This window comes from Megalobrama amblycephala, linkage group LG22, assembly GCF_018812025.1.
Source record: "Megalobrama amblycephala isolate DHTTF-2021 linkage group LG22, ASM1881202v1, whole genome shotgun sequence".
Classification (NCBI taxonomy): Eukaryota; Metazoa; Chordata; class Actinopteri; order Cypriniformes; family Xenocyprididae; genus Megalobrama; species Megalobrama amblycephala.
Genome location: NC_063065.1, coordinates 23,472,428 through 23,529,707, shown reverse-complemented (window position 1 = coordinate 23,529,707; position 57,280 = coordinate 23,472,428). Strand labels below are relative to the sequence as shown.

The 57,280-nt window shown below is 38.1% G+C and overlaps 2 protein-coding genes across 2 annotated transcripts; both read left to right on the top strand.

The window, feature by feature from the left end:
* The first annotated feature begins 2,884 nt into the window (after positions 1-2,884).
* On the top strand, positions 2,885-28,841 carry LOC125258399 (GTPase IMAP family member 8-like). Its single transcript, XM_048175329.1, has 5 exons — positions 2,885-3,662; positions 3,829-3,894; positions 15,222-15,926; positions 21,652-22,248; positions 27,209-28,841. The coding sequence occupies exons 1-5, from the start codon at positions 3,629-3,631 to the stop codon at positions 28,189-28,191; spliced, it is 2,385 nt and encodes a 794-aa protein (XP_048031286.1). The 5' UTR covers positions 2,885-3,628; the 3' UTR covers positions 28,192-28,841.
* Positions 28,842-32,289: 3,448 nt separating this feature from the next.
* Positions 32,290-56,584, top strand: LOC125258121. The gene is made up of 7 exons (XM_048174965.1): positions 32,290-32,978; positions 34,526-35,170; positions 39,993-40,034; positions 40,295-41,005; positions 53,314-53,352; positions 53,481-54,134; positions 54,438-56,584. Exons 1-7 carry the CDS (start codon positions 32,945-32,947, stop codon positions 56,336-56,338), a joined length of 4,026 nt encoding a protein of 1,341 aa, XP_048030922.1. The 5' UTR covers positions 32,290-32,944; the 3' UTR covers positions 56,339-56,584.
* Positions 56,585-57,280: the final 696 nt, after the last annotated feature.

Sequence of the window (57,280 nt, the reverse complement as noted above, 5' to 3'; positions counted from 1 at the left end):
ATCGTTCTGAATCCGATCCCAGACAAAGTCTTTGACAAAACTGTAATTTCTCAGCATTTTTGTTTAAAATGTTGCCTTTTTTGAATGAAACCTACCCACATTCAAGTGTTGATAAAAAAGGATTCATGAAGGTAGATTTTTTTTTTTTTCTAAAATTAAAGTACAGTTAAAGGTATAGTTCAAGTATTAAAAATATTATAAAAAGGAACATAATACTGACATAATTAATATATAAATAGTAAACTATACGTATGATGTTATGATCACTTAAAGAAAACTTACAAGTATACTTGCAGTATAAAACTACTAAACTAGTTTTTTTACTGAGTGTACTTCAAAGTGTACTTCCATGAGCTAAAAAAGTACTGCAAGTATTAAAATAGTTAACAACTAGTATACTTATAAGTGAACTTGTAGTACAGATGCAGTACAAATGAGAAACGTAGTTGTGTACTAGTTTAGTTTACTACTGTTACACTTATAGTACACTTAAATGTATACTTTTTTATATACTTAAAGTGGGCCAATTTAGTCCCAAGCAGTATTGAAATAGTACACTTACAAGTTTACAACTACATTGATATTAGTATACTTACTACATAAAGTATACTTAAAAAAACACTTGAACATTACTTAAGTATACTTCATAAAAAGAACTTGAAGTATATTTATTTTTTCGTAAGGAGTATACAGTATATGCTAAGAACCACTTCTTAACAGTTTTAAGTTTATTTATTTTCTTTATTTTTTTTTTACAAATGTGAGCACCTGTGTGGCTGATGCTCCTGTTTCACAGATCAGCAAAACTAAAACTTCTGGAGCTTCCCCCCTGTTCTCACGTACACATACGTGTGCAGACTCGTTCCTAAGAAAAACACATACCCTTTAAAGGCACGCACAAACAAAACACACAAAACAGGCACAGATCATGCACTTAGATCACACTTGAACAGAACAAGACTTGCTATATAATGGAGAAATCATTCTGATTTGCTTCCAGAATTACAGTTTTTTACAGACGCTAGGACACATTTCTCAATACTTAGGTCACTTTTGCAAAACTCTTCACACAGTTCTCCTAACCAACTTTCAGCTTGGCAAAGCAGTTCATTTCACATTCAAAATGCACTACAACTACCAAAACACTGTATTCAGGTCTCAAATCAACTTATTCTTTCAGAACACTAGCAAAGGTTGACAGCCGACAAACACACTTTGTCACCCACAAAAACAATGACCTGAAAACACTAACAACATGTAGCATTATACAATGTTTTCTTGTGTAAAACAAGGACATAACTCTGTTTATAATTCACTGCAATATATGTTACTGGAATGAATCAGACATGATGCAGAATTTGTCAATTTTTTATGTCGTTTATTTATTTTTTTATAATTCCAAAATACAAGAATTTGTATACACACCATCCACTGATACAGATACAATTCAATGTTTTTATAGCATTTAATTTTAAGATTTAAAATATATTTTATTAAAATATTACTGTAGGAATGTAGCAAATTGCTGTCTTATTCAGTTTTGTATGATGTTATTGTTTTGAACATAAGTTTAACAGTTTTGAAAACAGTATGTAAGCATGTGCAAATTGGCCTGTACGTACAAAGAGTTTTGGCAGTTGTTGTGTCTGAGTGAGAAAAGAATTCATGAAATTTGAGAGATGTAGCCATTGAATGCATTTTGTGCCAAAGCAATGATAACTGATCCTCAGTTTAGCCCACATAGACTTCTGTTGTGCTCACTGTGTGAAGAGTTTTGCAAAAGTGACCTAAGTATTGAGAAATGTGTCCTAGCGTCTGTAAAAAACTGTAAAATTATTTCTTATTCAAATAAGTGCTGTAACAATCAGCCAAATCGGTTGAGTTACACGATTTAAAATGGGGTCAGATTTTACTGTGTGAGTTTGTTAGTGAGCTTCCGGACCATTTTGGGGATTTCTGCCTGGATTTGGCCTACCCAAAATAAAAAGCTTCCCATACCCACATATAGTGCTCGGAATACAAAATTTTGGTGTAATTTTGCAGGAAACCCTTTGAAGTTACACAAAACACTGCTGAAAGTGATAAAAAGGATAGTATTTGTTATCTTTGCTGTAATAAAGCCCCTAAAAAAAAGTTGCTTTTTGATTTTTTTTTGTTTTTTGTTATAAATTATTATTTAAAAGTGTATAATTCAGGCCCTGAGTGCAGTAGAACCATGCAGATAGTTCTGGTTGTTTGCTCTACATGTCAGCAAACTCTGGAAAAAAAGAATTCTGTCGCTATCATGTTGTATGCAAGAGTTATTCAAATGAACCTGAAGGGAAGAATATTACTTTTTTATGCAATTTCCGTTTCATGTAATTTCCGCCTACTAAAATGTAAAGTCTTTCCATACCCATATACAATGGTATAAATGCAATATCCTAGTTTTAATTTACAGAAAGCCCTATAGAATGACATAAAACACTGCTGAAAGTGATAAATATTATAGTATATGTTGTCTATTTGTAGCTGTTTGTGGCTGATTGAAGCAGTCATCGGACTTGGAATGTGACGCTTGAGTACTCATATTTCGCTGCACGATTCTTTGAATTATGATTGTCACACAATGAAATAAACTACATGGACAAATTCCTTAGAATGAGAGCTTTCTTGTGATATATGACTTGACTGTTTTCTGAAAAATATAAAAAATACTAAATTTTCTTCGCAATCGTTTTGCGAAAATTCGTAACTGGGACCAATGCATATGAAAGCTTAATTTTACTGCGTTCTGTATCATAAAAACAAAAAGTATGGTATTATCTGTAAAGTTTTGGTTCTAAGCTTTCAAATGATCCCAAATATGGGGTGATACCATATAGGGAAGCCTTTTTAAAATGTATGTGTAAACATTATAATGTGGTTTTTCAAACCCTTATACAGGTTGGTGGGGTTGAAGAGATTAAAAGAATGAGACATAAAATTATATTATTATATTATATATTATTTTATTATATTTAAAAAACAAACAAACAAACAAACAAAAACCGTAAAATTATTAAGGTGGACACAATCGAAACATTCAATTGAACACAATTTCTGGGTCAAGCTTCTAAGGGGTAGGTCATCACATCAGAGACACAGAGCAAAGCAGCTGTTATATGACTCCTCTCCAATCGTATCTCACTTTTCTAGCAGAGGATTGCCAAAACTTTCTGCAAGAGTGGAGATGGCTGCTTCAAATGTTTAAAGTCTCATGCACAATTTAGGACAATCACAAACTACCTTGTTTTGTCAAAATTATATGTGAATAGTGTTTCTTGAGTTGTACACACAATCACAATGACACTCCTCATATCAGCCAAGTGATCAAGTTTAATTAACCAGAGAAATTTGCTTTTAAAAGCCACTGCACTGTCTAGATATTACACACACACACCGGCAGTCATTGGACAGATCACACAGATAGTATCATAAGCTGTATGGAATGTACGCACAATGACAAATCCAACCTGTTTCTGAGTTTATAATCACACTTTTGATTTAACATGAACATACACGCTTACAGTCATGCAAAGATAGCTGAAACAGATATTTTCCTGTTATCTGAAGTGCTTCACTGTACAAAAATTACAGTTGTGCTAAGATGGCTGAATCGAGTGGATCATCCTCACAACCTGGTGAGTCTGTTAAAAGTGTTTTGACATAGAGCGGTTTTTAAAATGTGCATTCTGTATACAAAGCCTGAAACAATGAGCAGTTCATGTTGCAGTAATATATTTCTGCAAAACAACATTCTGTGTAATGAAAAAAATTGATAGTTTGTTTGTTTGTGTATTTTAACAGAAGAAGATCAGGACAGCTCATCGTTGTTCCATAGAAAAGGAAGCAAACAACGTATTCCTCCGGCCAGTGAGATTTGCATTTATTTTAATAAAATCTTTTATTGATATAATAGCCTATATATAATATGCGTTTGTAATACCTGTATATTTTCCTTTTTACCATTTTATAGATAAATATATCTCTAAACCCTACTGCCAAACCTAAACATACCCATTTTATACAGAAAATTAAAAAAAAAAAAAAAGAGTAAAACTTAACGGACAGAATGTGTAGGAAAATAACAATTTTAGTACCTAACAATAGCCTATATCTTAAAAAGATATTTTGAGCTGCTAATGCTACTCCTACACCTGAACCTTCCCATAACCATTTCTACGTATATGTACAGTTATGAAGAAAAGCATAATTTATTGCGAAAATGTCAAAAGCGGCACCAAAAGTAGTTCAAATGACAATGTGATCGCCCCCTGGTGGCTGGATGCAGTACAGGTCATAAACCCCGCCCTCTCAATGGAGTCGAATGAGACTTCAGTGAAAACTTAAAAATAAATTCTGCTTCAAATAAAACTTTCTGAAAGATGGTTTTGGTCATTTAAGGTGGTTGTTATCACACTGATATATATTCAATTGTTCGTTTTTGTGATAATTTAGATTTTAGCTAGCAATTTGGTGCTATAAAAACGGGGTGTGTCGTCATGATTGACAGTTGTTTGACAGCTTGTCTGAGGACTGTCGGAGGTTCGAGGGGAGATTGAAGATGTATTATGTAGGGTCTGCACAGTCTCAAGGATGAGCAGGTCCCACCATAAACTGTGTTTAAGCCTCAATTCACAGAACTTTGGTTTGTAAATCTTACATCGATTCCGGCCCGGCAGACACTAATGGATCACGAGACTCTTTTTATGACTGTTTCGATAAGTCCCTAACCTCTCCTCCGCGACTTCAAAGGGGGTGCAACACCACGGATCGGGTTTCTAGGGACCAGGTCCAAATTCCAAACGGTCATAAAAGGAAAATACACGCACACCCCCACAGACACACACACACACACGGCTCCCCTACATAGAGACTGTATGCACAAACATTATACCTACAAATATGAATGTATCTGCCATTGTAGTGCTCGCTGCATGTATGTGTTACTAGTGTAGAATTGTAGAATTGACTGTAGTAGGTTAGTTTTCATGTGAAACTGTAGTAATAGAGTGTAAAGGGTATCTTCTTTATATGACAAGAGACACCTGTCGAGTTTGATTTCTCCGTAAAGCTGTGAATCCGAGCTATTCACTGATGTACGTTACATTTCTGTCAAATGCATCGTTCAATGTTTAATAACACTATGAAGAAAATGCACTGATTCAACATACCATAAATTTATTCGGGAGACAGGACAAAGGAATGTGGAAACCCGCCAAATTGCAACGCTAGCATTGGAGGACGTTATCAAGAAGGCGTTCTGGTCTGTTGTCTTTAAAACACCATGACACGCGTCTTTTGGTGGCACAAGTTTTCTGCACGAGTTCCTGCCGTCAAGACGGACTCTCTTCTTTATTTTCCGGTCATATTACAACAGTTAAACCTCGTTTGAAACTTCGCCGAAACAACCTCCGGAAGAAGAAGCAACTATCAAACCGAGCGCTCCGAAACTCCAAGCACCCTGACTAACCCATGCAAGTATAACGTTATTACGATTTTAAATACTGAGTTTCCTTGCTGGCTCTTAAAGGTGAACTGTTGCAATTTGACCTGCTTTGATCATCTCTTTCGTTTCTGCCTCTCCTTCTACTTTGTATGTATTTGTATTTACTTGTGTCCATTTAGCCGTATAACCTGTGTATTACCCGTTTCGTATATTAAACTCATTATATCCATGCTTTTTTGTTCACTTGCTCATTTTAGCAACAACCGAGTCACTTTAACGTTCTGATTCTAATATCCTTGCTCTATATTTGGAGGCTATGATAGAAAGTTAGTCTCCCGGCCCGAGAATAACATTTCTGTCGTGATAATATGTGGATAATTTTCCGTTTCGGTGGACGAACTGATAGTTTTCCACATAATTATTAAACCAGAACTAATCATATATGTGATTGATTATAATTCGTTGTAGTTAATTCACCATATATGGTTAATTCCCCGTTGGGTCGATATATGAACGTCATAAAGCTTTCTGAATTATGATATTCATATTTCATCCATAAATTGATTAATAACTGTACATCGCTACAATTAACTAACTGTTAATTTTCGATTTCTTTGTTATTTAACACCAACAAAATGAGTTGTTCAGCAGTAAACTGTACTAACCGACCTACAGGATCTGACGGATCACTGAACTTTTTTCCGTAACATTAATTGTGGGCATTATAAGCTAATTAATAAACGTTATTAGTTAAGATAACACACTTAATGTTAACCATGTCGGGAAAAAGCAGGTGATCGTTATCTGGCAGTTACTTATTATTTTTATGGGTATAAAATAATAATTAGCAGGACAAAACTAATGATAGCCTATTCTAATTACAGCAATCGATCTCCTGTAACGTTAGTTGAACTTGATTTAAAATGGCAGGACCGTTTCTGACAATTTAGAGTTGTTTCTAATGGCATATTATATTGAGTTTATCTACTGGATTTGCTGTTTCAAAAATATTATTGCTCTAGAAACAGAGTAGCCTATTATTTCATAGGTAGAATTTTAAATTGTGTATAATTTTTATAGTCTATTTAAAATACATGAATGATGATGCCGTCATCTGGGCGGAAGTTTGATACCGCGACTCCGCCTCCGGGCTCCACTGACGATTCCTTCTGCGCATGCCCATGCTCCAAGCTTTTTTTTTTTTGACGTATTGCGTAACGTGTCAACGCCCATTTGTCGGCCCATTTTGACTTCAGTTCATTGCAATGGAAGGAATCGGCGTCGCGTCGTCCATCTTTTTGTATAGTCTATGATCCATACTGGTCATAAACTGGTCCAGGACCAGCATGGACCAGCATAGGACCAGCACTTGACTAGCATAAACCAACTCAAACCAGCATACCAGCTCCAAAACCTGCCTTAACCAGCATATGCTGGTTTTTTCTGCACGTTTCCTAATTTCAAATGTACATCGACTGAAACAGTGCATTTCGCAATGATGAAGCAGGTGAGAGCCATGACTGCCGCGAAACATGTAGTAATGCTTCTTGAGTATGAAATTTTCGAATTTGAATTCATAACGAGTGTGGAATTTGACGTTGAGGGTCGCTGCTGAGAATGGAGATCGAGATCGCTGCATAAAAGGCTGAATTTGGATTTGTTCCTCACAAACATGGATTCTAAATATTTAAATAATAGCAGGACGAGATTTCTATTCTGCCAGAAAATCTACTAAGGGAACCAGGCTGGCCTCTGATGTATTGTGAACACATGTTTCGTGTAATTTTATCCTCCTCAGAGGATGCGAATGTGACGCAACATCTTGTGAGCTCTGCATCACTAATTCGCTGGGAACCGCTGCACCCTGAGGCACCATGGGTGGCGGGGTTGGCAGAACGGCCCCCTGACGGCCACGAGATGGGACGGGCACCATATACTGAGGTGAATACCGCTCCACCCTGTGTGGGGCTGCCCTCAGGAGTCTGACACCTCTGGCGTCAGGACTTCTTCTGCACAGCCTTCTTAGCCTGAAGTACGACCCTCAGGTCCGTCTTCGGCTTCGAAGGCTTGAGCCGTATCTGTGAGGTGGAGAACGAGAAGCGACACCCTCTTTTTGGTGCGCTCTATATGAGGAGCTATACGGCTGGGGCTGCTCACACCCAGCAACCCCAGAGGATGGATGGCGGCGCGAAGATATTTCTTGAATGCCTCCGCTTGTTTTTTTACACCTGAAACCTGTCAACGACCGAACTGACAGCATCGCCTAACAGGCCAGTTGGTGCAAGTGGGGCGTTGAGAAGAAAGGCCTTGTCTTACTCTTTAATATCAGACTGATTGAGCCACAGGTGTCTCTCTGTCACCACCAAGGCTGCCATAGACCGCCCAACTGCTCTGGCAGTCTCCTTGGTGGCTCTCAGAGATAAGTCTGTGGCTTGACGCAGTTCTCGAACTGCGTCCGGGCCAATCCCCTCTCCGCCATCCAGATCCTTCAGCAGGTTGGCTTGGTACGCTTGCAAAATGACCATTGTAAGGAAAGGAGCAAAATTAGCTCAAATGAAATAATTAATTTATAGGGAATTATAAAAAGTCATTTAGTTTACGACAGAGCAACTGAATCGTCCAGCGTTCATCTGCTCGAGCCGTACTAAGCTCTTGTAGCGGATATGAATATCCACTATCGTGAAAACACTGATTAGAGCCCAGTAACTTTTAAGATCGACAGTTTAAGACATTAAATTTTACAAGCATATAATACAAGACACTTTCTTTTATAATCTACAAGAGACTTTATTCTAACACAAACTAATCTAACACAAACACACACACATACACATTGCAGTGAGAAAGGAAATGAGAGAGAAAGAGTTTTAAGAGAAAGAGTGATATGATGAACAGGATTCCTAGCAAAATATGCAATTCAAAGACCTGACCTGAACGAACTATGAATCATTAATTTAAATGCACCAGTTCAGCTTTAGAATCTGGAGGTACTTGCTTGAGTCGACTTTAAATGTGAACTTCTTGACTTCTTGTCGGCGTGCAGAGAAGCGTTTTCCAAGTCGATGATCTGTTGCAGGGTATTTCAGGTCCGGATTGTGTTAGGTAAAAACCAATCACGTATGAGCTTGCTGGAAAAATAAAAGGAAGTCTCTTTGTCGTGGCTGGAGTTAAAGTTGAAGCAGCAAAAGTCGTTGGTTGAACTTTGCGGAACTTTGGTCACAGCTGACTTCTTTACTCTTCGTCTTGGGATCTGACTATTTAAACTTAGGTGTTTGTCCCACCTCTGAGAGGAGTTTTGGCCAACCAATTATTGCCCCGTTTCAAAAGGTGGCTTTTCTCTGCCCCAATCATACATAAGTGTTACCTCCGGTATTGCCATCTTTGGCAGAGAGTACCGTTTTAGACATAATTTTTAAATGGCAATAATTATTAAATGGAATATGATACATTTTACACAGATTTCATTCAAGCCATGATTTAGACATACATTAGAGATTTAAATTCATTCCAAATAAGGCATACTTTCAATCAGTCATTCAAGAGTTATCACATTTACATGAATTGTGGGTGTTCTAAAGCATAACTGGTTACAGGTAGTATGTGTGGACATGATAAAAAATGTATGCAGTTAAAAGATGTTTAATAAGTCCAATAAAGTTAGGTCTGCATTGTCTCTGTCTCTTTTGATCTGGAGATCAAAAACTATTTATCTTCTTGATGACCATTTGGTTTGTCACAAATAGCTAAGTTTGTCACCTCTCCTTCTGTCAGGAAGCATGGGGGTCATAAAAGTAATTAGCAAGGGTTTTCCTGTAGACTGACTGGAGACGAAAATTAGATTTTCTGAGTTTGGGTTTCTGGAATTATGTTTTGAAAGAATCATCTGAATGATTCATTTGTCTGGTTCGTCCACGGTTCCTACACCATTGTATGCAAACAAGCACCAGCCTGACCTGCTGATGTATACGCTTTACCCACCAGCCCTGATGTAACTTTTAGTGGCTTAGTGGGAAGCGAAGGGGCCTTTCCTCGAAAAGTGAGAGGCGGGAGCAGAGCGTTCTCAGAGGAAGCTTCTCACAACGCTCACATTCAGCCCCCTCGAAGGCTGAAAGAGCATGCTCCGTTCCCAAACACATGACACATAAATCGTGATACAGTTTAAATGCCTGGTTCGCCATAATGGTGTGAAAGATATTGAGCTGTACTATATCGGGACAGACAACAATAAATAAGACAGACAGTTTCACACAGATCGCTTTGCTGAGGCAAAAAAGCTGAAGCCGGTCTGGTCAGATGTGTATTTATCCTTTCCTGGTTGTGACATCACCCACCCGTGACGTTCACTCTTGCCATTGAACTAGTTGACAGACGTGCATCAGACACAATCACGCTGGGGGCGTTCCCAAAGCAATCCTTTCGGACGCAGCGCGAGTTCCCTTTAAAAGGGAAATATAAATGTTAAAAAAATCAATGCTTTGATCATCTCAGAATCAATCCAGATTACATGTAATCCCTTACTACCCAATTCTGCATATTATAATGCTACCATATTTTGTGCAGGCGATTAGCTTACTTCGTTGTAAATATAAAAGCTGAACAATGTCACTGCTAAATGCCTATAATATTGTGGTATCAGGGCTTAAAGAAAATCCCGAACTTCCCACTCGTATTTACGTTCATGTGCATTCATGTAAATACGATCTTTTCGACATGACTTGAATGCACCATTACGTCTCTACCCGTTACAAAAAAAGTTTGTTCAAGTGTGTTACTAGTACACTTCTATTAAACTAAAGATAAGAAAGTCTACATTTGATGTACTTCTTAGAAATTTACTTAAAATTACACTTAAGTGTACCTCCAGTCTAGTAATATTCTTGGGTTTACTTGTTGAAACAGCCATCCTCAAATCCCACCAGAGATTTTTTTTTATTTTTATTGTGATCAGTCAGGTGACTGTGATGGCCACTGTAAAATCTTCCAGGACTTCTTCTGCAACCAAAACTTAGCAGAATGCTTGGGATCATTGTCATGTTGGAAAGGTCCAATGACACCCAAGCTTCAACTTCCTCTCAGATGGCATGATGTTTTCTTCTAGGATTTCCTGATACAGCTGCAGAGCATCATCAAACACCACCATGCTTAACTGTATAGGCAGTGTTCATTTCAGCATATCCTTCATTCTTCTTCCTGCAGTCATACCGCTGATCCATAGGTCCGAAAAATTCCAGTTTTCTAACATTGCTCCACAGAAAAGAAATTCAGTGGCTTATTTATATAATTTTGAGCACTTTTCTTGTGCTTTTGGGTCAGTAATGTTGAACATCTTGGAGTTCTGGCATGGAAACCGCATGCGTTTAGTATGCGGCTTATTGTGCAAGCTGAAACCTCAGTGCCTGTTGCCACCAAGTCTTTCTGGAGGTCTTTTGCAGTCACTTGAGGGATTTCCTGATCCTGCCTTCTCAGATATCTGGTTGCAGTCATTGATAGCTTCCTTTTTCTGCCCCGTCCAGGTAGTGTTACCACTGTTCCTTTAACTTTGAACTTGCAAACTATGCAAAGGATCATTTAGTGCCTTCACTATCTTTATGTACCCTTGCTTGTGAAGGACGATGATCTCTTCTCTTGACTTTTTGGACCATTCTTTTGACTTATTTCTAACATGCAGTCAAACATGACACTCAACAAACCTAGCCAGTTCAGATATTTATATTTCATGTGTTCTAGCTCAAATAAAGAAGCCCTTGGCAATTGCATCAGGTGGGCTTGAGACAACTGTTTTGCAGATTTGTGCACTGTTTTGAGCACTGGTGTCAAAAGTATTCACATTCATTACTCAAGTAGAAGTATAGATACTAGGGTTTAAAAATACTTCTGTAGAAGTTGAAGTATCAACTCAAGCTTTTTACTCAAGTAAATGTGTAAAAGTACTGGTTTCAAAACTACTTAAAGTATAAAAGTAAAAGTAATGTAAGGAAAAAATGCCATTAAGGACAAAAGCTTAGGCCGCACCACAGGAGCCTATTGTGCACTCCACCTCCAAACATTTTTCTAAAGGCCAATAACTATAATGTTATATTAAAACAGTGGTCTCAAACTGCCGGCCTTCCCCCTCAACCCGGCCCGCAACTGATCTCAAAAATAAAACATAATCCGGCCCGCTAAATTATTATTATTATTATTCTCCAGTTGCTACCTGTCTGATATGCAAAGAAAAAGTCGCCGTTCTAAGGGGGGATTCACATATCGCGTCACATAAGCGGCCGAGCCGCATTCTCCTTCTTTCCAAAGCGCTTTTGCTCCAGTGACGTCTGTCGTTGCTATGCAACCATGAGCCGCGCTCTCAACCGCGTCGCTTCTATTATGAGCGCGCTTGCCCAAATTACAGTAAAAGCACTCGACTTTAAGTCACTAGCGTCGATTTAAACCACCGAAACGCGTCCGATGCAGCCATTAAACGTTACCGATGCTCAAACGGCATCTTGGACAAATGCGCTGCCAGGTGTCTGTCAAGAAACAGAAGAGTGTAGGCTACAAATGTATTCAGGGATTGTATTTGTTCAGTACAGTGTTGGTCAGTGCAAAATTTTAATGTTATTTAAGCTAACATAAAGTAAGGGAAAATACTTCCACTAAATATTAAAAACTAATAATGTATGTAACAATGAGATATTTTTATTTTTTGGCAAAATAAAGTTGATATATATATATATATATATATATATATATATATATATATATATATAGCTCCAGTTTTTTGTTTATTTCTGACCCCTCCACACCACAAGTGTTGATGGGTTTGTTCCTAAATTACTATATTTTTATATGTACCTTGTTGGATGTGAGAAGTTGCACCAGACTATTGCAATTAATAGTATATTAGGCCTAGTAGTATTATATTAGTAATAGTATTATATGATTATATTACACTCTGTAACAATGAGAGAGACACTGCTGTTTACATTTAGTATGGTAAATAGAATATTTATAGTATAGGTATAAAGATATTTTAGTAGGCAAATTTGATGTAAATGAGATGTAAAATGAGATGTAAATAATGCAATGTAAATTTTCGGAAATGTTGCGCTTTCTTGCGCTTGAATGTTAATGTGGCCCTCCTATGAGGTGTCAATCACAGAAACGGCCCCCCGCCAATTTGAGTTTGAGACCCCTGTATTAAAATGTTAATGATGAAAAATTTTGGATGCACTAGGCTACCCGTTTCAGCCGCATATATGCCCATTGAAAATGATTTTAGAAACGCATTTTAGTACAATGCAAATACATTAAAGCACCATATATGTGTACTACTGAGCATTAACATGTGTTTCCTGGAGTGGAAGATATGATGACTAGTTGCCTATAAGTATTGTAATGGTGCAACAAGTCATACTTCAGTTCAGAGGCATGTCATCAGTAACCTTTATTGGAATGTAAATGTGCATCCAAGCTTAAATGTACATCCAACCCCTGTTGGTGTTGGTCGGAGTCTGTTTTTACCAGACTGAATATGTTTAATCTGCGTTTATTTGGTCGTCTGAGCATCCAACAAACGGCAACAAACTCTGACGTAATCTGACCTGGCCACGAACCGTTGCCATGACGATGAGGCAAGTCCCCTGCAAAGACTGTTTGATCGCGCCCGCGCCTCATGCACACACAACAAAGCAGTGGAAATGTGATATCGCAGCTTGTTCGTTACACTCAAAAAAATTATTCTAGCTGCTTGCTCAGTTTATTTAAATAAAATAAGCTGAACTAACACAAATCTTTAGTTTTTTACTTAATTGGCATTTGCACTCAATTGTATTATGTTAAATGAAAGTAAATTTGAAAAATGTTAGGTTAACCTAAACCATTTGTGTTAGGACTACACAAGTTGCATTGATTGAAACTGGGCAGTGGATTTCTAGTTCCCAGCATGCTTTGCGTAGGGATAGATCGGGACAGTAAATGTTGAAATTAAGTGCTGTTTAATGTGTTTTTTAGGAAAGGGAAATACCTTTTAAAGTTTGATGTTCAGTTATATTTGACATTTAAAAGAGTTTATGTTATGTCGATTTTTATGAGGTTACCATTATGCTGAAGTGTAGACCTTGTGGTTAGGCTATGGGTGGCTACATGAAATAAATCTATATTGTTCTCAACAAGCTTTAACTGTGCTAAAGCCAGTGATGAGAAGTTCTTTATCTGATCATTACTTGCATGCTACAAATGTTTTGCAGAAAACTTGAGCAACTCTACACAAGGGCACCAGTCTGAATTGCAATAGCACTGGTTGGATCAACAAGAGTGAATTATGTTCAGGAAACATTCACAGATTACGTCAAATGAAACTGGTGTGAACTCATTCAATTAGGATGAATTTTACTCATCAGTACAATTAACCTAGCTTAAGTTCAAATAAATCAGTTCAACTGTGTGGAAATAGGTGTCATAATTGAATTAAGTTAGACCAACAAGTTATTTTTTTGAGTGTATAAAAAAAAAAAAAATACAGTTAAAATAAAAAAAAAAACATATGAAGGTACAATAGTCCGTAGTGCAATCCGTGCCATTCAACAAGAGCACTGCTCCACTTCACCGAGAGGTAACCACCATGAGAGCAACGCAGGTTTACCTTCATTTTCATTTTAAATTAATTCATTTTGGCTTGTTTAGCATGATTGAATATGACTATGGGTCACATAAATAAACAGGGTCACGCTAAAAAAAAAGTTTAAAAAATGGTGTATACGCTAATTTATTCAAACGTCTCTCTACCGAACTACCTACTTTAGCTTAATTTGCGGAGGACTAAGAGAAAGCACCAATTTGATAAATGAGCCAGTAGTGGAGAAATAATAACTTTTAAGAAATAATCTTTTTTGAGTAATGCCCCCTACACTGTCCTCCTTGTTGGAGTGTGACGTGATTTGATGCAGGTGCGATGGATCGCGTACAAACCAATAGTGTGTCAGAATGATATATGTTTATACTCATCCAACCACAATCAAATTCACTCTATCCAGATGGCGCGATTGATCTGGATAGTTTTTTTTTTTTTTTTTTTTAATCCGGAATGAAAACAAGCCGAAATGAAATAGGAGTAACAAGGCTATTTTTAAAATCTAAGGAGTAGAAAGTACAGATAATTGAGTGAAAATGTAAGGAGTACAAGTAAAAATTTGGCTGAAAAATAATTACTCCAGTAAAGTATAGATACCCAAAATTTCTAATTAAGTAAGGTAACGAAGTATTTGTACTTCGTTACTTAACACCTCTGGTTTTGAGTAGTGCTTGAAGTGCAATAAAACAAGTGCCGGTACTCCCAATGCTCAGTTTAAAACACAATCCTGAGCAAGGGAGGGTGAGGCGGCCCTTACGAAAAGAAATTATTTTTCCCTATATACGAATGATCAATGTATTTAATTATTTAACAGTATATTTGAAAAATACATTTATAAGGAAAATAAAAAAAGAAAAAATTAAAAAATAACGTTTTGGAATGGAATGTTCCTCTAACAAAAGTTTTTTTCAAAGTTTAAAAAACATTCCGAAATAATATTTTCATAACTTGATGGCAATGTTAGCAAAACATTCTGAGAACATATTTTTGTTAGCTGGGAATGTCTCCTTTTTTTTTTAGCTACAGATCTGTTATTTCATCTGTGTTAGCTGAAGTTATGTATATAGTAAGTTAGTAAAGTATGCAAAGTAGATGTTGAGGTAAAATAAGTGATTGTGTGATCTGTTTCCTTTTTTCATTCAGTGGCAAACAAACAACTGAAAGGAATTTCTGTCTCCAGTCTCTCATCCAGACGGATTGTTCTTCTGGGTAAAAGTGGTGCTGGGAAAAGTGCAGCTGGAAACAAAATACTGGGACAAAAAGAGTTCAGATCTGAGAGAGGAAGGAGATCAGTAACCCGTGAATGTTCAGAAGCTCACGCCACTGTTTCAGGCAGATCTGTGTCTGTAGTTGATACTCCTGGATTATTTCACACAGAGATAAAAACTGAGGAGTTAGCTGTAGAGGTAGAGAGATGCGTTTGTTTATCCAGTCCTGGACCTCATGCTTTTCTCATTGTGTTTCCTGTGATTATGAGATTCACTGAGATGGAGCAGCAGATTCCTCAGGAGATTGAGATGATGTTTGGTGAAGAAGTGTTAAAATACTCCATCATTCTCTTCACTCATGGAGATCGGATAGATAAACCCATAGCGGAACTCATTAGGGGGAACAGTAGATTAAGAGATCTAGTTGATCAGTGTGGAGGCAGATTTCACATCTTCAACAATGAAGATCAGAATAACAGAGAGCAGGTGAATGATCTACTGCAGAAGATTGACACAATGATAGAGCAGAATGGAGGAGGACACTACAGTAATCAGATGTTTGAAGATGCTCACAGATTCAGACTAGAGGAAGAAGAGAGGAGATGGAGAGGAGAAGAGAGGAGAAAGCTACAAGAAAAAGGTAAGGTTTGATTAACATCAAAACGTACATTAGCATGCTAAAAGTGTCTTCAGTGATGTATTTAATTCTACGAAAGCAATGACTGTTGCTCTTAATCATGAAACTACTTCATGGTAAGTACTCCCTAGTAAAAAAAAAGTATACTTTATTGTATTTTAAATATATTCCCTTTTTCTATAGTACACTGCAAATATACAAACAAAAAATGTACTATCATTAAATATATAAAAAGTATATTAGTATCATATTTTCACAATGCAACTTTTAACACACTTTAAAATAATTGTACTTTAGTATATTTTCTAAAAAATATATTTTAGAAAAATATACTTGAAGTGTAAGTTTAGTTTATTTTTTAAAAGTGTATTTATTTGCACTTTATAAAAATATATTTGAGGTATATTTTAACAGTGTGCTGAAAATGATCATTGTAACAATGCACTGAAAGTATATTTAAAAAATACATTATTTAATATCCTGAAGTTGTAGTGTATCTAATGTTAAATTTGAGTATATTTTTTAAGTTTACTTCTTCATCCTTGGAATTCATTATATTACTTGTGCTATTTATTTCAGTATGAATGCATTACAAGCTCATTTCGTATATGCAGTGTAGCCTATACAATTTCCAAATATGTGTAAATGTTTATTAAGTTTACACTGGCAGAATCATTTTACAATCAAACACACAAATGTATATTAAACAACACACCAGCAGCACAAGTAATGCGAAAAATATATGTCGAGTGGTTAAACTTATCGGAATTCAAATGTCTCTTCAACTTGGTCTGTGACCAATCAGATTTTGTTGCTCACTGCCTTCAGCCAATCAGAGCTGCTGACGTCACGGTTCGTCGTCTGAATCCCCTCACTCAGGCACTCAGGTGAAGTATAATGTCGCAATGTATAATTTATTTAATAAAACACTGAACGCGCAATATATCGCTCAATCTTGGGGATTCTGACCAGTTCAATCAAGTGACATCGCAGCCTGACCGTGATGGCGACGACAACCGGCTAATCTAATGGCCTACGCGATCCTGAAAGAACCGGAGAAAAGTGCTGCTATTGGGAGGTGAGTTGTAGTCTACCAGTTAACAAACTTTATTTTATTTTCTTTAACAAACGGAGAGCGATATTTCGGCTTGATTTCTCCTTTTTGAGTTTTTGTCTGGTGTTTTATGGCACATGTTTGTATGCAGCACCAAAACATTCATATGATTGGTCAAATCGGCCGGTATTCTGTACGATATTAATTCATAAAGTGTTTTATGCTTGACTATGTACCGAAAACAATATCGACATGCCATTCTGATACAGTTCCCTGCTGCTAATCCTCATTTACTGTTCAGAAATAGTATTGGTTCAATGTAGGATTTAGACAGACTATTGTAAACGTGAATAAAGAGTTGAACATGCTGTCTTATATCTTTGGTATGTTCTGTCAACAGATGCTGTTCTTCACGAGTCTCTGCGGTCATCATTGTGCCATCAGACACAATGAGAAGCTCATCAGAAAATGGAATATAATGTGTAATTTGTATTTGTATTTGTGTATAGAGGGTCACCATGGTCCAATATTTTTTTTTCTTTAATGAAAAACATGGTAAGTTTTGCTGAATCTAAGTTTAAATAAAAACTATTGGATTTGTCAATGAAATATGTCTCTGCATTAGTGATGTTGTTACATTTTATTTGTTTTAATGGCCTTGAAAACAAATGCATTCAACTTTGGGAAAATGTGTTAAACTGTATTTAAATAGTAGCACAACTGTATTGTGTGAGATTATGTTATTCAAAGTACAGTAGTCAACATTTAAAGTGGATCAAAAAAGTTAGGACAACTTTGATTAAAGGTTTTGATCCGCTTCAAATGTTGACTATATTATACAAAGTATAAGTAATAACAAAGTGTATTGTTATTGACTGCAAAGTGTGTAATGTTTAATATTTGGAATAAGCCAAAGGTACTGAGCATACAGTATTTACTATTACCTGTAAAATAATATATTCAGTGTATATTGCTTGTGTTTTCTGAAGACACTCGTAATTATTTTGTAATGTACTTAAATCACAAATAAAGTGTACTTATAACACAAAGTGTACTCATAACAGAAATAAAGTATACTTATAACACAAATAAAAGTATACTTATAACAGAAATAAAGTATACTTATAATACAACGTATATTATAACAAAAAATTATACTTTTAACACAAATAAAGTATACTTATAACACAAATTAAGTACACTTTAATATCACTAATCAAGCATGTAATTAGTCCCTACACAGACATATACTTAAAGTGTACTAAGTATACTTGAAGTTGTTCCAATTTAGTACACATAAGTATACTAAATATACTTAAAGTTGTATTTTAATACTACTTAATTTCAACTTAAATATACTTAGTACAAAATTAGTTGTTTCAAAATAGCACACTTTAAATGAACTAATCATTAACACACTTGAAATATACTAATAATTAGTCTTGCTGCAAGTATACTTAGTATACTTTTTTTTCACTAGGGCTTGTACACAATTTGTAGTTTTGTTAGCGGTTTATTGGTATTCATTTGTTATTTAGAGGTGACTTGCATGTTATGGTCAGTGTTCAGGTTATTGTACTAGTGAACTTTCTAGCTTACTACATTAGTAAACTTTATACCTTATTACACTGGCGAACTTTCTAGTCTATTCTATTGTTGACTCTTCATATAAAAGGAGGGGTCTGACATCATCAGAGAGATTGGGACATAACGTGCTGCACTGCAAAAAATGCTGTTCTTACTTAGAGTTCTTGTCTTGTTTCTAGTCAAAATATCTTAAAGTTCTTAAATCAAGAAGCATTTTCTTGACAAGTAAAAATTATTTTCTTGTTTTCAGGAAAAATAAGTCAAAATTAAGTGTGTTTATCCTTAAAACAAGCAAAATAATCTCCCAATGGGGTAAGAAAAATAATCTTAATCCAAACTGAAAACAAGATTATATAGCTTATTTTTGGTTTGAAATAAGATTATTTTGTGTTGTTCTTCTGTGAAATTTATTTTAGAATAATATAATCAGATCATCTCTTTGATAGTTCAATGACTTGGATTAAGAACTTTTGGTGCTTTTCCACTGCATGGGACGGCTTGGTATGGTTCGGTACGGCCTGTTTAAATAGCACCACCTCGGTTGAGGTTCCAAGCATGCCGAACTGATACTGAAATGTGAACTATATACACTGAAGATCACAGATTGGTCAAGATTAGCTCACCCGCATGCACCGTCGAGCAAACCAAATGATGTCAGCGTCTGCAGTTTGTTGTACAGTTCCCAAACTCTCTTTTTACGGGTTTTTTTTTAGCAGTATTTTGTTTTGCTGCCATTTGTTTTGAAACAAAATTCCTTGTCTTGCAGTGAAAAACATCCACATGCCGAGAATCAAAACACTATCAAAAACATGTTGATATGCTCCATTGCTTCTGTGTTGTGTGTTTGTTTGTGTCCTGTTTATGTTATGTCTTAACGATGTTGATGTTATGGCAGTTGAGGCTGCGCAAGGGTCATGAAACCCCAAAACACTTTTTTTGAGATTTAAACAGATATGTATAGACTGCACATCATTGAAAACACTAAAGGTACTCATTATTGTTATTCATAAGTGAAAAATAGTTATTTTTTTCATTTTTCAGAGCGATTTCTGTCTTCCTGTTTGAAAATCTGAGTCGGAGCAACGTCACAAAATCTGAAGTCATGGTGTACTTTCGAACATGCTGACGTAGATTCTCTACATATATATTCATGACATAAAGCTCATTCAATCCAATCACTGCGCTGTAGTATGAAGTTTGAATACGAACACATGAAAAATACGAGTGTTTTTATGACACACGCAGAGCGCGCATATGCTCGGTTTCAGCGCGGAGCTCCGCGATGAGTTTAATAACACTAGTCACGTGGCTCATAGCTCATACAGAATAAAGTATCCGTGTTTAAAGTTTTTATTTCACACATTCTCCTGCACCAAACATTAACCAGCACGGTGTAGTTATGCACACATATTTCATCAAGTCTTCTACAAATGAATTATATGTGCAAACTGGACACTGATACAGTGGTGAAGCCTATCTGAACGTGACGACACGATTATTCTAATAGACAAAAGACTGATTTTGAGACTGCAGTGCTCGTAAATGTAATCAAAGTAGCTATTATTAGCCCTATTAAATATTCTTTCGCATTTCTCCCTTGTGCTTGGGAGTTTGTCGTTATATTCTCTGTGCTCATATATTGATGTTCATTATTCTGTATAATGAGTGTGTTGTATGTCTGTGCTTCATTGGTTGTTCTCTCCCCTCTTCCCCCCCTCTACACTCCCACTTTTCCAGAGCTTTACACGCCCATTTCCACAGACTTTTTGAAACTCAGAGGTGTGAACGACCAGGGTAAAACAGGGGGGTTTCATGACCCATGTCTGTAATGCTACCCACTTTGAAGTGGAACTAACTGCAGTGGAAAAGCACACTGCCAAAGTGAGCCGAGTCGTACCACACAGTGGAAAAGTGCCGTAAGAGACAGAAGGACAGATATTACACAGGGATATGTTCTCTTATTATCAAAAACATATATATATATATATATATATATATATATATATATATATATATATATATATATATATATATATATATATATATCAGAAAAAAGGAGGAAAAAATACTAATAAAGAAAAAAAAATGCAAACACACAACTATACCAGTCAAGGGTTAATCATGAAAGATCAAGAGTCCTAAACTTTAAACAAGTTTTGAGATGTTTAAGTTCAGTGTTTTTATCTTTGATGTATTTTGATGGTTTTTTTTTTTTGGTTTTTTTGTTTTTTTTTGTGTGTCTCACATAATGTTTATTAGATTCACAAACAGCAGACAGAAGCAGTCCAGAGATTAATCACCTCAACAGAAAGTCTATGATTCTACAGCAAGAAAAATACAGAGTTTTAATGAAAATTCAGTTAATTTTACTTTGATACTCGTGTCACTGTTAATTTACGGATGGTCTAATACAACAAAGGTAATAATCACCCATTGTTGTTCAATGTTTGCTTTTTATTTCACCAATGAAAATCAAATATCATTACAGACAATGTGTGTATTGTGTGTTAGTGTTTTAAATGACAACCAATTTTTTATCATTGCAGATAGTTTAGTCACGTTGTGCCACAATAGTACATATGGTACACACACACACACACACACACACACATATATATAAATTTGTAATAGCTCACTGAAACAGAAAGCTTACTTGAAAAAACAAAACACAAAACAGTTTCTAGAAAGATTAGTTAGAGTCAAGATGATGTTTTAAGTGAATAAGAGAAAAATTTGAAGAGGTGAATATTTAAGGGATAATTTATTATTTTGTCATACACAATTGTGCCTGTTATTCAGCGTTGTTATTAAAGACAGTCATTAACGGCCATTATCACATGACAACCAATCAGAATCAAGTATTCTAGAGAGCCATGTAATAATGGAGTGTTAATTGAGATGTTACAAAATACATATAAAATAATAATTAGAAACTGTATTGACTAGGTTTGCAGCTATGTTTTATTATATTCTAAACAAACTGTACCGACTCTTTATGAATTAGGAAGATCAGGTGAAGAGGATGTCCATATACATGCACTCAAACTGTTCTATTTTGTCTTACAACTTGATGTTATTTATTTTTAGGTTGTGGGATAAAAATGGGTGGAACACACTCAATGCCGAAAGTGTGCTTGCATTTGGTCATGCTGGGAAGAACAGGAGCTGGGAAAAGTTCAACTGGAAACACAATACTGGGACGACAAGCTTTTAGTTTATTGAAGAGTTACAAATCTGTCACTCAAGATATTGCTGCAGAAGTCGGTGAAGTGTGTGGATTTGCAGTCATTGTTTATGACACTCCAGGAATTTCTGGTACAGAGAGAGAGGAAGAACTTAGACAATTTGAAGAGCTAATCCAGAAATGTGGATCAGGCCTGTGTGTATTTCTGCTGGTTCTCCAAGGAGACCGATTCACTCAAGAGGACCAGAAAATCATGGAGAAGATTGAAGAGCTGCTGGAAGAAAAACACATTGAAAACACCTGGATTCTCTTCACCAGAGGAGATCAACTGGGTGAAGAAAACAAGACCATAAATAAAGTCATTAATGAGACTGAATACTTGAAGAAGCTTACTCAGAAATATGAGGGCAGATTCCATGTGTTCAACAACAAGACAAAAGGACCGAGTGACCAAGTGAAATCTCTGATAACTAAAGTTTTCCAGAGGAACTTACAGAGATGTAAGTCTAATATAACTAGATCTTAGGGAAGGTTCACATAAGGCATAGAGGGATAAAGCTGTGGTCATTCAAATCGAAAGATTATTTCATTTTATTTCTTACAGTATTCACAGGTTTCCCAGTATTAGTATTAAGGATAGCATTTAAAAAATGTTTTTGGCATAAATAAAAAGTGGCTTAAAACATAAGAAAATTTGTAAAGATACAACAAACCAACGTTGTTTAAGCATTAGTGAGACTCTCTTTTATCTGCACACAGTTATTTACCGTATGGAAACTGTAGTATGTTAGTAGTAATAGGCATTTATCAAACTTCCGCTTTCAAATAGTAGCATGAAAAATCTTCCGCTGCAGCCTGTATCAATCAGTTCGTTTACATCTGCACCAATAATGCGGTTATTTCTAATAAACAGAGTAAGGTCTTAATTACAGTATGTTTACATGACACGAGCAGAACTCTTCACTCCAGTTTACATGCAGTTTTCATTATTCTGATTATTCACTAATAAGTATGGTTATACCACACTCGCAGCATGCATGTTACTGCCAGTTGTTTTAATCTACTTGCATCAAATTCACGACGTACTGGATATTACTTTGGTGGCTTGATGAACATCACAATGCCTACGCTGCCGTTGCGTTCTTCGCGCCGTCTGGATGAAGATAAAGAGCAGAGACTGAGTTGTGTTGACAGAGTTTAGTGATTTGGAAAAAAGAAAACTTCAGATTAATGTCACTGAGTTCATTCACAAAGTTGTGTGAAGAACACACGGCATCTGTGTAGACCCGAGCACATGCACTTTTGAAAGGGCGGGAATCAGAGCGTGAATAATGCAATTAAGGTGTTAACATGCCTGTATATTGCGATTAAAATTGGTGTACACCACCCAGTTTAAAGGATTAGTTCTCTTTCAAATGAAAATTTTCCTGATAATTTACTCACCCCCATGTCATCCAAGATGTTCATGTCTTTCTTTCTTCGGTTGAAAAGAAATTAAGGTTTTTGATGAAAACATTAAAGGATTATTAGGGGCCAAGCCCCAAAGGGGCTGTAGCCCCTATTGTAATTGTACGTTTTCCCTTTTATTATTATTATTCTTCCTCCCGAATGGGAGTCTATGGCAGCCCTATCAACGGAACATGAGAAAATGATGAAATTTGGCACACTTGTAGTGATGGTCATGTCTAGAAATCTGACCAATTTTGGAGTCTCTAGGACCAACTCTATAGCGCCACCACCAGTTCAAAAATTCAACATTCTAAAGTTTATAACTTTTGAACCATTTGCTCTAGAAAAATACAATTTAGTACATCTGATTCGTCTCTTCATGCTGATTCTATTCAAATTCTTACATTAAGTCTCCGCCCATTACAGTAGCGGCCATTTTGAAAAGTACAGTATTCCGTTTTTTCGCTACTCCTCCTTCAAAATTTGTCCAATTTTGTCCAAACTTTGATCAGGTGATCTTTGGTCTGAGCCGCACAGAAATGACTGAACAGATTTTTTTTATTCATCTTTGTTCAAAAGTTATGATGTCACGAAGTTAACGAGGTTGACCCAAAATTGCTATAGAGGCTGTATCTCGGCCAAACTTTGAGCAATCAAAACTAAAATTGGTACACTTGATCAAGACCATGATCTGAGGTTCCATGCCGAATTTGGGTATAGCGCCACCTACAGGTCATGAGATCTGAAAAATGGATATTTTGGCCAATAACTTTTGAACACTTTGTTAGAAAATCAAGATCTTGGTGTCTATGGATTCCTTGGGCCATGCCAAATACGAGGATATCAATTTTGTTAACATCGGATGAACCACGTGTCCGCCATTTTGAATTTTGTCATAAACTGCAATATCTTTTAAACTATTTGACATATCTTTACAAAAATTGGTATGTATGACCTTTAGAAGGTCCTGAAGGTACCTGAGAAGTTTCAACACAGCGCCACCTACTGTTCCACAGATATAATGTTTTTTGCAAAAACACTTATAACTTTTGAAAACATTTTCCAAAATGTGTATGCTTTATGTCATTTTATTCCCAGGCTAATGCCAATTCCAACGATGTGTCATTTATCATTTTCCTTAAATGTACCTGTCCGCCATATTGAAATAAATGAAAAAACGTTTTTTCGCTACTCCTCCCACAAATGTTGTCCAATTTTGTCCAATATCAGCTCAGATGATCGTTGGACCGAGCCACATAGAAATGACTGAACAGATTTTTGATATTCGCTACTGTTCCCGAGATATTCGTCTCTGAATGTGACCTTGATTGTGTTTGTTGTCTTATGCTAGTTAGCTTAGCATGCTAATTGCTTAGCATGCTAACCAGTTGTCATTCTTTTTAATGTGGCTCTTCAGCTATCAAGTTAGCCATGAGCTTCATTAGCATTAAGTTAGCTTAGCATGCTAATATGGTTAGCATGCTAAGTAATGCTTTTTTTTGTAAATTCTTTCTGACACTTAAAGTTCTCTCCCACAGCAGGTTGAACATGTGTCATGAAGTAGCTCAATGTGGAAAGCCAGGTACCTGAAGAGCCCTGTACCCAAAGATAGTGGGTTCGAATCCCGCGTGGAGCGGTTTTATGAAATAGTGTGTTTTGATTCCTTTATTGCCTCTTGGATTAGAAATAAATGCTTTTTGTTTCATGCTGTGTTCAGTTTCATCTAAGCTTCTGTACATTCTGAGTTCATTCTCACCCATAACTCTGAACCAGCTGTTTCATGATTGTTCATTTTCTGCTGTTTTTCCTCTTCCTGCTCCATATTGCGCTACAGCATGATGAGCTGCAGAATGATCTAAAGCAAAGTTATCAAATATAACATTCAGTGCAGTTTTATTAAAAGTCTTCATTTTGAGTTCATTTTCACATGAACTAATGAACTTTGGCAGGTGTGCCAACATTCACCTGCGCAGTGGTGCAATGAGATGAGAAATGGACACTGGACCCGGAGGTCGAGGGTTCCAATCCCGTGTGGGGGGTTTATACAATTGTGTGTAATGAGTCATTTTGATTCCTTTTTTATCCAAATAAGCTTTGTACTAATCTTTATTCCTCTTGAATTAGATACAAGTGTTTTTAGTTCATTCTGTGTTCATTCTCATCTGAACTTCTATTGATTTTCATTTCATTTCCACCTGTCCTTCTGAACCAGCTGTTTTGCATGTACATTCAATTTCTGCTGTTTTTGCTCTACCTGGTCCGTATTGCGCTACTGCCCCTTCTGGGGCTTGGCCCCGAATTGCTGCTTGCAGCTATATTTCTCCTTATAGTGGACTTCAATGGAGCCCAAACAGTTGAAGGTCAAAATTACAGTTTCAGTGCAGCTTCAGAAGGCTTTAAAGGTCCCGTTCTTCGTGATCCCATGTTTCAAACTTTAGTTAGTGTGTAATGTTGTTGTTAGAGTATAAATAAAATCTGTAAAATTTTAAAGCTCAAAGTTCAATGCCAAGCGAGATATTTTATTTAACAGAAGTTCGCCTACATCGAACGGCCAGTTTGGACTACATCCCTCTACTTCCTTCTTTAATGACGTCACTAAAACAGTTTTTTGACTAACCTCCGCCCACAGGAATACACAAGAGTTGCATTTGTAGAGTGTGTTTGTCGCCATGTCGTCGAAACGCTGTTATTTTCATCCCGCAGTTCAATCACCGGGTCTGATTCCGGCTCAAATTGATACGGTAAAATTAAAGACATGTTTACAATAACACTGAGCGCGTGCATCTCCACGTTATGGTAAGAGGCGAGACCTTTTCCGGGCAAGATGCGCTAAACTGCTGTCGAATCACAACACAGGAACCGCTGGCACAATCAGAACTCGTTACGTATTTCTGAAGGAGGGACTTCATAGAACAAGGAAGTCATCAGCCCGTTTTTATGACAGTGGAAACAGCGGTATACGGATAAGTAAATTATGTGAAAAATACTGTGTTTTTTTACACGCGAAACATGAACACATGTTATATTGCACACTATAAACACAATCAAAGCTTCAAAAAACCACGAAAAACGGGACCTTTAAATGATATCAGACGAGGAATAAGGGTCTTGTCTAGCGAAACGATCGGTCATTTTCGAAAAAAAATAATAAAATGTATATGATTTATAAACACAAACGATCGCCTCGCAATTGCTTCCGTCAAAACCGGACTTCCGTATTCTTCACAAAGCTTATGCTGTATGTCCTACGCCTTCCCTATTCAACTTACAGAACGAACGCGGCGCCAGTTCTGTTTTTCTTTTTTTCGATTGTTTGTGTTTATAAATCATATACATTTTATTTATTTTTTTCGAAAATGACAGATCGTTTCTCTAGATAAGACCCTTATTCCTCGTCTGGTATCATTTAAAGCCCTTTGAAGCTGCACTGAAACTGTCATTTTGACCTTCAACCGTTTGGTGTCAATTGAAGTCCATTATAAGGAGAATAATCCTGGAATGTTTTCATCAAAAACCTTAATTTCTTTTCAACTGAAGAAAGAAAGACATGAACATCTTGGATGACATGGGGGTGAGTAAATTATCAGGAAATTTTAATTTGAAAGTGGACTAATCCTTTAATGCGTTTATGGTTACTACAATTATGAGCTTAATTGCATTAGTTCAATCGAAGTACTGCATTTATGATGTAAAGTTTAATCACAATATTGCCAGAATCCCATTATAATCGCATTATGAGGGTGCATGTAAATGCACTGAATGGCTCTGGCCATAGCAGGGGATTGTGGCGATATATTTATGTAAAATTCAGCACATATAAGACACCAAACTCAGTTTAGAATAATTACTTGAGTATTGTGAAACCGAGGAAGATGGTTTCAGGATATTCAAATTCCTTTATGATACTAATCGGAGACAGATGTGACGAGACACAGACTGTGATAAAGGTCAAAGTACGTGCCAAGATGAAATATGTGAATGTTTATAATCTGTTTTCTTTTTGTCATACAGTTTCCAAACATCCTTGGCGAAGTATTCCCATCAGTATCCAGGACACCTCTGATGACAGTCTCTCATACAGAAGGATTGTGTTGCTGGGTAGAAGAGGTGTTGGGAAGAGTGCAGCTGGAAACACGATACTGGGACAGGAAGTGTTCAAATCCACAAATGGCTCAAATGCAGTAACCCGTGAATGTTCAGAGAAACGTGTCACTGTTTCAGGCAGCAAAGTATCTGTAGTTGATACTCCTCCATTCTTTGACACAGGGATGAATCCAGAGCAGATAATGACGGAGATAGCCAGAAGTGTTTATTTATCCAGTCCTGGACCGCACGCTTTTCTCATTGTGTTTAAGGTCAATATAAAGATCACTGAACAGGAGCAGCAGATCCCTCAGATGATTGAGATGATGTTTGGTGAGGGAGTGTTAAAATACTCCATCATTCTCTTCACTCATGGAGATCTGCTAGAAGGAAAATCCATGGAGCAAGTCATTGAGAAAAACAATGCATTAAGACGTCTAGTTGATCAGTGTGGAGGCAGATTTCACGTCTTCAACAATAGAGATCAGAATAACAGAGAGCAGGTGAATGATCTACAGCAGAAGTCTAACATAATGATAGAGCAGAATGGAGGAAGATACTACAGTAATGAGATTTATGAAGATGCTCAGAGATTTAAACAAGAGGAAAGAGAGAGGACACTGAAAGAAGAAGAGTTGAGACAGAGAGAGGAAGAGGAGAGAAAACCACAAGTGAAATTCGGCAGAGTTTTGATTGTTTGTGCTGGAGCTGCTGTTGCTGCGCTTGTTGGTGCTGCTCTTGCTGGAGCTGCTGGTGTTACGGCTGCTGTTGGAGCTGTTGTTGGATCTGCTGCTGCTGCTGGAGCTTTTGATGATGTAGCTGCTTGGACACAGAGGAGAAAGAGAGAGGAAGAGGAGAGGAGACAACAGGAGGAAAATGAAGAAGACCGGAACTTGAGAAAGTTAAAATGAGAAACAGTTATGAAGAAGTTAAAAGGTCAATTATGAAGAATGAAAGAGAGACAGAAAAGAAAGAAAAAATATTATAAAAATCTTCATCATCATTATCATCCTCACTAGCCAGGTTTCATCCAAGGATTTATTTATTTTTTTTGTGAATTGTTTTTTAGCAATTCAAAATGTTTAATGTTTATATGCCGTTTGTCGATAAAAAATTCTCAAATATCGACACAATCTTTTTCCGTTCTATATGTCTGATGTCATATTTCCGATGTCACAAAAATTTGTTTGGAAACATTTTTTGTCAAGAAAAAGAGCTTCAGTGTAAATTAATGTGCTGTCACATGACAGAATTAGCCTACACATGCTGCGTCCGCACGAATGTTGCTTTTATTTCAGTTTACAAAAATCACTTTACTTCAGCATCTGAATAATTAAAAGTAATGTCATATATTTGCATTTCAATTTCACTAAACTGTTCATTAATATTCATTAATATATAGTTTTAGCTCAATTTGGAAAATAAAGTAGTTGACTCCAAAAAGCTCTAATAAAATTTGAGAAATGTTATGTGAAAATAAGCATCAGACCATTTAACCAGTTTAACCTTCCTCCTTGTTCATTTTTTAAAGTTAGACATCAACCTTCTTGGTATTTCTCATTCAATTCATAATAAAGAATATAACAAGAAAAAAATCATAAAATTATAAAAGAATGCCTATTTTTGAATTCACTTTTTGTAAAAAAAAATTATAGGGTCACTAACGACCCGAGGTGTGTATCAGTGTACGTATATTTTTTCTGCACAACAATAATTGAATCTTAGGTGACAGAATAAGTGTAATTCACCTTTATTCCACAAGGTGGCAATGTCTGATGCACATTGCTGAAGTGACGATTCATTTAGGCCCCGTCCACACGGAGACGCGTTTTTGTGAATATGCACAAATTTTGTATCGGATAGGCGTTTTGTCCACACGGATCCGGCGTTTTCAAAAGGTGAAACCGCTATTTTTTGTATACAGCGCGCAAGGTTTATGCGCATGCTCCAAGTCTTCTACGCTGCTTTAAAGGTGCCATCGAACGTTTTTTTTACAAGATGTAATATAAGTCTAAGGTGTCCTCTGAATGTGTCTGTGAAGTTTCAGCTCAAAATACCCCATATATTTTTTTTAATTAATTTTTTTATCTGCCTATTTTGGGGCATCATTAAATATGAGCCGATTTATGCTGTGCGGCCCCTTTAAATCTTGTGCTCTCCGCCCACGGAGCCTTAACACTAGAACCGCCGGGGGTCGCTGTATACCTAAAACCGCCATGCGGGTAAATTTTACCCACGCACATTACACCTGTTTTTATATGGCTAAAGAACATATTATTTCCCTGTATTATGTCACTGTCTTCACAAAGAAGTGTCTAAAGTCATGAAATGATTATGTCTTGTCATCAACTATATTTTTGTCCTGTTGTTTTATGTAAAAGGCTTTTTATGCAGGCTACACTAATCACTTTTCATAACGGTCAAGCCTGCACTGACAACGAGAATTAGAAGGAAGTAAATACATATTTGGGTGGTGTAATATTATAATTAATCATATATTAAGATAACCAGATAACCCATGTTATTTAAATTACTAAAATAGCCTATAGACAATAATGAACAATAATAATTCACCACACTGCATAGGATGTATGATGCAATGACAAATTCAAGCGCGCAGCTTCACCTTAATTATTTATATCCAAAGTTTATTGATGCTCACTCTCTGTAACTATTGTAACAATCCTGTCCTGAAGAACAGACTCAGTCTAATTTTTCGGCTAATGCTACACTGTTGGAGAGATTTATAAAGAATGAAGTTGTGTTTATGAATTATATAGACTGCAAGTGTTTAAAAATGAAAATAGCGACGGCTCTTGTCTCCGTGAATACAGTAAGAAACTACAGTGTAGTAAGAATGCTACACTGTTGGAGAGATTTATAAAGAATGAAGTTGTGTTTATGAATTATATAGACTGCAAGTGTTTAAAAATGAAAATAGCGACGGCTCTTGTCTCCGTGAATACAGTAAGAAACGATGGTAACTTTAACCACATTTAACAGTACATTAGCAACATGCTAACGAAACATTTAGAAAGACAATTTACAAATATCACTAAAAATATCATGATATCATGACAGTTATTATTGCTCCATCTGCCATTTTTCACTATTGGCCTTGCTTGCTTACCTAGTCTGTTGATTCACCTGTGCAGATCCAGACATTACTGGCTGCCCTTGTGTAATGCCTTTCATAATGTTGGGAACATGGGCTGGCATATGCAAATATTGGGGGCGTACATATTAATGATCCCGACTGTTACGTAACAGTCGGTGTTATGTTGAGATTTGCCTGTTCTTCAGAGGTCTTTTAAACAAATAAGATTTATATAAGAAGGAGGAAACAATGGAGTTTGAAACTCAATGTATGTCATTTCCATGTACTGAACTCTTTTTATTCAACTATGCCAAGATAAATTCAATTTTTCATTCGAGGGCACCTTTAAGTGCATCTCTGTGGCAGAATTACAGCGCCACATAATGGTCTGGCATGTATACTACATCATTTTGAGTCGTTTCAGTGGTTTCGTGTGGACGCAGATATTTTTTGAGACAGGGAAAAAAAAAAGATCGGTTTAGGGTAAGCTCCAGCTTCATGTGGTCATAGCCTTAGACTGAAAATGAAAGAATAGGCAAAACATGAAATGGCTCAGCGATTTACTACAGAACAAGTACTGAACACAATCAAATATGACTGTAACTGTTACAGGATGGATCTGTGAAGCTGTTAGCGATCGAAATATTGATTTTGAAGATGCTGAAAATTATATAGTTTTGAGAATACGTTTGAGATCGCAAATGGGCTCATATTCGTGACCTCAAACATAAAACTAGCCTATTATTTGCTGAATTTACTGGGAAATGAGCTCTGACGAGGACAGTGGTGATGGCATAAAACATCTGCTCAAATGGAGCCCTTTCAAGCTCAAAAAGGTAACAAAATATGCTTTATTTTATTCTTCTGTAATTGTTACTTTAATATCAGAGGAGTTTTATATTATCGCGACAGGTAGAGATCCTTCCATGTTAGATATAGATTTGGGTCGATAAAGACCCGAATGTGTAAGAATGATTGGCGAAACAGTCATGCATTTAAGGGTTAAAGACACTCCGTTCTTATTTCTTATTTATCTACATACTCGTGCTGTCAAACTGTTGTATAAATGCAATATCACACTCGTAGCTGTGCGATATGGCTGTATATCAGAACGCTGTGATTATCTACAGCCGAATCACATCAGTGCTGATATACAGCCATATTACATGGCTACGAGTGTGATACTGATCATATTTAGCTCAACTAAAGCAAATACTGAACCTCATAACAGCAACTATAAACCAATCATTTTCAATGAAACATCAATATCTAAACATCTGTTAATTCTCAATAAGAGCTTCGGTAGATGTATGACTGAAATAAAGTCAAACTGGTGAAATAATTGAAGATTGTAATGCTGTTTGTTTTTGAGATAGCGACTTTTTGGTTCAAAACCAAATGTTAATTTCAGCCCTGCATGGTCTCTGCTTGAAATAAGTCAAAATGGACAAGATTCACTGGCGTAGAAGTAAAGCAAGATTTATTCTCTTTATTTAATATCTGTATATAAAGCAGGGTTGATTTGATATTGTTTGTGGATTTGATGTAAAGTAAGTGATTTAAGTTGATCAAATATCAATTTTATGTCCATCTTGATCTATTTTTCATCATTGAAATAACATTATTCCAGGGTGCAAACCAAAAAATGTTAAGTTTCAACCTTGATTCAATGTTGATTCAACGCTGGTTTGCTATTGGAATAGAGAATTTTGAATTGTGAATTTTCACTCTGTCTAAAATGTTGGTGTCATTAATGTCTGTTTTTGCAAAAACAATTTCATGGCTGGTAAAAAAAGATTTATTTTTATAAATATTACATTTTTTTTTAAGTCACCAGCCATTGGCAGGTGTGGCAAAAAGTTTGTTTTAGGCCCTGTGCACACGTTCACATTGCAGCCTTTTGCGCCCTCTAGGGTGAGAACCACTGCATTACAGTATCCTCTCTCGGAGAATTCCTCAACAGCTCACAGCTTGTCCAAATTGTGCTTGTCTTACATAATTGTAAAGGTTTGTGTAATACTAACCTTTCTTTCTCAGGTGCTGGATAAGGGGGTAGGTCATCACATCAGAGACACAGAGCAAAGCAGCTGTTATATCACTCATCTCCAATCATATATCACTTTTCATATCACTTTCTGCCAAGCTGTCAAACAGAGTAAAGTGGGCTGTGACAAATGTGTTCAAAGTCTCATGCACAATTTAAGAATTTAGGAAAATCACAAACTAGCTTGCTTTGTCAGAATTACATGTGAATAGTGTTTTTTAAGTTTCATTTCAGCTGTGTGATCAAGTTTATTTAACCAGAAAAGATTACTATTAAAGCCACTGCATTTTTCCATGCTGTTCAGATATGACAGTGATGACACTGCACTGAGAGTATCATGTGTCGGGAAGTTGTATGGAATGTACGCCAAAGAACAAGTACATCCAGTTTGAGCTGTTATGAGTGCAAAACCTTTGATTTAACACAAGCAATCACGCTTACAGTAATGCTAAGACGACTGAAAAACATTTTATTTCTTAATGTCTGAAGTGCTGCTCTGTAGAAAAGTGACAATTGTGTGAAGATGGCCTGCTGTAGCGAATTATCCAGACAACCTGGTGAGTCTGTTCATAAGTTTTCAAAATACTGGAAGGTTTGTTGAGGATCTGTGCCACTGGCAGTACTTTGAAAGTACATACTTGAGGCCTGAAATAATGGACAGTTCATGTTGCAGTAATACATTTCTGTAAAAAAACATTTTGTACAATGATTTTATTTAGCTATTTATTTATTTATTTTTAAGAGAAGAAGGTCAGGGCAGTTTATCATTATGCCACAGAAGAGGAAATATACGTTGACCTCCGCACAGTGAGATTTGCATTTAAATGAAATAAGTGTAGAAGAATAAGAACTCCAAGACATGATATTAAAGAAACTGCTGTTACTCATTTTAAAAAGACATTCTTTGGGTCGTACTGGTTCTTTGACAATGCATATACATAATCTTTGTTTTAAGAGTCTTAAAGCAATAGTCATGTTACCAACTTCAATCATTACTGTGTTTGTGTCTCTCAATTAGGCCAGATTTTGAATCACACATCTACTCTAAATGTTAATTAACAGAACTCTTAATACTTTTTTTTTTTTTTTACATAGTATAGTATAAATCTACATAGTTTACTGACAGTATACTTCAAAATGTACCTTTATAAACTAAAAATGTGCTACAAGTATTTAACTAGTAAACTATCAGTATACCTATAAGTTCACTTGTAGTATAGTTGCTTTACAAATGAAAAACATAGTTGTAAACTGTAAAACTTTGAGTTATGTACTCAAAGATTGCTACTGCACTTAAAGTATGCTTAGTTTTATACACTAAAAAGTGGGCCAATTTACTCACAAGTAGTATTAGTACATTTATTTACATTTATTTAACTATACTTAAAAATACACTTGAACTTTACTTAAAAAGATAGTTCACCCCAAAATTAAAATTCTGTCATTATTTACTCAACCTCACATTCTCCAAAATATCTTCTTCTAAAGCAGATGAAAGAAACTCATACAGGTTTGGAATAACATAAAGATGAATAAATGATGAGATATTTTTATTTTTATTTTTGGGTGAACTATCCCTTTAAGAATATTTATTAAAATGAACTTGATGTAGGCCTATACTTATTTTTTTTTGTAAGGAACTGTCAGATGTGTGTGTTGTTAATGCAGTTGATCCGCATTTTTCAACTTGCATCTTACAGTTGTACACTTACCTGTAAATGTTACAATAAATGTTAGTATTTCCATTTGTATAAAGGATTATCTTGACAGCAAGCGAGTCTCTTTAACTCTCTTTAACGAGTGCTGGCACATGCCTGTGCATCAAATAGACAGAGTAGATATAAAGCGCAATAATTCAAACCTCATTCTTCAATATTTTACTAATATTTGCATTCCAAAATATAATCACTTCAAATGTCCTCTCCCAATTACACCAGCAATACTGACAGAAAGAGACCTTTTCAGTAAACCACTGAAAATTACTTCATTTTCATTCAAAAATAAAAATGTATGTAACGAACTGTCATTTTTTTGTGTACTGTTACACCCCTAGAAACTGCAACATTACCATGTGCTTACATAAAACCTGTTTGTGTAATTTCAGTGTCTCTGCTCAAAGAAGAGGTGAGAATAGTGCTGCTGGGGACAAACGCAGATGTTAAAGCCGCCTGTGGAAACACAATCCTGGGACAAAAGGTGTTCTCAGAGTCACTGTCCCCCTGCAATTTGTTTAAGAGTCATGATGGGATGGTGCTGGAGAGACGTGTGGTCATGATCAACACCCCTGACCTGCTTGATCTCATTCTCTCTCCTGAGGAACTCGACATGAGAAGATTGTTTTATTTGGCTTACCCTGGACCTCATGCCCTACTCGTGGTCCTCAAGCCTGGAACATTTACAGATCTAGAGCGAGGTGTCCTTAAGCTCATTAACAACATTTTTGGTGCAGGTGCATCTGAGTATGTGATTGTCATCTTCATGCATGAGGAGCAGATGGAGTATATGAGCACTGAAGACTCTGACAATGTCAGCAGAGCCATTGAGTCTCTCCAAAAGGCCTGCAGACAACCACATCATCATCTACAGAGGAATGGAGACCAATTAGAGGTGCAGAAACTCATGGAGAGCATCGAGAAGATGGTGGAGGAAAATGGAGGCCATCATCTAAAGATTTCTGATGATTCAAAACCAGCTAAGAAAAAAGAGACAATCAGAGACAATCATCAAAGATCAAATACGCTTCCTCTAGGTAAATCTTTAAAATTACGATCTGTAAAGGAACGTCTTCCCTGCTCTTTTGATCACATCCATCAAACTGAACTAAACTTTGATTTTTAAAATGTTTGACTTAACGAAGTGTTTTAATGCTGTCAAGGATATCAAGATCTTTTAAGGGCTGTTCACACTAAGAATGATAACTATAAAGAGAACTATTACCTATCCTATTATCTATTAACCATGACCAAAGCACTATAGCCTTCTGTTCATTATAAGCATGCTGGAGTTATGACATTAGGCGTGTCTCAGCTTTGATGTGGTGTCACGCAGATAGATTACCATCTGACCTGAAGCAGTGCATGCCAGTTTGGAATTTTGCTTGACTTGAAACAGCACCGTCATGTGACTGTGATGTGTGCCATCAAAGTTCCGCAAGAGCAATTCGAGAGCAGTCGGCTGGCTTATTCTATGCAATTTACACATTGCAAGCATACCCCCCCTCCCCCAACAATAAACCCCTGGCAGTAAGAAAATAAAATTCAAATAATAATAAAATATAAAAACAAATACAGGCAAATTATATAAAAGAGTATATAAACATATACATTATACCTTCACACATCCAGAGTCTCTTCAATATCTCCTTTAACAAAGTCCAAAAAATCCTCCCACACAGCAAAATCACCAGAGTTAAATCAACTCTGCTCGGAGTACATATGGTCACTCTCTAAATAGTGTTAAAGTAACCCTGAAGCAGAGTTAAAGTTAATTAGATAATTAGGGTGAATTCAGGTTGATTGGGACACTTTTTGCCATTGAGATGACTGGGAAAAAGTGTCCCAATCAACCTGAATTCACCCTAAGCGATGAATGAGCATTAGTGATGAACACCTGCTGTTAACAAGCAGAATAACTGAAGAAAAGATAATCCTCCTCTGCTGAGATCTTGAGAGATATAATGTCTTATATCTTCAGGTGATTTCATCTAAGACTGTGACTGAAGTCAGTTATAGTTCTTGTGTTTCTCTTTTCTTCATTGATTCTGCTTGTTAACAGCAGGTGTTCATCACTAAAACTCAATCATCACTTAATCGCTTAATTATCTCAATAACTAACTCCGCTTCAGTGTTACTTGAACACTATTTAGAGAGGGACCATATGTACTCCGAGCAGAGATGATTTAACTCTGGTGATTTTGCTGTGCAGTTATCATAAAATTGAGAATTGTTTTTCCTAATTATAGATATAACTTTTTTTAAGAGCCAAGATAGATATTACATTTTTCAGCCATAGTCCAAGAGAAGGGCAGCTAACATTACTTCAACATAGGGCAATAAACACTTGGCTTGTAGTAGACATAAGTCCACCACCTTTCTTTCTTTAAAATAATTGCTACAATAAGCTCCCTCAAATTCAATTCCACTAATTATGAACCTTTAAAGTGTCAGAAGAGACAACTAGATGGATGACACTGCCCATGTCTGTAATGGGAAGAATAAATGTGATTAAAATGAACATATTACCAACATTATTATATATTTTTTCAGTTGTTACCACAATTTATTTCAAAGAGTAAGGAAGCTTCTTTCTAATTTTGTTTGGAGTAACAGAAAGCCAAGACTTAGACTTTCTCTGATGTACCTGCCTTATGAAATGGAAAGGCTACATCATTGGCATCCTTCTGTCTCAAAACACAATGCAAACTATGCCTATGGGTTTCTAGACATTTGTTGAGTAACAGCACCTGCTGTTACTGTAAAGCACAAATGCTTGACATGTTTTATTGCAAATGCTGCAAGTGAAGATTATTTCTGGCTCTGTGGATGGTCTGTTCTCTGTCGTCTCCAGTCTCTCCTCACTTCTAACTGGTGTTCTCTTCTATTTTCACTGATTTCAATGGCTAATTTGATGGTAAGCTTCCATCTAGTGCGATCTTTCGCTGCGTCTTTCAAATCACCTTTTGATGTTACATGACTTTAAGTCTTGTTTACAAACATCTTTGTAGCAAAGTTTAGGCCTTCCTACTGGCCTAGAGCCATTAGCAAGTTCAACATACAGCAGGTTTTTAGGGACATGGCCAGTATTCATGCGGCTAACATGACCGAGCCAACACAGCCATCTCTGAATATATACACACAGCAAAATCCCTAGAGTTAAATCAACTCTGCTCAGATTACATATGGTCCCTCTCTATATAGTGTTAAAGTAACACTGAAGCAGAGTTAAAGTTAATGAGATAATTAAGTGATTAATTAAGTTATGATTGAGCATTAGTGATGAACACCTGCTGTTAACAAGCAGAATCCCCGAAAAGAAACACAATAACTACAAATGACTTCCAGCCACAGTCTTAGATGAAATCAACTGAAGAAAAAATACATTACATCTCTCAGGATCTGATTAAACAACTCCACAAACAGCATGTTATGTCATTAACTTTAACTCTGCTTCAGTGTTATTTTAACTCTGTGTAGAGAGGGACCATATGTTCTCTGAGCAGAGTTTATTTAACTCTGGGGATTTTGCTGTTTACCTTCCTCTGACTGATTGGAGGTGTAAGACAGCACCAAAAAAAAAAAGACTTTTGGTGCCAGGGCACATCCTTAATTCACGTCACTCCGGATTAGGAAGGGCTAAGAAAATGTGCCATCATACTGGACGGTGCCCTGCATATTTTCATGGAAGGATACAGCCATCCTCAAGAGCTTAGGAGGGCTCCAATCCTTTGAAGTAAGATGAAAAGTTAGTTCCTGACATAGTCAAATACCTTTGTAAGATCAATGAAGGTAATGTAAAGTGGTTGCCTCTGCTCTCGACACTTCTCCTGCAGTTGCCTTAATGAGAAGATCATGTCAGTTGTTGATCTCCCTACTCTGAATCCACACTGAGCCTCAGGATATACACTTTCTGCAAGTGGTTTCAACCTGTTGAGAACTACAAGAGCAAAGGCTTTTACCAGTGATACTGAGAAGGGATATCACTCGATAGTTGTTACAATCATTGCGATTCACTTCATTCTTGTAGAGGTTTATACTATTGCATCACGCATGTCCTGGGGCACTGTAACAGAAGTTCATGGAGATGGCTGAGGAGAATACCCTTCTTGCCAGCCTTGATGACTTCTGGAAGTATCCCTTCATTTCTGGCTGAAAACTTCTGAAAAAAACTTTGACCCACTAATAATGACTGAAGAATTACCAAATCCTTCAGAAGGAATTACTAATTATTTGGATCGGGATTCTTAAGTGAGAAACATGATAACTCTTTAGTAACTACTAAAGTTAGTGCTATATAGCACCTTGACCACCCCAAAGAACCAGTGAAGAACCGCTGAAGAACCATACAGAAGCTTAACAGGTTCTGTATACGCTAGTGGTGCTATTTATCACCTCATTCATCCCAAAGAACTGGTGAAGAACTGCTGAAGAACCACTGAAGCACCAGTGTTTCCCTTATGATTACGAGCCAAAGAACCACTTTTAGTACCATATAGCACTATTTGTTTAGAGTGTTCTAAAGTGTTACCCAATGAGACTGCATAGTCTCTCCTACCATTGGGGGCAGCCCATAGCTGGGCTTATATCTCGTAAATGCTACCCCCCATGTTGTTTCTGTCACTGTAAACAGCAGTACCTGAGTGACCTCTCCAGGGCGCAGGCCTGGGCAAGGTATAAAGTGGCCCTGTGATGCCCAGACATCAGAACTCCTCTTAAGGTGTTCTGGTGTTATCCAAAGGAAAGCAAAGCAATATGTTTGACACCAGCTTTGCTTCAGGGGCTGCCGGAGCAGTGATGAGTTATAGCACCAGTCTGTCTTGGGGGCCCCCACTCCTCTACATTTGGCCTACATTGAACTCCTCCGCCCTGGACAATGACTGCAGTGTAGTTCATTCACCCAGTGGTGAACCCAGTGTAAACTGTAAACACCACCCCATCATGTGGTTTAGCGCACCAGCTGAAGCAGTCTAACAGGGTGTGATGCTTAGAGCCAACATGTGAGAGATAATTAATTAATCAGTTAATCATCTATCTATCTATCTATCAATCTATCTATCTATCTATTTGTTTCTTTATAACATCCCATACCTTATTGGAAGTTCCTCATATTGAGAGTACTGTGAACATTCTGTCATTTATCTGTTTATAATCTAATAATATCTAATGATATGTTTTGTACAAACTGGTCTCATTAGAAAAACATACCTGTGGGTACATTTTTGCGAGTCGCAAAATACGTATCAATGCATACGTATCACTGCAGTTTCGATGTGAAATGTCCACTGAGTGGCGCTAAAAGCGTGTTCATTTTTTTTTTTTTTTTTTTTTATGACGTTGGTTTTTAGACGAATCGCCACGGTTCTTGATTTGACATTTGCACTCTGTTGTGTTTTAAAATAAGTCCCACCGACACTACGCCTAAACCTACCCGATAGTAAAAGCAAACGTGAGATAAGAAGCATCTGCAATCGTACTGTTTTTTTCAGCTCGTTTAGATCTCTCATCTCTGAGCTCTCTTTTACCGTCCGTCACTCGCCTTTCACGGGATTCGTACCCAGGGGACTCCTCATCGTAAGTCCAACTCTGTATCGGCTGAGCTACTGAGCAAGCTGGCCATAGATCGAAACCGTGTATGAAAACGATCAAAAGCGCTTATTGACGTTTTACCGCCTCTAGCGTTCGTTTCTGTTGGAAACCGCAGCGAGACGTATGCATCAGTGCGTAATTTTGTGACTCACGAAAACATACCCATGGGTACGTCTTTCCTATCAGACCAGGTTGGTTTTGTACATGTAAAAGTTCACTTACATTAATGTTATACTCAACATATCTTATTATGGGTGATTTTATTTTCAGAGACCAAAGGAAAGGGAAGTAAAAAAATTGATCATCCTAACAGTAAGTCGATTAATTTATATATTTTACCAAATAGGTACTATATAAATATTACTGCATATTATATCTATTATATATTTACATTTATTGTGGAATCTAGTTAGGAATTATTTATTTACACATGAATTACATCCAAGCCATTTCTCATTTCATATTCAGCCAGAACATTCAAACATGTTTAAATTGTCAGTATGATTACTGTAGTGTTGGTGCAGGTTCTTAGTTTTTTTTTTTTCTTTACAGTATCTTGGTTTGTGTTTCAGTGTGTGATCTGAGGATTGTTCTTCTGGGGAAGAATGATTCAGAAAACCACAAAGTTAGAAACCTAATCTTGGGAATAGATGTGAGTGACAGTGAAGAACTGGCAGCTTTACTAAAGCACAAAGTGCTGTTCAGTCGAACAGTGAAGGACAGACATGTGACCATCATCAACAGTCCACAGCTGCTCCAGACAAACATCTCAGATCATCAGATCACACAGACAGTGAGAGAGTGTGTGAATCTGTCTGATCCAGGACCTCATGTCTTCATACTCGTACTGCAGCACAATGACTTCACTGAGGAGGACATGACAAGAGTCAAACACGTGCTGAAACTATTCAGCAAAGAGGCGATTAAACGCACCATTATGATCACAACTGATGAAGAGACCGATGGCTCACAAATGAGTCCTATGGGAAAGAATACAAGTGTTCATCAGTTGATAAAGGAGTGTGATGAAGGATATCTGCAGCTTGATGAAACAAAACCAGAATTATGTTTTGAGATATACAAGAGGGTTGATAAGATACTCAAGGGAAACCAGGAAGACCATCTCACATGTGAGATACAAGAAGATGTGAAAGAAACACCAGTGGATGAAGAGCCTATCAATTCAGCAAAAGAAACCAAGAAGAGTTCTTCCCAAAAAGATGATGGAAAGCACAAAAAGATGAAAATAAAAATAAAGAGAAGAAGTGAAGGAAGAAATTTTTGTAAGTTTTCAGAATTTTTTTTTTTTTTTTTAAGATTAAAATCATGTTAGTTTCAACTGAAATACATTTTTAAAACCTGTCAAGGATGTTTTGTGTTTTTCAGAGATTGTATCTGATATTACATGTTTAAATACATTAGTGTCTAATCCCGTTTGATTTGAGCAGCAATATAAGATATATTACAATTATAATTTGAATCCAGCTGATTAAATAATCTGCAGTTTGCACAGTCTGAGCAATACTTATTAGAGGAAAGTTGTGAATCATTCCATGTATATAAATTGTACAGACAATGCAAGTGTTATGATACAGACGGCACGGAGGCAGAGGTAAAAGCAAGTATGGTGGTTTATTTGAGAAACAGCAATGAGCAGGTGAGTAAATGGAAGATGGAGAATTCAAATGAGATGATAGAGGTTTGATACTGTCCTTGAGATTGCAGATGGAGGTAGAAGTCGAGGAGATGGAGAATGGCTGACGAGGAACACTCACACACACGGAAGGAGGAACACAGGAGGGGAACTGGAGACAACAGAGCGATAGGGATCGCTGGTAGCAGGTAAGTAGCAGGTAAGTAGCAGGTTGAGTCCTTGAGGTTCGCATACATGAGTCTGTACTACAAACGAGACCGGACAACTGGTGTGTGTGTGAGTGTGGGTTAAATAGAGCTGGTGATTAAGTGGCTGATAATGTGCAGGTGGCGATGATTAGAATTCCGGTGATTGGGTGCGTGGGTATTGACGGGAGGTGGAGCCTAACGTGTCTGTGACAGTACCCCCCCTCCCACGGCCCGCTCCTGAGGGCCGAGGACCCCGACGTCGTGGTGGCCGACCTCGAGGGCGTGGGGCAGGTCTGTCCGGGTGGCTGGAGTGGAAGGCTTGTAGCAGGTTGGGATCAAGGATGTCGTTCCACGGGACCCACGACCGCTCCTCTGGCCCGTAGCCCTGCCAGTCGACGAGGTATTCCAGGAGACCACCACGGCGCCGGGAGTCCAGAATTTCCCGAACCTCGTAAGCAGTCCCATCCTCCAGAAGAAGTGGAAGGGGGGGCTCGGCGGCTGTCACGTCAGGCTCTGTGGAAGGAGAGAGAGAAGGGTGGTGAGGTTTGAGTAGAGACACGTGGAAAGTGGGATGAATCTTATATTCAGGAGGAAGCTGAAGACGATACGTGACGGGGTTGATCTGCTGAAGGATGGTGAACGGGCCAATGAAGCGGGGACTCAGCTTCTTGCATGGCAGACGCAGTCTGATGTCCCTTGTCGACAGCCAGACCTTCTGCCCAGGTTGGTAGTTGGGAGCGTTGGAGCGACGAAGGTCGGCTGTCATCCTGCGTCTGCGCAGGGCCCTCTGCAACTGATGGTGGGCTGAGTCCCACACCCTCTCGCTCTCCCGGAACCAGTAGTCGACAGCAGGAACGCTGGAGGGTTCCCCGTCCCAGGGGAACAATGGGGGTTGGTAGCCGAGTACGCATTGAAAAGGTGTTAATCCGGTGGAAGGTTGACGGAGAGAGTTCTGGGCGTACTCGGCCCAACCCAGGTACTGGTTCCAGGAGTCCTGGTGGCCGTGACAGAAGGTACGCAGGAAGCGGCCGATCTCTTGGATTTTCCGTTCCGTCTGCCCGTTCGTCTGAGGGTGGTATCCCGACGATAGGCTGACGGTCACACCCAGGAGCGACAAAAAGGCCTTCCAGACTCGGGAGATGAACTGGGGGCCCCTGTCAGATACAATGTCCTCGGGGATTCCATAGTAGCGGAAGATGTGGTTGAACATTAATTCAGCAGTAGTGAGAGCGGTAGGTAGACCTTGGAGAGGGATCAGCCGGCAGGCCTTGGAGAATCTATCCACTACCACGAATATGCAGGTATGACCATCAGAAGGTGGGAGATCCGTCACAAAGTCAACTCCCAGGTGTGACCATGGTCGCTCAGGAACGGGCAGAGGATGGAGCTTGCCGGCTGGCAGATGACGAGAGCTCTTCGAGATGGCGCACTCCCTGCAGCCCTGCACGTACCTTCTGACATCCCTGGCCAAGTTGGGCCATCAGAAGCGTGCTTTAAGCAGCGAGAGGGTTCCATTGACCCCCGGGTGACCAGTGCCAAGTGATGAGTGAGTTGCGTGGATGAGTTGAGTGCGTCGTGCTCTGGTGATGTACTGGAGACCTTGAGGGCAACCCGGCGGAGTGTTGGAGGAGGCATTGGAGGAGGGCAGAGTCTCTTCAGACCATTGGATGGGACTCACAAAGATGGTTTCTGGGAGGACGGTTTCAGGAGCTTCAGACTTCTCATCAGGAGCATGGAGACGGGATAAGGCGTCAGCCTTGAGGTTCTTGGAGCCGGGACGATAGGAGATGGTGAAATCGAATCTTGAAAAGAACATGGCCCAGCGGGCTTGTCGGGGGTTTAATCTTTTAGCAGCTTTAAGATACTCCAGGTTTTTATGGTCGGTTAGAACTTGGAAGGGGTGTTTGGCTCCCTCCAGCCAATGCCTCCATTCCTCCAACGCGAGCTTGACGGCCAGGAGTTCGCGGTCACCGATGTCATAGTTGACCTCCGCCGGGTTGAGCTTGCGGGAGAAGAAGGCGCATGGATGGAGTCTACTTGGTTGCCCCTGCTGCTGTGAAAGTACCGCTCCCACTCCTGTGGTAGATGCGTCTACCTCTACGATGAATGGCCGGTTGGGATCAGGGTGGACGAGGAGGGGAGCGGTGGTGAAGGCTTCCTTAAGGGCTTCAAAGGCTTGTGTGGCTTCTTCGGACCAGGACAGAGACTTGGGCTGATGGCATAGAAGGTTGGTGAGTGGGTAGACGATGGAACTGTATCCCTTGATGAAACGGCGGTAGAAATTGGAGAAGCCTAAGAAGCGTTGGAGTTCTTCTATGGTAGTCGGAGTGGGCCAGGACCGGATGGCGTCCACCTTCCCCTCGTCCATCCGGATGCCACTGTGGTCAATGTAGTATCCAAGGAAGTGGACGGACGACTGGTGGAAGGAGCATTTTTCCGCCTTGAGGAACAGCTGGAACTGCCGTAAGCGTTTGAGGACCTCTGCAACGTGGTGGCGATGTTCGTCCAGGTTCCGGGAGTAGATGAGGATATCGTCGATGTACACCAGCACAAACTTATGGAGAAACTCCCGGAGCACCTCATGAATGAAATCCTGGAATACGGAGGGGGCGTTGACTAGTCCATAGGGCATGACCAGGTATTCATAATGGCCAGTGGGCGTGACAAAGGCGGTCTTCCACTTGTCCCCCTCGCGTATCCGGATGAGGTTGTACGCGCTGCAGAGGTCCAGCTTAGTGAACACAGTGGCACCACGGAGATGTTCCAGGGCCGCTGGGACGAGGGGAAGTGGGTAACGGAACTTTATGGTGATCTTGTTGAGTGAGCGGTAATCAATACAGGGCCGCAAGCCTCCGTCCTTTTTGGCCACGAAGAAGAAGCTGGAAGCAGCAGGGGAAGTAGACGGACGGATGTATCCTTGCTTGAGGGCCTCGTCGATGTAGTCCTCCATGGCCTTCTCCTCCGGCACAGATAGGGGGTAGATCCTTCCCCGTGGCACTGGTTCACCCGGTAGCAGATGTATGCGCAGTCCCATGGCCGGTGTGGAGGTAACTTGGAGGCTCGTTGTGGGCAAAAGACATCGCTGAAGGGGGTGTAACAGGCTGGGATGTCGATGGATCGTTTCTCGATGGGGCTTTCAATGGAAGTGGCACAGATGGAGATTTCTTTGGAACGTGGCGATGGAGGAACAGGAAACCCGGAGAGGCAGGTCAAGAAACAGTGTTCGCCCCACTTCAGGATCTCGCCCGTGCGCCAGGAGATGGTTGGGCTGTGGAGTTCGAGCCACGGGCGCCCTAGAACCACGTCAGCGGTGGATTCCTCCAGAACCAGCAGATGGATATCCTTGACATGAAGGAGGCCTATGCGGAGTTGCAGAGGACCAGCACATCGGGTGATCTTTTTGCGGCCTAGGGGTTTTCCGGTAATGGAGTGGGCTTGATAGATACTAGGCGAAGGCGAGGTTTTGAACTTGAGTTGACGGCAGAGGGACCCGGAGATGAAGTTCCCGGCTGACCCTGAATCGAGGAGCGCAACAACTGGAACAGACATATTGGCAGCAGTAAGGGTTACAACGGTGGTGAGTGGTTTCATCTGGATTAAAGAGGGAAGGATGGCACTCACCAGAGGTCTTGGAGGGCGTGTTGGGCATGCGGAGAGTACATGCCCGGGAGAGGCGCAGTAGAGGCATAAGTTCAGGGTCAGCCGGCGTTGTCGTTCTGCAGGGGTGAGTCAGGAGTTTTCAACTTGCATAGGTTCGCTGGCTGGTTCTGGGGAGCTGACGGGTTCGGACCGACGGAGGAGAGGTTGAAGAGGTGGCTGGCCCTGGTGCTCTTCAAGACACGACTGCATACGAGTGCCCACACGGATGGCGAGTTGGATGAAGCGTTCGAGGCCAATGTTGTCCTCGTATGCAGCGAGATGCAATCGCAACTTTGGTTCTAACCCCTGGCGGAAGGAAGTGATGAGGGCTTGTTCATTCCATCCGCTACTGGAAGCCAGGGTACGGAACTGCAAAGCATAGTCACTCACAGCGTTAGATCCTTGCTTTAATTTATAGAATTTCTCACCGACAGATGAATCCGAAAGGGGTTTTGCAAAGACTTCGCGGAAGTGAGAGACGAAGGCTGAACAGGATCTCACCACGGGGTTCTTTTGAATCCAGAGTGCGTCTGCCCAACGGAGAGCTTTACCTTGTAGCTGCGAGATGATAAATGCGACTTTAGAGGTGTCAGTGGGGTAAAGTTGTGATTGCATCTCCAGGACCAGCTCACATTGCAGGAGGAATCCGCTGCAATCCTCCGCCGATCCTGAGTAGGGCGCCGGCCTGGCCATGGGACTGGCATGCTGGGTTGGAAAGTGCAATGAAGAAGTGACTGGGGAAGCAGCGGCAGGTGCTGGTGACGGTGGTTGTGGTGGAGTGAGTGCTCGGCGCAGCGCGCTCACGAGCTCCTGGAACGGGTCTTGTTGGCTCATGCTGATCTCTAGCCGTGTTTTACAGGTCCGGTCTTCTGTTATGATACAGACGGCACGGAGGCAGAGGTAAAAGCAAGTATGGTGGTTTATTTGAGAAACAGCAATGAGCAGGTGAGTAAATGGAAGATGGAGAATTCAAATGAGATGATAGAGGTTTGATACTGTCCTTGAGATTGCAGATGGAGGTAGAAGTCGAGGAGATGGAGAATGGCTGACGAGGAACACTCACACACACGGAAGGAGGAACACAGGAGGGGAACTGGAGACAACAGAGCGATAGGGATCGCTGGTAGCAGGTAAGTAGCAGGTAAGTAGCAGGTTGAGTCCTTGAGGTTCGCATACATGAGTCTGTACTACAAACGAGACCGGACAACTGGTGTGTGTGTGAGTGTGGGTTAAATAGAGCTGGTGATTAAGTGGCTGATGATGTGCAGGTGGCGATGATTAGAATTCCGGTGATTGGGTGCGTGGGTATTGACGGGAAGTGGAGCCTAACGTGTCTGTGACAGCAACACAATTTTTTAAAAACAAAACTAGAAAAGACTGCACTCTAAAACATATTTATTTAGCAGCAGGAGATAAAATACTAACGTTTCGGCTTTCTGCCATCTTTGATATGATGTATTATTGTTTCTCAATGAATTATATAGAAAATGTAAAAACAAATAAACATTACGTCAAACAATCCGTCTACATACCCCAATCCAATTTAAAATAAAATAAAATAAATAAATAAATAACTCAAGGGACATGGACACGATTAAGTATTTTTTAGTGGAACACGTTATACAATATTTGATATAGTATAACTTATTTGTAGAAAACATGCAAAAGTTTTGCATTGCAATACATGATATTACAGTTATGACGTGGAAAACAACCCTGTATTGTTTTTTGTCCACACAATCAACATCATTTAATGAATATATTTGCCTTTTTATTCTTATTCTTCTTATTATTAATTTATTATTATTATTTAATCTCTTATAATAAACATCGGAGGATATTTGAAAACGTCTTTCTAAGAATAATCCGAAAATTTTCCATTTGGGCAAAACCTTTTAATTGGGAGCCTCTTCTTGTGCATTTCTTCTTTGCAAGCATCAAGGGGTTCCCAAAAAAGACCTCTTAGAAATTGAAGATGTTGAAGATGAGGTGGAAAAACTTGATTCAATGGAGTCTGTAGGTTCACCTCTTGGACGTAAAACACAATGTTTTCCCAGGTTCAGATTCATTTGTAGACCTTGTTGTCTCTGTAATCCATTGTGTCTCGTTTGACTTGCAAAGTTTAAAAGTGCTCAAGTCCTCTCGAAATTTCTTGAGTTGTCAGGATGTTAGTTTGTAGTTCATCTAATTTGTCTTTGTTGTACATGGTTTCAGTTTATTTCTCCAGAATAATAGTTTTTATAGATGATAATTCCTTAGAAACAGGTTCTATAACATCACGTCGAGCGAAGAATGGTTTAATATTTACATCAACTTTGACAAAATTCTTTTTTTTTTATATTTAAGTTTTTATTGGAAAAAGATACAATTTCACAATATCAGTTTGACATTTGTCACTTTTACAGCATTTCAAAAAAAAAAAAAAAAAAAAAACTGCTCAAAGGTCTTCATGACAAAAACCGATCAATATATCTCGTTAAATTATATTCCAATTTTAGCAAAAACTATTTACAAAAGAAAGGGGGTGTAAACACAATATTTATATAAACACAAAAACATATGATCTATAACAAAAAAATATTTGGTTCAATGGGGGTTATAAACTCAATCCATTTAGACCAAAAATCAACAAACATATCTTTTTGGTTATTTATACAGAAAGTAATTTTCTCCATAATAAAAATACTTCTTACAATGTCAATCCATTCCGGTATTTGTGGTGGGTTAGGTTTGTACCAGCATCTAGTAATAGCTTTTTTACTTGAAGCAAGAATAATTCTGTACATATATTTGTTTTTCTTAACCCAGGAAACCATTGACACCTTTCCCATGTAGAGTGTCTCAAAACTGAAATCAACTGAAATGTCTAAACTTTTTTCCAATACATTATGTATATCTTTCCAAAAACTTTTGATGATAGGACAACCCCAAAATATGTGAAAATGGTTAGCGTCCTGTGAGCCGCAAAGTCTCCAACAATTTGAGTTGCCCAGAAATTTATTTATCTGTTTTGGAGTAATGAAAAACCGAATAGCGTTTTTCCAGCAAAATTCTCTCCAATAAGAGGAACGAGAAGTTGCCCATTGAAATTCACATATATTTTTCCAGTCTTCAGTTGAGATGGTGATACCACTTTCTTTCTCCCATCTCTCCTTGATGTACAGAGATGAATCTCCTTGCATATCCATCAGAGCTCCATATAGTTTAGTAATAGTCTTTAACATTGGTTCAGCCTTATAAGATGAACAGAATATTTTAACTAGAGGACTCTTAATTGGATCTTCATCAGTCCCCTTTTTAATTTTCTGACAGAAATGATGTCGGAGCTGAAGGTATCTGAAAAAATCCTTGGACTCTAAATTAAATTTTTCTTTTAGAGAATTAAAGTCTATCAATTGCCCTTTATCTATAATTGAACAATAAGCAGTGATCCCTTTCTTGGCCCATAGTCTAAACCGCATGTCTAAAGTATTTGGTTTAAAATCCGAATCATATGAAGCCCATTTCAATACAGTCACAGAATCCTCCAAATTATAGTCCTTAATGGTGTCAAACCAATTTTTTAAAGTTACTTTAATCCATTGATTTCCCTTTTTATTTTTGATTAGATTTTCGTCTGCAATGATCGCTCGAATAGGGATCTCGTCAAACCAATCATTCTCTATGTCCTTCCATCTTGCTTGATATTCTGGGTTGCACCAGCAGACAATTAATCTCAACTGTGCTGCCTGGAAATATTTTTGCAAACATGGAAAGGCCACCCCTCCTTTTTCTTTACTCAGCTGCAAGGTTTTAAATTTTACCCTTGGTTTCTTGCCTTGCCATATGAATCTGGAAAACAATTTATCCCACTCTGAGAATTGTTTTTTAGGTAAGGAAACAGGTAAGGACTGAAACAGAAAGAGCAATCTCGGAAGTATGTTTAGCTTGATTGAATCTATCCTAGATCTCATGTTAAAAAATGGTAAAAGATTCCATCTTGCAATGTCAAGTTTTATTTTTTTATTAATAGGGCCATAATTAAGCTTTTCTAAATTGTTTGTGTCCTTGGGAATATTTATTCCTAAGTATTTAATAAATTTATGATCCCATTTTAAAGAATAATTCTTATTAATTTCGTTTGGGGGGTTATAATTAAAGGTCAATACCTGTGTTTTTAGAATATTTAATTTAAATCCTGAAAAAGAGCCAAAGGTTTGTAATGTTTCAAATAGTTCAATCAACGACTCCGTTGGGTCCTTCAGATAAACTAATATGTCGTCGGCAAATAGAGCTATTTTATGTTCGTCATCTTTGAAATTAATACCTTTTATTTTTGAGTTTTCCCTGATCCACTGCCCCAGAGGTTCGATAAACAAAGCGAAGAGCAGAGGAGACAGAGGACACCCCTGTCTAGTGCCCCTCTCCAGTGTAATGGTCTTTGATAGATTACCATTTATTTTAATTCTTGCAGTTGGATAAGAATATATATTTTGAATAACTTTAGTAAATTTCTCATGAAAATTAAATTTCGTAAGAATACCCTTAAGAAAAAGCCAATTAACTGAATCGAAAGCCTTTTCGGCATCCAGACTTAAGAGGACAGCTTGTAGATTAGAATCATGGATATGACTGATAATTTGGAGAGTCCGTCTGATATTGTCTTGCGTTTGCCTACCCCGTATGAAGCCTGTTTGGTCGGAGTTAATTAGTTCAGGCATTATCAATTCAAGCCTTTTAGCTAGGATTGAGACAAACAACTTGTAGTCCATGTTCAAGACAGAGATTGGTCTATAAGCGGAACAGTCTTGTTTGTTTTTCCCCTCTTTTGGAATAACAGAAATAGTGGCTTCTCGCCACGAGGGTGGCAATTCTCCTCCGTGTAGAACAGTATTAAACGCTGGTAATAAAATAGGAATAAGTTGTTGTCTAAATGCCTTGTACCATTCAGATGAAAAACCATCTGGACCCGGTGACTTATTTGTTTTAAGCCTGGATATTGCTTTATTTAATTCCTCCTCAGTAATATCTGCTGATAGTTTAGCATTCCAGGTATCACTAACTGAAGGAAGTTTTAAAGGAGTGAGAAAAGTGTCAATTTCAACAGGATCGACAGTCTGTGTTTGAGTATAGAGTTTTTTATAGTAATTTTCGAACACTCCCTGAATATCTTCCGACTTATGAAATAGCTGTTTTGATATTGGGTCCTGTATCTTCTGTATTGTTGCGTCGGCCTGTTGCTTACATAACTTTCTGGCCAATAATTTCATTGCTTTACCTCCAGACTCATAATATTTTTGTTTTAAAAACATTAGTTTTTTCTCTATTTCCTGTGTATACAAGTAGTCCAACTCTGCTTTAATTTTTTTAATTTCCTGAGATAGATTTTTAGGACCTTTCTTGTTTTCCAATTCTAATTTATTTAAGCTATTTGTAAGTGTGTTAAGTTTTTCCAGCCTACATTTCTTTAACTTAGATGTAATAGCAATGATTTTACCCCTAAGAACCACTTTACATGCATCCCATAATATAGTAGGGGGGACTAATCCATTATCATTTTGCTCCACATATTGTTCTATTTCTACTACAATTTGTTCCCTTATCACTTTATTATTCAGGATGCCAGTATTTAGTCTCCAGAGAGTATTTTTGGGTTTATTCTCTAAATTTAGATAAAGTGATATTAATGCATGGTCAGATATATCAATTAATCCTATGTTACAATTCTTAATTCTAAATTTATCTTTTCTAAATACCAGAAAGTAATCAATTCTTGAGTAGGAGGTATGCGGATGTGAATAATAAGTGTAATCTCTTAGTCCTGGATTAAAGTCTCTCCATACATCAATCAGACCTAATTCTTTTAACATTGTATTTATTTGTTTTCTTAAAGGACTTGCTAATTGAGTGGAAGTATGCGAAGAATCTAATTTAGGGTCCAACAGAACATTAAATTCCCCCCCGCAAATAAAGATGCCCTGTGATTCAGACGCTATTAGATCTATCAAAGACTTGAAAAAGGAACATTTACTGCCTGGAGGAGCATAGACATTAAGAATGGTGACCAAGGTGCCATCAACTCTGCCTCTTATCATTATGTATCTACCCTCTCTGTCTTTTATTTCAGCAAGATGATCATACGTAATTTTATTAGAGATTAAAATCGCAACCCCTCTTCTATGTCCAGATCCAAATGAGGCAGAGTAAATGTATTTAAATCCCATCCTATTCAATTTGTTATGCTCCTTTACATTTAGATGGGTCTCTTGAAGCAATGCTATCTCAATTTTCTCTTTTTTAAGTTTAGTCAGAATCTTGCTTCTTTTTACAGGATTAAGTAACCCATTTACGTTATATGATGCTACCTTTATGTAGTTACTCATTTTCTTTTATTCCACCTATTTTCATATATTTTGAACCCCACTGCTCAAACTCGTATAACAATCGTTGATTAACGCCCCCTTCTGAATTAGCCAGGAACATGAACTCAACAACAAAACCAAAAAACGGCCAGAACTTCAAACTGAAAAGAAAAATTAAATAAAGACAAAGTCACGACTTCCAAGTAAGGGGTCGTAACATATCGACTCTTAAAAGAGCAAAGATGACAAGTATGCTCCATGGGATAGGCCTTGTGTACTTGGAGCGTACTAAGGGCCCATGCAGTTAGAGTCATTTCGTCCCAGAAATTGTTCCGTCTTTTCGTTCGGGAACCTATAATTTGCACTTAAAACGCATACTTGCTCAAATCGGGATAGAGTAACTTAAAACAAGGAAATCACAAAATGACGATGAAAGTACTTAAGGAAAAGCATCAGAGATTTTCACTCACTAATCGCCTGCTTGCGGACGTCTGAACGCAAGGAGTTTGTCTTTATAAGATGTGTGAGCGCGAGCAGGTGCGCCGCGCTTCTTGCCGGTCTTTCTCCAGGTCAGCCGCTGAACGCGCTCCATTAACGAGGAGGGTGTGCTGTGTACGGTCACCGGGAGACCTCTTTTCTCCATATCGGTCGTTGCTTCTTCCGCGGAGTTGTAGAGAACTGTGCCTCCAGAGTAAAACACCTTCAGTCTGGCCGGGAAGCACGTTTGGAATTTGATGTCGTGTTCCCTCAAAATCCTTTTAGCTTCTTGATATTTCCTCCGTTTCCACAGCACATCGGGGGCGTAGTCATGATCGAAAAAAATCCTGTTGCCATTCCATTCGATCACCTTTCTCTCCCAGGCCGTTTTGATAACCAACTCTTTTATCCTGTAGTTGAGAAACTTGGCGATTATCGAGCGTGGTTTAGCTGCGGTTGATGGGTTAGGCGCGAGAGCTCTGTGAGCCCGTTCAATCTGGAGGTCCACCGAAGCGTTCAAGATCTAGGGTCGATTTAAGTAGATCCTCTAGGAAAGAAATCATGTCAGAAGAGTTTTCCTCAGCTTTTTCCGGTACGGCGTAAATCCTGATATTCGACCGTCTGGCTCGACCCTCTTGGTCGTTTAGCCTGGCTTCAAATTGTTCCGTTAGCAGTAGCATCTCTTCCAGCACTTCTTCAGTGTTTTGGATTCGGGTCTCCGCTTCATCGATTCTATTTTCAGCCTCTTCTATCCTTTTATTAGACTTATTCAATTCTTCTTTTATATCCTGGAGTTGTTTGTAACTGTCTTGTCGAAAGTCCTTAATCTCGTTAAGAATCTTCGCCAGGCTAATTTGCTCTCCCTCATGTGCTCCGTCGCCACTCGCGCTAATTTGATCAGGTGCGTTTGGGTTATTTTCATCGTCTTTTGTAGTGTTTTTTCTTGGTCTTCCCCTTTTCTCCATATTTGCCCCATCCATAACTTTGTCAGCACTTAAAAGTTGTTTTTATCTGGTTCTGGGGCGGCGAATTCGTGCAAATTGATGGAGCTAATGAATTAAGCAGCCATTTTGGAAAGGACGCAAACCGGAAGTCAACTTTGACAAAATTCAGTGTTTTTTTTACCAATGGTAGGAGCTTTTTCATTTAGAAGGCCCCTAAAAACACTTTTAATAAAGGTCCTCAGTGGTCACTTACAGATCCCAACTGTTACACAGTAGGAATGGCAATATGCAGTATAAACATTATTTTTTGTAAAATGTTTATATTCATTCTTTTCATTTATTTTACAGTTGAGGCAAGAAAGCATTCTCCAAAATGGCTTCGCCAATGTAAGTTATTAATTAAATCACAGCTAGCTGTATATTTTAATGGTGCTTTAAAGTGATTGGTGTTAAGACATACCAAATGATGTGCCAAAGCTTGAACTAAGTATAATGTCCCTTAATCTGTTTTTCAGTGTCACTGAATTTCTCTGGAAAACAGAGGTTAAATCTGGTGCTGTGTGGAAGTGATACAACACTTAAGGACTCCGTGTCAAAACTTTTACAAGGGAAAAATCTAAAACCTTTACATGAGAGAGCAAGCAGTGAAGAGTGTGTGAAGATAGAGGAGAAGATTCATGGATGTCAGATCAGTCTGGTGAAGCTTCCAGCTCTCAATCGGCTCTCAGAGGAGAAAGTGATGCATCAGACTCTCCGCTGTGTGTCTCTCTGTGATCCTGGAGTTCATGTTTTCCTTCTTGTTGTTCCTATTGGTCCACATACTGATGATGACAAAGCAGAAATAGAGAAGATCCAAAAAATATTTGACTCCAGGGAGCATTTTATTGTTCTTTTCACAACTGAGCTTACTGTTGAAGAAATTGCGTTTGATTTTCTCAAATCCACAGAAAGTCAGAGCTTGATCAGATTCTATGGGGGTCAGTGCAGTGTGATGGGATTAAAGGAATCTGAAAACTCAAGACAGATCATAGATTTACTGTATTACATAAAGAAGATGAAGACGGAACCCTATTCACTTCAGACGCATACGGAAGCTCAAGAGAACCGATTCAGACATGGAACAGAAGAAAGACTGAGTGAAAACAAAGAACAAAAGAATCAGCCAGAGGGTGAGTGATTTTTTATTATTATAATTTTTTATATTGTGCATCTTCATAATAATGAGTTCCTCCAATTTATAATTTATTTCAATAACAAAGGGTAACAAATCAATTATATACATAGTAACAGATACTGTAACACAATATAAATAAAAGTAACATTGCAATTTTAGTTTAGTGTTTTAGTGTATATTCATTGTCAAACAAAATACGGTTACTGGGATAGATTATCAACTAAAAAAGACTTAGTGTTCATAATTTGACAACAGGATAGAAACTTAAAATTATATGAATTCTACCAACATTTTTTAGGTGCTGAAGCTGAACCAGATGATCAGGAGTGTCTGAGGATTGTGCTGATCGGAAGGACAGGAAGTGGAAAGAGTGCAACAGGAAACACTATTCTGGGAGGAAATGAGTTTCAGAGCCAATTAAATGCAGATTCAGTGACGACTGTTTGTAAGAAGGGAGTTGGGGAAGTTGATGGTCGAATAGTAGCTGTTGTTGATACTCCAGGACTTTTTGACACAACACTGACACATGATCAAGTGATGGAAGAAATAATGAAATGTGTTTCACTGTCGTCACCTGGACCTCATGTGTTCATCATTGTGTTGAGTTTGGGAAGATTCACCAAGGAGGAAAATGATACTATGCTACTGATAAAGAAGATCTTTGGCCTGAAAGCTTCTCAGTTCAGCATCATTCTGTTCACTAGAGGAGATGATCTCGAGGATGAATCTATAGAAGATTATGTGAAGAGAAATAACTCTGCAGAACTGAAGAAACTGATCAGAGATTGTGGAAACAGATTCCTGGTTTTCAACAACAAAGAAAAACAAGACAAAACTCAAGTGATTCAACTTTTAAACATGATAGAAGAGCTGAAAAATACTAATGAGGGTCGATACTTCACTAACAGCATGTTTGAGGAGGCAGAGATGAGCATTAAAAGAAGAATGGAGGAAATAATGAAAGATAAAGAGACAGAAATTCAGAATCAGAAGAATGAATTAAAAGCCAAATATGAGAGAGTAATGAAAGACATGATAAGTAGATTTGAGGAAGAAAAACAAAGAGCAGAGGAGGAAATGCTTAAAATGGAGAATCAATTCACAGAAAAGGGGGGAAAACTCAAACAAGAGTTTGAAGAAAAAGAGAAAACAGAACAGAAAAAACGAGAGATTGAAAACCAGAAACGATCAGAAGAGGAAAAACAGCAAAGAGCTGAATATCATCAAAATATTGAGGAAATGAAGAGAGAGATTGAAAATCAGAGATTACAGTATGAAAAACAGCAAAAAGAAAGAGAAGAAGAAGATAGAAAGAGAGAAGAGAAATACAGACAAGATCTAGAAAAGATAAAAAATGAACAAGAACGCATTTTAGTAGAGTTACGAATGAATCATGAGGAAGAAACTAAGAGAGATATGGAGGAGAAAAGGAGGCATGAAGAAGAAGAGGAGGAGAGAAGGAGATGGAAAATAAAAATAAAAGAGGCTGAAAATGACAGAAAAGAAATTCAAGAGGAAATTAAACGACAGCAGAGAGAATGGGAGGATGAAAAGAAACGACAGATGAGAGAACGAGAGAAAGAAGAAAGAAAGAGAAAAGAGAAACATGAGGAACAACTGAGAGAAAAACAAGAAGAACTGCAGAAAATGAGAAAAAGATTTGAAAGAGAGAGAGAAGAAGAAAGACAGAAGATAGAGGATGAGCGACAGAAACAGAGAAGAGAGAAAGAAGAAAAAGAGAAAGAATATGAAGAAAAGAGACATGAAATGAAAAGACATTTTGAACAACTGGAACAGGAGAGAAAACAGGAGTGGGAGAGAAGAAAACGAGAAGATGATGAGAGACGAGAAGAAGAGAGAAAGAGAAGGAAGAAAATGATTGAAGATCTGAAACAAGAGCGAGAAGAAGAGATCAAGAGAAGAAAAAGAGAGAGGGAGAGGAAAGAAAGAGAACAGACAGAACAAGAGAAATTAAAACAGACATATGAAGAAGAAATAAAAGACATGAAGAAGAAACATGAAGATGAAGCCAGAAAACAAGCAGAAGAATTTAATCTCAGAGAAAGAGAACAACAAAAACAAAATGAAATACTACAAAAACTCTATGAACACCTGAAGGAAGAGAAAGGAGAAGAAATAAAAGAGCTACAAAAACAGGTTGAAGAGCTGAGGAATAAACCCAACTGTGTCATTCTGTGATGTTTCTGAACATTTAAATATAATAATATTAATGAGTAAGCTTTGATTTCAGTCATTTCTTTGAACTGGATTTTATTAGATTACTTTGAATGTTGCGATCCCATCGGACTTGTGATAGCTGCCTGAATCGTAACAAAGCACTGTTCTCCAGAGGAGAACTGGCCCCCCAACTAAGCCTGGTTTCTCACCATTTTTTTTTTTTCTTTCCATTTTAACACCTGTTTGCCTCCTGATGTCACCTGTTGGAGTTTGGGTTCCTTGCCAATGTCGCCTTTGGCTTGCTTAGTTGGGGACACTTGACATTTGATATTCAACAGTGCTTTGATCTGTCTGCATTGACACCATTTTCTTTAAAAACTGCTGTGCAGCCAAAATTATATACCAGTTATCACTGTAAAGCTGCTTTGACACAATCTGCATCGTAAAAAGTGCTATATAAATAAAGGTGAATTGACTTAGATCTAACTGGACTGAGGTCCAAAAATTGAAAAATCACAGCCTTATTTTCACACAAAATTAATCATCCTCTTTAGTGTTATTTGATCATTATGATATTTTTCTGAACCATTGTACATTGCCAATTTCTTATTGCATGATTATTAATACAGAATCAATAAAAGCAATATATATAAATATTGCAACATTATTTTCCTTCGATTTTATGCTCCACTACATCATCTTGTGTTAAAGCGAAATACTGCTAATCTTGGTGTGTATCAGTCACTGCTGTCCTCTTCCTCTGCCTATGCTTTTTATTTTAGACGAAGTTTATTATTTGTCACTCATGCTAGCAGCATGATTTGCGAAGATCATCTCTGCTGAGAGTCATGGCATCAGCAACGCACCACATGTACCTTTGACTGAAGTCTTCATTGTGCATTCTGGCCTATTGACTGGGTCAAGCTGTGTTTCCTGAAAGCTATTTGGTGGAGAATACAGGCA

Coding starts and splice junctions, on each gene's coding strand:
- LOC125258399 (XM_048175329.1), top strand. CDS start 3,629: ATGGCTGAATCGAGTGGATCATCCTCACAACCTG. Junction 3,663..3,828: donor TGGATCATCCTCACAACCTG/GTGAGTCTGTTA, acceptor GTATTTTAACAG/AAGAAGATCAGGACAGCTCA. Junction 22,249..27,208: donor CCAGAGGAACTTACAGAGAT/GTAAGTCTAATA, acceptor TTTGTCATACAG/TTTCCAAACATCCTTGGCGA.
- LOC125258121 (XM_048174965.1), top strand. CDS start 32,945: ATGGCCTGCTGTAGCGAATTATCCAGACAACCTG. Junction 35,171..39,992: donor ATCAAATACGCTTCCTCTAG/GTAAATCTTTAA, acceptor TTTTATTTTCAG/AGACCAAAGGAAAGGGAAGT. Junction 40,035..40,294: donor AAAAATTGATCATCCTAACA/GTAAGTCGATTA, acceptor TTTGTGTTTCAG/TGTGTGATCTGAGGATTGTT.